Source organism: Chrysemys picta, chromosome 2 (genome assembly GCF_011386835.1).
Source record: "Chrysemys picta bellii isolate R12L10 chromosome 2, ASM1138683v2, whole genome shotgun sequence".
Taxonomy (NCBI): domain Eukaryota; kingdom Metazoa; phylum Chordata; order Testudines; family Emydidae; genus Chrysemys; species Chrysemys picta.
In genome coordinates, this window is record NC_088792.1 from 71,131,800 (window position 1) to 71,203,888 (window position 72,089).

The 72,089-nt window shown below is 43.6% G+C and overlaps 1 protein-coding gene across 5 annotated transcripts; it reads right to left on the minus strand.

The window, feature by feature from the left end:
• Positions 1 to 7,662: 7,662 nt before the first annotated feature.
• On the minus strand, positions 7,663 to 23,999 carry SGO1 (shugoshin 1). 5 transcript variants are annotated; one of them, XM_005297055.5, is made up of 10 exons: positions 23,812 to 23,999; positions 21,124 to 21,272; positions 20,844 to 21,040; positions 18,832 to 18,936; positions 16,656 to 16,723; positions 15,405 to 15,571; positions 13,968 to 14,828; positions 11,512 to 11,691; positions 8,651 to 8,837; positions 7,663 to 8,430 (listed from the first exon to the last, which is right to left on the minus strand). In XM_005297055.5, the coding sequence occupies exons 2-10, from the start codon at positions 21,263 to 21,265 to the stop codon at positions 8,289 to 8,291; spliced, it is 2,049 nt and encodes a 682-aa protein (XP_005297112.2). In that variant the 5' UTR covers positions 21,266 to 21,272; positions 23,812 to 23,999; the 3' UTR covers positions 7,663 to 8,288. The 5 variants fall into 5 exon arrangements, with proteins under 5 accessions (XP_005297112.2, XP_023963051.2, XP_023963058.2 ...); XM_024107283.3 differs by having other exon boundaries at positions 23,733 to 23,873; XM_024107290.3 differs by having other exon boundaries at positions 23,745 to 23,867.
• Between the last annotated feature and the right edge of the window lie 48,090 nt (positions 24,000 to 72,089).

Below are 72,089 nucleotides of genomic sequence, written 5' to 3' on the forward strand. Positions count from 1 at the left end.
CAAATAATGGTACTGGGCTGAAGGCATCTGTCTAAGCCTTCTTGAAGAAAATCCAGAATGGTTGAAATTACAGACTTCTGGGATTTGCACTGTGCTCTTGGCACCAGTTGTTGAATCTGGACCAGACAGAGGAATACACTTTTAGTATCTATATTCTCCTAGACGAAAGCAATATCTTAATGACTATGAAGGACAGACTAAGACCTTCTAGTCACTAGTGGTCCCCTCTCAATATGCAAGCTTAGCTGAAGCCGGTTTGGGTCTAGATGAAAAGGACCTTGAGAGAGGATGTCCTGTTTCCAGTGGGGCTCCAATATCAGCTCTATCCATTCTGAGAGCCAGTCTCCTCGACCAATGGGGAGTTATCAGTATCACTATCGCGCGTCCTCACTTTGTTTTCTCAACTACCTTCCACAGTATGGGAAAGGGTGGAAACTTGTAAAGTAGGCTCTGCAGCCAACTGTGCAATATGGCATCTGTCACCATGCAGCTGGAGTCTGCTGCCCTTGTGAAGTATTTTGGCCTCTTAGTGTTCATACGATTCCCAAATAGGTTGGTTGAAGGAAGACCGAATGTCTGAACAATGAGCTTGAAAATCTCCTCCTTGAGGCACCACTCTGAGTTGTTGACCCTGTGTCTGTTGAGCCAGTCTGCTTTTGGTTCAGTTCTGCTATAATATGGATTGCTCAGTGGGGAAAGGAGGAACTGTTCTGCCCACCTCATTATTGCTGTTGCTTCTGCGTGTGATGTGGGACTTCTTGTTCCCCTTGGCTGTGTAAATATGACTGCAGTCATCTTGTCTGCTTGAACCAGCATGTGGTTCCCCCTTAAGGTGGGCTGGAACCTTTGCAGGCCTACTTTGAAAACTCTCAGCTCTGGGAGGTTTATGCTGTGAACGCTTTCTTCCTTGTTCCCGATGGCCTGGGCTGTTTGGGTCTGTGCAGCCCTCCAGGCTGATGTTCATTGCGAGAAATTGGACTATAGAATCTTGACGGCAGATGGACATGCCTTTGTGACATTGTCGTAGGCTGACAGCCATTGTAAAGAGTTGAACATCTGTGTTGGAACCCGTACTTGATCTTTCATGTGTTCTGGGGAGTGGTCCCACACCTTTGGTATGAAGTCTTGAAGACTGTGATGTGTGATTATACTCATGAATGATCCCAGTGCATGACACCAGGAGTCCTAGTAGCTGTAGACATAGGACTATGGTATGGTTCCTACAGTTCTGGAGAAAGAAAATAAATTATTGGATGGAACCAGAGAACTTTTCTTCGCACTCATGATGAAGCTGAGCCTGGAGGAGATATGTGGCCCTGTGTGCCATTGACTGCAATTGAGCTCTGATCAGGATGTCATCCAGGAAGGGGTTCAGGTTACCGGTAATTCCCTGGAACCTGAGTCTTGCTATTACCACCACCACCATCTCTGTAAAAATCCTGGGGGCCAAGGACAGGCTAAATGCAAGTGTTCAGTAGTGATGAAGTTTCCTGCTGTAGGTGATTCTCATCAGCTGAGAATATACGTCCGCTGAGGTCGAGAAGTTCTAGTACAGGAGATGGCATGGTAGAGGTCAGGGGCTTCAGCTATGCTTCATATTCTTCATCCACTTATTGAGACTTTTGGGGTCAAAAATGGCTCTATCCCCAATCCCCATGCACTTCTGTACAATGAAGATGGAGGAGAGCCCTGAAAACCTTTCTTCTGACAGAATTTTATCACTCCCCTATCCAGAAGATGACAGATTTCTGTTTGTATCAGATTATTTTATGGGGTTATTGGAACTGGATGACTTGATGAAAAAGATGGGGTGGAGATGGCAGCTTATGGAAGTATCCCTGGCCCACTATTTCCCTGACTGACTTGTCTGTGGACAATTAGAACTATTCCTCTAAGAAATGGGAAGTCCTATGGCTATGTCAAGAATTGTTGGAGATGCTGGGTGACAGTTTTTCATTATTTGGGTCGCTTCTCACTAAGATGCTAGATTATAAATTGTAATGTCTATTGAACCCAGAAGCCTCTCCAAAAGCTGGCTGTTTAGTTACTAAGTCTATATTTACTGCATCTTCTCCAACTAAAGGCATCCCTTTTACAAATAAAAAATCCATCTGTAGGGGCTATGAGCATATTCTGTTTAACTCCCTACAATCCTATAGAGAAACAGTGGCAATCTTAGGTGTAGGCAGAACTGGGCTTCTTACTCCAGTAATGGAAATTTACAAGAGCTGGTCCTATATTCAAAAGATATCTTAGAATAGATGTTTTAATTCAGTAGCTATTGCTTTCATATACACATAGTTCTGCATTAAAAATTAATACTTGGTGTATACTTTGCCCACTTACTGTGAGACTTCTCAAGTTCTGCTAGCCCCATCCTCCTTGGTGGATTTGGCAGACAAACTTTTTAAAAGTGAATACCCCACCCCTATGGTATCAGAATTCCATGATGAGGAAGACCATCCTCTGCCTGGCTAGTGGCAGCTTTGCAACTACAGCTGTATTGGGAGAAAGTGGCAGCTGCAAATTTTTAGTAAAGTGAAATGAGCAGGTAGGAAAGTACGTTTCTGTTTGGCTAGATTTTTCTGTAAAACCCTGTTAAAAGGAAAACAGCAACTTTTGCAGGAAAAAAAAAAAAGGTAATACAGGAGTTGCATAATGAGAAAAGCTTTGCACATTTTACATCTTCATTTTAAAAAAAAATTGTTCCTCCTAAGCAAGGAACCTCCTTTTAGCTCCCACCAATACACAGAAGTCAGAATTAACCAATGGCAGCTGCCGAAGTGGACTACTACAGTTTACTCCCATCTGTGTAAGTTGTGCTGAACTGTGTTACCAGCCTGGCTAAAAATCATGTGTTACCAATCAACTTTCATACCCATTGTCTTACTGTTATTTTGACTATGTAAATGGAGCTTAATATTGGAAAAAAATGCATCTGAAGACTGAACATTGTTACTCATATACCTTATCCAGTATTTTTGGTTTGACTTGCACAGTTTAGCTGTATACTAACTCTACTTCTTTCACGTGGAATTTAAAATGCCAACAGCTGGAGTCATGGCAAGAAGCTTTTTAACATTTTCTTTACCACCTCTGAGCCAGGGCATGGCTACAGTAGAGAATTTACAGCGATGCAGCTGCCCTGATGCAGCTGTGTCTCTGTAAGCTAATATAGCTTCTCTCAGCCAACGGGAGAAAGCTGTCCCATCAGCTTAACTTCTCCAGCCCCCACAAGTGGCAGAAGCTACGTCGGCGGGAGAAGCAGTCCCACTGACATAAGCGCCGACGTGAACAGCGCTATGTCAGTGTAAGTTATGTCGTTCTGGGAGGTATTCACCCCCCCCCCCCCCGAGCAATACAAGTTATGCTGCCATAAGCTGTAGTGCAGACATAACCTTACTGAGGGTACGTCTACAGTATGAAATTAATTCGAACTTATTCTATTCAAATTTTCGGAAGCCATTTTATACATTTGGTGGTGTGTGTCCCCACTAAAATGTATGAATTCGGCGGAGTGTGTCCACAGTAACAAGACTAGCATTGACTGTCGGAGCGGTGCACTGTGGGAAGCTATCCCACAGTCCCTGTTGCCCATTGGAATAGTGGGTTAAGCTCCCAGTGCATGATAGGGCAAAAACATTCTTGCGGGTGTTTCTGGATGCGTGCTGTCACTTGCTCCTCCCTCCGTGAAAGCTACATCAGACGCCATACTGCCAGCAGATGGTGCAGTACGGTGCACTGCCTGTCTCCTGGTACTATGAATCCACTTTGCATGTCCTCTTGTCTTTCTATCTACTCTTTTATCTAACCATTTCCCGCCTTTTTTCAGCTACCGTGAACCGAGCAGCACAGCTTTCGCCGCAAACTCTGCTCTCCCGCTCTTGCATCGCTAGCTAATTTTTCTATGCTGTCTGTCCTGGGCTCGCGTGGAAGCTATAGAAGGCAACAATTCCCCGCCATTTTTCAGCCATCATGAACTGAACCACACAGCTTCTGCTGCAAACTCTGCTCACGCTTCCGCTGCAAACTCTGCTCTCCCGCTCTTGCAGCTCTAGCAAGCTTCCCAACTCCAAGAAAGCTACAGAAGACAACCATTTACCATCTTGAACTGAACAGCTCTCCTACGTTTCATGCCCTTTTTTCAGGATTACCTGTGCAGGCACCATAGCGCGGCAAGTATGGAGCCTGCTCAGATCTCCGCTGCAGTTTTGACCATTATAAATACCTCGCACATTATCCAGCAGTATGTGCAGTACCTGCAAAACTGGGCAAGGAAGCAACAACAGTGCGATTACTATACTGATGAGGACATGGACACAGACATTCCTAGAAGCATGGCATATGGCGATTGGGAGATCATGGTGGTCTCGGGCTAGGTTCATGCCATGGAACGCTGATTCTGGTGGGACCGCATAGTGTTGCAGGTCTGGGATGATTCCTAGTGGTTGCGAAACTTTCGTATGCGTAGGGCCACTTTCATGGAACTTTGTGACTTGCTGTCCCCTGCCCTGAAGTGCAAAGACACCAAAATGAGAGCAGCCCTCACAGTTGAGAAGCGAGTAGCGATAGCCCTGTAGAAGCTTGCAACGTCAGACTGCTACCGGGCATCAATTTGTAGTGGGCAAATTTACTGTGGGGGCTGCTGTGATCCAAGTTGCCAGGGCAATGAAAGACCTGGTGATATCAAGGGTAGTGACTCTGGGAAATTTGCAGGTCATAGTGGATGGCTTTGTTGAAATGGGATTCCCTAACTGTGGTGGGGTGATAGACAGAACCCATATCGCTATCTTGGCACTGGAGCACCAAGCCACTGAGTACATAAACCGAAAGGGGTACTTTTCAATGCTGCTGCAAGCACTGGTGGATCACAAGGGATGTTTCACCAACATCAATGTGGGATGGCCAGGAAAGGTGCATGACGCTCGCATCTTCAGGAACTCTGGTCTGTTTGAACAGCTGCAGGAAGGGACTTACTTCCCAGACCAGAAAATTACTGTTGGGGATGTTGAAATGCCTATGGGTATCCTCAGGGACCCAGCCCATCCCTTAATGCCATGGCTCATGAAGCCGTACACAGGCACCCTGGACAGTAGTAAGGAATAGTTCAACTATAGGCTGAGCAAGTGCAGAATGGTGGTAGAATGTGCTTTTGGATGTTTGAAAGTGCGCTGGCGCAGTTCACTGACTCAGTTACACCTCAGCACAACCAGTATTCCAATTGTAATTGCTGCTTGTTGTGTGCTCCACAATATCTGTGAGAGTAAGTGGGAGACGTTTATGGCGGGGTGGGAGGTTGAGGCAACTCGCCTGGCGGCCAATTTCGTACAGCCAGACACCAGGGCAATTAGAAGAGTGCAGCAGGCTGCGCATCAGAGAAGCTTTGAAAGCCAGTTTCATGACTGGCCAGGGTACGGTGTGACAGTTGTGTTTGTTTCTCTTGAAGTTACCCCCCCCATATATATATATATGAAAGGAAATAAAGTCTAAATTGTTTAAAAACTGTTTTTATTATTTGTTGCACAACACATTGAGAGGGTAGACTGGGGGAGGGCGGGGTATTGGGTTAGGGGGGTGGAGGAGGAGGAGGAGGGAAGGATAAGTACAGGAACCAAATCAAAAGTTTGCATATTGCAGCTTTCTGCTGCTTGGGTGATCCTCTGGGGTTGAGTGTGTGGGTCCCCATAGCCTCCCCCCCTCTCGTGTTCTTGGGCGTCTGGGTGAGGAGGCTATGGAACTTGGGAAGGAGGGAGCACGGTTATACAGGGGCTGCAGTGGCAGTCTGTGGTCTTGCTGCCTTTCTCGCATTAGATCCACCATACAGCAGAGCATGTCAGTTTGCTCCACCACAAGCTTGATCATAGCATCCTGCCTGCTCTCATCGCGTGTGTACCTCCTCTCTTCGTGTTCCTGTAATGCTTTACGGGATTCTGCAATTGTTTGCCTCCACGCATTCAGCTGGGCCCTATCAGTGTGGGAGGACTGCATGAGCTCGGCGAACATGTCGTCCCGAGTTCATTTTTTCCACCTTCTAATCTGGACCAGCCTCTGGGACGGAGTAGACAGGGGCTACGTTGAAACATTTGCACCTGCAGGAGGAGAAAAAGGGAGGGTAGTATTTTAAAAGATACATTTCAGAGAACAAAGGGGACACTTTGGTGTGAGTAAGCCATCACACACAGCCGGGCAACAGAATTCAGCTTGCAGGCAGCCTAGGGGCACGCGGGGTTCTGTTTCTTCTACGTTAATTTCAATGTTTTCAAATGGATGGGCCCCTTTTCCCATAACAAGCAATGCCTGGTGGGTTTGCCATATAAAAGGAGGGCCTGCGGGCTCTCTGGGATGATCGCTTCACACATCCCCACCCTCCCTCCCCCACACACGGCTCCGATGAGGCTCTGAGCAGGGATGAGCCCTTTAAACTAAATGCGAACAGCCCAGCGCAGCTGGGTTTCCCCACCGCATGGCTCCACTCAGGCTCTCACTCACCAGAAGTACTTCTTCAGGGTCATGGTCTGGGAGTCTGCCTTGGGAGTGGGGGGAGGCTATTGGCTCCAGCCTTAAGAATAGTTCCTGGCTAGGGCGGAAAACGGATTCCCTACTTGCCGCCTGTGCATGGTCCTCCTCCTCACTCCATGCAACTCCCTCCTTGAAGGTGTCCACGGACAGTGGTGGGGTAGTGGTGGCATCACCTCCCATAATTGCATGCAGCTCATGGTAGAAGCAGAATGTATGGGGCTGTGACCCAGAGCGCCCATTCGCCTCCCTGGCTTTTTGGTACGCTTGCCTGAGCTCCATGATTTTTGTATGACACTGCTATGTGTCCCTGGAGTAGCCTCTTTCCGTCATAGCACTAGAGACTTTAGCGTACATATTTGCGTTCCTTTTTTTGGAACGTATTTCTGTCATAACAGCCTCGTCTCCCCAACATGCGATGAGATCCAGTACTTCCTGTTCAGACCATGCTGGAGCTCGTCTGCGAATCCGGGACTCTGTGATCTCCTGTGATGGTGGACTCTGCATGGTCACCTGTGATGGTGACCAAACAGGAAATGAAATTCAAAAGTTCCCAGGGCTTTTCTTGTCCATCTGGCTAGTGCATCGGAGTTGAGAGTGTTGTCCAGAACGATCACAAGGGAGCATTCTGGGATAGCTCCCGGAAGCCAATAACGTCAAATTGCGTCCACAATACCTTTAACCTGGGATTGCAATCTTGATTTGCTGAGGTGGAGTACAGAAATCGGATTAAAGAGCCCTTTAAATCGAAAAAACCAGTTTGGTCGTGTGGATGGAATCTTTTTTTTTTTTTTTATTAACTCGGCTAATTCCGAAATAACAGACTAGTGTAGACCAAACCTAAGGGTTTGTCTCCACTACCGTTGGGATCGACGTTGTGGTGATCAATCCACCTGGGGTCGATTTAAATCGACAGCTGATCACTCTCCCATCGACTCTAGTACTCCACCAGAATGAGAAGAGTAAGTGGAGTCTATGGGAGAGTTTCTCTCGTCGACCCTGCAGTAAGTAGCTCTAAGCTATGATTACCTGAGTTACGCTACTAACGTAACTCAAATTGTGTAGCTTAATCTGACTTTTCCCCATAGTGTAGACCTGCCCTTAGACTGAAACCATTGCAGTTAGAATGTAAGTTCTCTACAAGACTTTATAAAATCTAAAAGTTTTATTATACATTTCAACATTAGTAGACTACAGCTTTGTATAAGTAACAAGACAGCTGTACAAACTTGCTCACTTAAAATTGTAATCTAATTCCAAGATTTACTATAATTCAGCTCTATCAAGTGAGGGGTTACAATAAGCAGGGACTGACAAATCTAGTAATCAGTCAAATAATTCACATAGTGCTTTCTTTTTATACCAGAGATTCTCAACATGCCTTCAGATAATGGACTTCACAGTGGAGTTCAGGAATCGAAGAGTTTAAATAGAAACTATTGCTGGGTAGCAAGACTGCTTTTATAACGAACAAGCACAATAACAGTTACTCCTTACTCTATTAAATTCATGATCTTAAAGTGTTTTAGATGTATTCATCTGAGCCCTATTGAAACTCCCATGGAATCTAAATTTAAAATAGTCTATAATTATCACTGCCTACCCAAATATACAGTTAGATTTCCCTGGTACACAGGACAGAGACTGAGCAAGACATTATTCTTATGGCATAACGGTAATGTGAAATTTTGACAAGTGTCAAATTACATAGCAAATTTGTTAACTAAATGTTCTTTGCCTCAGAACTCCACAAGGGGGTGCAAAAGGGCTTCTCAACGACATCCAACAAATGCCTCATTGTATTTGGACAGAGATTCCTTTTTAACAGAACTGTGTTTAGAATCTTTTTTCTGCTTGAAAATTGGAGAGTTCAGAAAACACATATCTGTAAACGGATCTCCTCTTCTGAGCTTCCTGTCAAAATAATTTAGAAAAAAGTTATTCTTGCACAGCTTTAGATGTAACACAATGTAGTTTTCAGCTAAAAAGTTACATTTAACAATCTTACTTGAGCAATTCAAATGATTAAAGTTCTCACCAAAGCCTTTATTTCCTATCAAATAAAATCCTAAATCCACCTTCTTGTAAAAAATTTTTTAGTACATTAAACTGGACAATAAAATAAGATACTAACCCGCTGATACTTGGTTCCTTGTAATTCACATTAATAGTACATCTGCGTTTGTGGCTGGGAATTCCTATTTTTTCATCAATACATAAAAATGGATGAGAGATTCTACTTTTTGTACCAGACGATGAAGAGATGTTGGTGACATCACAGAGATGAAGACGAGATGTCTGAGAAGCCTCAGGTTTCCCTGCTGAAAGAATTGAATGGATACTTTTTTGCATTGCTATGCTACCCGTTATTTGTTACACAGTACTTATTGAGACAAGGATCAAAAGTTTTGCCCGGGGAAAAAAAAAATCAATGTAGTTTTGTCTAATAAAGGGATCTATTCCCTAAATCAGAAGGAGTGTGGGGCAGACCAAATTCCTCTGTTCTCAAGAAAAACTACTGCTTTGAGAGCAGCAAAGCAAAGTTCCAACTTGACAACATCACAAAGTGCTTCAAACCTTGTCCAGGATGAACTACACCTCTACCCCAATATAACGCGACCCGATATAACACGGTAAAGCAGCGCTCCAGGGGGCTGGGGCTGCGCGCTCTGACGGATCAAAGCAAGTTTGATATAACGCAGTTTCACCTATAACGTGGTAAGATTTTTTGGCTCCCGGGGACAGCGTTATATCAGGGTAGAGGTGTACCTCTAAAGGAAAACAGAGAGCAATTTCATTTCCATACCCATTCAAACCTTAGCCTTAAGTGCTAGTAAACCATGTTAGTTCTGGAGACATCTATCAATTAAACCAATGATTCTCAAACTTTAGCAACCCCAGAACCCCCATTTTGATGTAAAAATTTTCAGAGACCCCCAAGCCTCCTCGCTCACCCCTTCCCTGCCCTCTTTCCTGAGGCCCCACCCCTACTCACTCCATCCCCTAGACTCTGAAAGCAGCACAGCCCCGAAACTTGTGCAGCCAGGGGAGGTACCCAAAGGTGGGTCTGATCTTTCCCCACCTGAGGTAAACGCTGCCTGGCTGGAGCCTGCATCCCAACCCCCTGCCCCAGCCTGCACCTAAGCTCCCTCTCCGAGCCCTCACCCCTCCTGCCCACCCCACCAGACTCCGGGGAGATTTCTGGAGGTGTAGGTGGATCTGATCTCCCCTGTGCTGCTGGGAACCTTCATAGCTTGCAGCAGCCAGAGCTTCTTGCAGCTGGGGGAGATACCCAGAGGTGGGTCTGATCTCCCCCAAGAGAGCAGCTGTGCAGGGGAAGAAGTCGTCCTGTCCCTCCCCAGCCCGGCGGACTAGCAGCTGGAGCCCAGTGAACAGTAGGTGCTCCTGGCTGGCTCCCCTCTAATAGCTTGATTTCATGGTCTGTGACGTGTTTTTTCATGGCCATGAATTTGGTAGGGCCCTAATTATCACCATGCACCTTGTTAAACTGTTCCAATTCAGTTACCCTATTAAAACTTCACCCCTTATTTCTAATTTGAATTTGTCTAGCTGCAGCTTCCAACCATAGGCTCTTGTTATGCCTTCTTCTGATAGATTAAAGAACCACCTATCTGAAACTTCTTCCCCCCAGTAGGTAGGTAGACAGTGAACAAGTCACTTCAACCTTCTGTTGGATGTATTAAATAGATAAAGCTTAAAGTCTTTCGGTGTAGGTCATGTTTTCCAGACTTCTAATAATTTTTAGCTCTTTTCTCAATCCTTTCCAGTCTTTAAACATCATTTTGGAAGTGTGGACACCAAAATTGAACTCAGGAGTCCATTGCTGGTCTCATTAATTCCATATTCAGAAATAATACTACCTTTCTCTCATTCTACTTGATATGTCCCTGATAGAACAGCCAAAGATCACAGCAGCCTTCTTAACTACAGCATTGCACTGGAAGCTCATGTTCTTCTGGCTATCACATGACCCCTTAATGCTTATCAGAGTCACTGCATTCTAGGATATAGTTTCCCATCATAAGTGTGACCTAGTCTTTTTTCCTAGATGGATAACCTTGCATTTGGTGGTATTAACACATGTTCAAATGAGCCCACCTTACCAAGCAATTGAGATCACTCTGCATAATTGACCCGTCTCCCTCATTATTTACCCCTTCACCAACTTGTGTGTCATCTGCAAATTTTACCACCAATGATCTTATTCTTCTTTCAGATCATCCATACAGACATTGAACGACAGTGGGCCAATAACAGATTGCCATGGAAAACTATTAGCAATGCTCCCTTTGGATGATGATTTGCCAGTTACAATTACATTTTGAGACTTAGCAATTAATATAAATTACCTGATTTTGTATATAGTACTAATTTTTAATCAGAATGTCACACAGGACTACATAAAATGGCTTACAGAAGTCTTAAGTATATTATATCAAAGATACCTTTAATCAATAAGTTTGTAAACTCATTGAAAATATCAAGTTTGTTTTATGGCAAACAGGCCCTGTCACACCATGTTGCTTGGCATTAGTTATGTTACCATTCTTTACTAATTGCATTCCATATTAGCCTTTCCATGACTTTGCCCAGGATCAATGTCAGGTTAACCTACCCAGGTCATCCCTTTAATTCTTTTTAAATATTGACACGTTTGCCTGTTTCTCTGGCACTTCCACAGTAAGCAACGATTTGTTAAAAATCAACATCGGGGGTTTTAGAACTTCAACTTCAACAGGATACTTGCAACCAAACTGATCATACAGCACCAACTACTAACTGATGTGGGGGCATTCAAGAGCATTACCTTTAAAAAAGAATAATGGAACTCCAGGGATTTTTGTTTTGTGGTTGTACAGCACCTAACACAATTGAGTCAGTGACCAGAGCTCATAGGTGCTACAGTGACATAAACTAGTCAGAGATGGCAAGAAGCAAGCAACAAAAAAATAAAACCCAAACAAACAAAAGTACCTTTAGCAAAATTGCAATATATATTTCCAGAGGAAGAATTCTTATCTACTTTTGGTACAGTATCCATAGCACATAGAAGAGAATGTGATTTTACTTCATCTAATTTCATCACAGTGCTTGATTGAATGTTGATTTTCCTGATCATGGAGGTACTATCCACTGGAGTATTTTCAACAGTGCCTGCAATTTTAAACAGATTTTTAGAACCACCACTGGGTTGTGCACTTTATCAGTTTTTTATATGGAAAATTTGACAGTACACATATTCCCCCTACATCAGTAAAGTATGTAAAATATTACATTGTTTATGTATAAAATTAGAATACAATTTTTCATGCATTTAGATTAACTGTTATAAGGGAAGCTGCAATGAGTAAAGGGGGACACTAAATTTAGTGTAGTCAATTTTAAAAAAGTATCAGAGGGGTAGCCGTGTTAGTCTGAATCTGTAAAAAGCAACAGAGGGTCCTGTGGCACCTTTGAGACTAACAGAAGTACTGGGAGCATAAGCTTTCGTGGGTAAGAACCTCACTTCTTCAGATGCAAGACGTAAGGTTCTTACCCACGAAAGCTTATGCTCCCAGTACTTCTGTTAGTCTCAAAGGTGCCCCAGGACCCTCTGTTGAATTTTAAAAAAGGAATTTCAGCTACTATACCCTACTCTGGAATCTCCCTGTTAATTTGAGTTTGACAAATACTGTCAAAGAAAGTAAAAAAAAAAAAAAAAAAATAAGTGCCCCCAAAATTTCCTTAATGAAATCAAGATTGCTTAGTAGTGCTTTGTGCCTGTCCCAAACCTCAAGTCATCTACACTCTGAAAGGAAGTGTAGGAAGGAAATACAAAGTTAAAGTAAATGACACCCCTGAAACGTAACCCTAACTCTGCTGTCCCTGAGAGATGCCCCAACATGCCAACAACACAATCCTTTGTATCCCCCTTGTTCCAGCCCAAGACCAACCTCTTAATCCCCTTCCCTACCATCCATTCCCACTTATCCCATCTTCCCTTAATGCCACAGTCCTGCTCCACTTCCCCTTCAACGTGTTCTTCCTTACTCCAGAACCCCCCTATAGTCCCTAGATCTGCACCAAAAAAGTTATGAGAATCTGGAAATGTTATGAGCTGTTCATATTAGAGGAGCTGTGTATAAGGAACCTCTTTACCAAGCAACCCTGCAGCTGCTTTCCTTTAATCACACTCAGTTCCATTGGCCATGATGATTACATTACGCTAACTGCTTATTGTAATCTTTCATATTACCTCAATTTAATTAATGCTAATTTCCTTGACAATACTTCTAAAGTAAAATCACAGTCCACATGTGGCTTTTAGAGCACTTTAAAATATCACTCAAAACAGAAATTTTGGTCTCATGGCAAAATTTCCAAAAGGAGCCCCTGCAGAATGAGGCAGTGAGCAAGGAACATACACAACCCACATTCTCTAAAGGCTGCCAAGGGTAGAGCTCTCAGTGCTTGGGTATAGCTATGGTTCAATGATCACAGCATGTCTCCTTGAGCCACTCAATTACTGTGACAATAGTCTGCCTGGAAATTTTTTGATTGGTGGTAAAGGTTTAGTCTTCCTGCACATGCATGTTTTATTCTCTTTGTTTTGAGCTAATCACACTCGAACTCAGAATTCCTAGCTTAATTTTGAATATCTTCAGTATAACCCACCCAAAGGACACTGCGTGCCATGCAATAACTGAGATAAATCCTGAGTGGCTAAACTCAGTTTGGGGATGATTAGAGCCATAGTTTGAGGAGCCCTATGTGTGTGCAAAAAATATTAGAACCAGGGTGATTTTTAAAAATGCTTTAAGAAGGGGAGGGGGGATTCTGTATCTCAGGAACCCCTTGCTCAAATGACTTCAAATCTGGACCACCAACCCTACCCTGCAACCAAATGAGGCAGAGTAAATTTCAAGAGAATCCAAGTAAGTAAGTGGATTTTAGCATTTAGTAGAGTCCTCTTTTAAACAGAAAACAACATGCACATTTAAGTGAAACCAGAGCTATTGCTCTCCTGTAATTGAAAGATACTGTAATTACTCTATTATAGTAACAATAGTAGGTAAAGAAAGAAGTCTGATTTTTTATAAGCTGATGGTATCCTGTTAAGGTCTTTAATTTTCTATAAAAAAATATTGCCTCCTGATTTCCCTCATCCCCAAAACGCCTTCAAAAACATTTGATTTGGGGAAAATTAAGTGCCACCGAGAAATACATTAACTCAGTTAAAAGGAAATTAAGAAAGTGCACGTTAAAACTACAACTTATCTCATGGGAGAAATGTTGACATTTACAAAAATGCATCATATGAAATTTATTTCAATAACTTAATAGTTTTAAATGCTTTTAAAAATTTAGCTTGTTTAATTGACTAAAACAGTGATAAACCACTACTATATAGAAAAAAAAATTGCAAAATGCTTTCCAGAAAGGTCACTTACTGATAGATTTTTCATTTGATGTAGTATTCTTAGTCTCTTTTTCATTACTGGTTTTCTGTTGCTGGTACACCACAGATCTTTTAGATCGTGGTCTTGTATGGACTGGACTTCCATCATTTTTGCACTGTGAGCTCTTCCTGTATTTTGCTTTACTCCTGTAAGGCACATACAGGCTGTCATCAGAATTCTCTTCTGAATCACTTGCTTCACTGCTGTGTGTTTTGGATTCAGATGTATCCTTTCTTTCATCCACGTCACGGTCACAATCATTCATCTTGTTTTGTCGGAAAGGTGTGATATGGACATTCTCCTCAAACTGAAAATCATAAGCTTTATTGGAGCCAACTGATAAATCCAGTTTCGCTTTGGAAGTTTGTTCTGCCTGGCTTCTCTGTCTTTTTGATCTTGTTCTGGAAGTCTTTTTACTTCCTTCCAATTTTCCTTTTTGTACTTTCTCTCTTCTTGTTTGAGAGTCTTCTCTGCTTTTAAGCTGAATTTGTTTAAGTTTAGGTTCTGCAACTGAGCAGTTCAATTCAGTCAATGTATCTGCCTGATCCAACATTGGCTTCATGTTCATCTTATTTTCATTCAGTTGAGAAAGATTTGGCTCTATATTTTCTATATTACCTTTCTCTAGACTTCCCTCAAGTCTAGTTTCATCCTGTTTACAAAATTCTCTGGTCAAATAAGCCCTTTCTGAATGGTCTAGATTATGCACATGAATTTTCCTGTTTGAACAGTGATGCCTGGTAGATACAGTTTTTGGTAAGGTATTACCAACTTGCCTATCCTCTTCATCTAAAAGAGTATTTTCCAGGTTGGCCTCTAGGTTGTCCAGATGAAAATCAGATCTTTGTCCTTCTGGATAAAAAAGATGATACATGTCAAATTAAATGTTATTGGACCTGGAGGTGTTTAATTTGTTGGCAATTTTAGGCTTTTAACAAAGATGAACAATCTTAGAATTTTCTACAGGCAAGTATGAACCATGACATAAGGGACAACCAAAGTAATCCCTTGAACACAGCCTCAAAAAAGTAATTCATAGCTGGACTTAGACTATAATATATATAGTATATAATGCCTTTTGTCTGGTGAAAAAAGTTTCCCTGGAACCTAACCCCCCCCCCCATTTACATTAATACTTATGGGGAAATTGGATTCATTTAACATCGTTTTGATTAAAGTAGCATTTTTCAGGAACATAACTATAACGTTAAGCGAGGAGTTACTGTATATGACCTGAGCAGCATACCAGTTTAACTGTACCCAATCAGGGTCAGAATTTTGCAAGAGAAAAATCAGAAGCAGGAAAAGAAAGATGATGGTTTAAGGAATCACTTTCAAAATCCTTAATTATGTTTTGAAAGTTACTTTCATCTGCTACTTCAATTTTAGGAGGATGAACCATCGCTAGTTGAACCTGGGTTTAGTTACCTGTGTTTGTTGCCATTTTCTTAACTGAAGTGGTATTTTTAAAGGTCTGCCAGGAATCTGACATAGAATAAGATGCATTGTTTGTATCAGTATTATTCTCTATTTCATTTCCAAGCATTTCGCCTTCTAGGCTAGCATCTGCAACAAGAACACGTGTAGGAAGTCCCCTAGGAACAAGAGTTGGAGTTTATGTATTAATCATACATTTTAAGATAATTATTTTTATTTGATTATTTTAGCAGCTTCCTCCCCTTAATTCCTACTACAAAGATATTTTGTAACAATCTGAAAAAGTATTTCCCACTGCAATTCTGTATGAAACACTAACCCTCTAGTTTGAGAACTACATCAAGGAGGTATGTCTTTGAATTTAAAATTAAACTCTTGCACATTCTTTAACTTGAAAGTTTTAAGTCCATTTCTACCATCGTATTCTGCTACCAATATGAGAATTTATCTACTTATAAAAGTGATGAGTTTTTTACAATGACTAACACTGGCAAAATGTATCTTTATCTCTAGAAAATGCTTCTGGAAGAGTGGTAACTGGAGTTCGAGTGCTAACTTGGTGATATGTACAGGACTGTGGGTAACTTCATTCTAAAGTCTATTTGTAAACATTTCAGATTGCTCTTGAAAACCTGACTGCTGCATCTTTTCACACTACTATGTCTAATGAACAATTTCTTAAATTGAAATTATTTTTTGTGGATGAAGGAGAAAGGAGTTCTGTTGAAATATAATAAAGATGTAATTATGAACTGGTCTAGTAGTACGTTATGTTGCTATGTAGGGATTCAGGTAGAGTTTCTGAGCTCATGTTGTGCCCTGGGATAACCGATATTGAGTACATTTAGAAGCAGTAGACCTTCTCCCAAGAGCTAAGTGTTGAGCAGAGCAAATGCTTCTAGATGTTCCAAGAGTAGTTTTCCTCAGATCTGGATTTTTGGGGGTGGGAATAGGAAAATTTGGGGCAGATGGTTTTTGGAGAGAAAATCCACTGAGCATCCTGGAAAGACTCCCCACCTCCACAAAAAAGTGACATTTTCATTGGCCAAACATATAAACAGGACTCCAAAAACCAAGATTTTGCTTCAAAACAGGCATTAATGGCAATGTACAGATACATTCTGTCAAACATCACTGCTTATCCCTCATCATTATTTCATGAGCAAACAGAAGGATGCTGATAAGTAGTTACTATAGTAGGCTTTACAAAGAAAAATTAATGCATTAAAAAAAAGCACTTACAGAGAACCAGCTTGTCTTAAAATACTGGAGTCGTCATCTTCAAGAACTGAGGGATACATCCTCTTGTTCTGTAGTCAGAACAAATCATACTGTGATGAAGTGGTAATATATAGATTGTTACAAAACTCTAGCAGACCTATGAGTTAAAGGAACACCTCGACCTTGAAAAATCACATTTCTGCCTGAAAATGTTGTACATATAGTTACATGTAACACACATTACTATAATTCATAGACATGAGCATAGAATTCCCGGTTTCTTTGCTTTGCATATTTGACAGCTTCTTGTGGATGATTAGTTTCACTGTTTCTCTCTTGTTGAAAAAAACTCAGACTTCAAACAGAGAAGCCTTTAATTTTTTTTTATAAGAACTTTTAAAAAAATTAGGATACATGATTTAAAAGATACTAGAATATCAAAATTAATTCTGAAAAAATTATGTTTGTGTTCTTTTAAGACAGAATTTTCTTTTTGGTTATAAATTCGGTTTAATACTGTGCCATCTTTTACAAACCGCCTTTGTTAAAGCTTGTTATACAAGCTGTCAGCCTAGAAGTGTATATTTTTAAACAACAAATAGCTTAATGTTAAATGGTATTTTAGTAATCAAGTAATTAGAACAAATGATGACTGATTTCAATGTTTTTCCTTCCAGCTTTTGGACAACAGGAAAGCTACAAACATAATGGGCCAAATGTGGCACTAGATTTTTTAAACAGATCATGCCTTTAGGATGTTTGTGGAGGGAAAGTGATGAAGAATTTGTCATAAAAAAGAAACTAAACTGTCAAAAATTGCGAATTCAGATGGGCAAGTTTTCAAAGTTGGTGACAGGCACCCGTGAGGGGGGAAAAAAATAGTGTGCATATAGTCTGTGCCTATATACTTTTTCTGAAACTGGAAATCAGATAAATATCTATGCATGCACTTATAAAACCAAGGTTTTGTAGCATACATGCTGCATCTCACTTGGAAAATTTAACTGAAAGTTTAAAATTTACCTAACAAGAGAAAATTTTCTGAGAATGAAGATTTAGAAAAACCTAGAATCCAAAGAGATGTGCAGTATCCCTCCACATAACAATTTTAGAAATGTCAAACTAAAAACGTGGGAGTAAGATCTTGACTGCTATGTTATTGTAATAGTTTGTAGCTCTATAAACTTGTAAAAAACAGTCATAACAGATTGCCATCCATTTTTAATAGTGGTTCATATCCTTTTGGATAATAGAATTTAAGTATTTGGCAAAATCTCTCTTAAAATGGGCTAAAGGGAGAAAACACACTGAATATGCATTAAAATATGCATATAACAGTCTTAAGTAATTGCATATCTTTATTTACTGTACTTCCATATCACCTTATCCTCTGCACTGTTTCTCTTTGCAAAGGATTTTGAGATCTACAAGTGAAAAGGACTGATAAAGAGTTAAGAATTATTACAGCTCTACCCCAATATAACGCTGTCCTCAGGAGCCAAAAAATCTTACCGCGTTATAGGTGAAACCATGTTATATCGAATTTGCTTTGATCCGCCAGAGTGCGCAGCCCTGCCCCCCCCGGAGCATTGCTTTACCGCATTATATCCGAATTCGCATTATATTGCGTCGCGTTATATCGGGGTAGAGGTGTATTTTGTTTGTAGACTATAACCGCGTTTAAAAGAGAACTGGATAAATTCATGGTGGTTAAGTCCATTAATGGCTATTAGCCAAGATGGGTAAGGAATGGCGTCCCTAGCCTCTGTTTGTCAAAGGATGGAGATGGATGGCAGGAGAGAGATCACTTGATCATTGCCTGTTAGGTTCACTCCCTCTGGGGCACCTGGCATTGGCCACTGTCGGTAGATAGGATACTGGGCTAGATGGACCTTTGGTCTGACCCAATACGGCCGTTCTTATGATAAGTTCTGCCTCATATCTACAATTACACTGTACGCGCCGCAGGACAATGACTGTCTAACTTATCTGTCTAAAAAACACCTAACATCCTGTGGGTGTTGAATTAATAAGGGGTGGGATTTTTGTAAGCACCAAAAGTGACTTAGGAACACAGGTCCCCCTGAAAGCTAATGGGACTTATGCAAAGTCACTTTTAAAAAACCTATCCAAGAACCAAAAAACTACAATGCACAAAAATACATGCAAATCTAAGAAAAATACAGGCTGGACTTACAAGATCAGTGGAACACAAATCCTGAGCTGGACCAAGAAGATCAGCTGTATCGAGTAGGTTTTTAGCAACTTTTGAAACAATCTTGCTCAAGATCAACAATCTGGTCTAATGGAAGGAGAAGAGCAAACAATTTCACTCTAATTCATTCAAAATAAGCAATGTAGCACTCTCTCTTGTACTATTAGGTTACTTCTCTCTTTTTTAATTGTACCATGTGTACTATGCTAAACAAAGAAAAGAGAAAATAACCAAACAGAAGAGAATCAGTTGCAGCTTGCAGAAGAAGAGTAAATTTTTTTTCATGCAAAAAAATTAGTTTCACAGTATTTTCACTGAAAACCCAAAATCAAAATTTTTTCACAGGGGGGAAAAAAAATGTCCTGACTTGCTCTATTAATGCTGGTACTAAGGTAAGTAAAAAAGACTTTTATAAATATGTATGAAGTTGAATAGTATTAAAAGGGGTGGGGAAAACAGAAAAGTAAAGATATTTAGACAGCTACGAAATACCTGAAACCATTATAACAATTAGAGCTGCCTGAAAGTGAATTTCTGGTTTGGGAGAAATGTAGACATTTTTAATTGTTTTTTTTCTGGTTTTCTTTGGAACAAAATTTTCTTTTTGAAATGTCCACAAACTAGAAATTTAAAAAAACATTTCATTTTAGAAACACCAATACATATGGTGGTTCTGAAACAGAGTATGTTCCTGGAACCCAGGGCCTGCTGCCTGAAATTGACATGGTTCTTGTTGTTTTCACCTTGCTGGTAAAACTAACAAGAACAGTTTCAGTCAACATCTCCCGGAGTCCGCTGATCTGGGGCAGCCCTACCATGAAGTGCAGGGTTTCCAAATTCCTGGGCCAGCTAGAGAATTTGGAAGCGGTGGGGTTGCCTGGCCAGAGCAGTCCACACGCCACAGCAGTCCCAGAGCTGTGGACCATGGAAGCTAGTCCCAGGACTTCCAAGCTCCATCACAGATAGCCTTGAAATCCTGGCATGGCATGCTGCCTTGGAACTTTGGACCCTGGAAACTTGAGATCCCCAACGGTGGGGCAGCCCACATTAGTGGGGCTCCCTTGGAGCCACAGATCCTGGAAGTCGTTAGGTCCATGACCCTTGGACAGTCTGCATGGCAAGGCTGACCTGGAGCTGTGGATCCTCTAGAAACCCTGGAGCAGTCCACATGACAGGACTGCCACAGACCGCATCCCGCTAAGCTGGGTTCCATTGGAACTCTGCCTGTGATTTGATGGAAGTTCACTGAAACTGTACCATATTTGCAAACCTTTTGTGTTCAAGAAATCGGTGTTTTCCAATTGAATTGTTTTGTCAGAAGTTTTCTAACAACAATGGCTAAGGATACAATTTAGTCACAGAGGTCACAGATTCACCTCCATGACTTCTTCGATTTCAGCCCCTGCTATGGCCACCAGCTGTTGTGGCTGGAGCTGTCAGCCCCCACGGGTTATTTTTAGTAAAAGTCACGGACGTCCATGAATTTTTGATTATTGCCCGCAACCTGTCCATGACTTTTACTAAAAATAACTGAGAAAAAATCTTAACCTTAACAATAGTTTTTGATAACTCATTCAAATTGAGTTAGTTGTGTAAAACCAGCTCATAGATTATGGTGACTTGGCTAACTTTCAAACAGGGGTGATAAACAACGTATCAAAGTGTGGAAAGAGATGAGAGAGAAATATCAAAAGGATGGGTTACCTTTAATTGGAGTTGCAGGGTGCTAAGCACTTCTGAAAAAGTTGGGCCATTTATATAGGTGCCTAAATAAGGATTTATGAACCTAATTTCAGGCACCTATTTTTGAAAATCCTGACCTTAGTTTTTGAAATCCTTTCACAGATGTACACACTTTGGAGCCAGATTCTATCTAATAAATAAATGTGGTTCCAACTGATTTTAACTGGAGTCCTTCACAGTGGGCACAATTCAGCCTTTCAAAGTTCAACCTATTTCTTACTAGAATAAAGATGTCATTGCAATGAAAATACCTCAACAGGTTCTTTCACTTGCTGTGAGCTAAGTTTTCTTTGTAAAACAAATATCTGAAACTTCAGAGACTGATACTCTTTCTTTAAATGCAGAATGATATCTTGGGCTTCTTTCATTTTGGCTTTTTCCTCTTGCAAAGCTAGAGCTAGTGCGCGATTGTTTGCTTGCAAGCTTTTCAGTTGCACCGAACTGTTGGCTGTAAGAAAATAAACAATACTTAGAAATGATAAAAACCAAGCTTATGGAAAAATTGTGAAACAAAATAGTAAAGAATCTTACTTGCTATTTTGCATGTTATAGGCAAGACCTGGTTTGTTTTACCCAACTTTGCCCATTTTTGATTTCTTTTCTCTTTCATTCGTTCTTTTATATTGTCCAGACTGTCCTTAAAGGACCTTTTCAAGCATTTTTCTCCACCCATCTTCTACCTAAGGAAAGGTACGTGCAAAGAACTGATTACAATATTTCAGAATATGTACTTGCAAGCAGCGGTTTATGACGTCCTGCACTACGAAAAAATCCATTCTAGCTGAATCAATTTTACAAATGAGTTCAGATAATAGATTCCTCAACACAGACACAGCTATATTTATAAGATGTGAGATTTAGCACTGTTATTAAGATCTAAATATAGTTAGCAGACTTTAGGAGACACTTGAAAAACAGTGACTTTTAGCTTCACTGAAAAATGTTGTGCCTACTATTGCTACAAATAGTAGCCTGAGAGTACTACAGAGAGGTTTTTTGTTTGTTTGTTTTTTACACTTTTTGCATTTGACAACAATAAGAATGGCCATACTGGGTCAGACCCAAGGTCCATCTAGCCCAGTATCCTGTCTTCGCCACAATTAAACACCTGCAGCTGGTCCAGGTCTGCTGAATTCAGGTTTGAGCTCAGGCTAAGGCAGTGGTCCCCAAACTGTGGGGCACAGAGGAACATTCGGGGGAGAGAGGGAGAGGGCCAGGGGAGCCCAGACCCGCTCTGCCCCCAGCTCCTGGCCATAGTTCCGCTCCTGGCCTCGCCCCCAGCCTCTGGCTCCGGGCTTAGGCTCTGCACCTGACTGTGTCACTGCAGCTCTGCTGCCAGCCACAGTCCCAACCTCAGCCTCCAGCCCTGAGTGCAGCTTCACTCCCGGCCCCAACCTCAGGTTGCAGCCCTGCTGTCAGCCCGGGCTCCTGACTGCAGCTCCTGGGGGTGGGGGATGCAGACAGATCACATTACAGGTAAGGGGGGGGAGCACAGTGTAAAAAGTTTGGAGACCATTGGGCTAAGGGGTTGTTTAACTGTAGTGTAAATGTTCAGGACTGAGATCCTCCCCTCTCACGGGTACCCTGGGGATACATCTATATTGGAAAAAAACCACTGGCTGTCAGCTTCTGACACTGGGTCTACGGACTTTGGCTCAGGCTATGGCACTAAAAATAGCAGTGTAGACGTTCCTGCTTGGCCTCCAAAACCCAGCAAAGTGAATGGGTCTGAGGCCTGAGCTGGAACAACAACATTGCTATTTTTAGCGCCAGAGTGCAAACCCAAGCCTGTTGACCTGGGCTCTAGACTCTCTGCTGGGGCAAGGTTTTTTTTATTTTTATTTTTTTTCTTCCAGTGTAGTTGTACCCCTAAAAGAGAGTGGTAGAGTAAAACTGAAAAAGCAGCTTATGGCTCTGTGCACTGAAAGGAGGAGTGTGCTTATGATCAGTAAAAAACAAAAAACAAAAAAAAAAAAAACAGGAGTACTTGTGGCACCTTAGAGACTAACAAATTTATTAGAGCATAAGCTTTCGTGGACTACAGCCCACTTCTTGCGGATACAGACTAACACGGCTGCTACTCTGAAACTTATGATCAGTGAAGCTGAGCATATTTGATGGTGGTCTTGGGAGAGAGAAGGAAAACCTTGAATTTCTTATTTAAAAATGAGGGCAAGCTAGTTCAAGTGCATGATAAGAAAATTTATTTTTTCAAAAATGAGTCAATTAAAATGCATTGACAGTGCCTCTTTATGCATGAGAGCGCAACATGCAGTGGGGAAGGAGGTCAGAGGAGCAGCTACCAGCTTTGGTTGATTTTCTCCAAAGGGTATAGCTACACTGTATCCTAAACCCCGTCTGTGGGACCCAGGCTTGCAGAGTTTGTTTCCAAGCCCACGCTTGAGTGTCCACATTGCATTGTACACCTGGGTTCACGATTGCTGGACCTGGGTCTCACAACCATGCTAATACATCCATCCCGCATTACACAGACCTTCTCACTCCGGGCTGCAGCTAGACCTACCACCACACGCTACAAAATGACAGGGCTTGGATCTGAGTCACGCAGGGGCACTCAGGCTCTGCCCCTCCGCCCCAGTAGAGTGCTAAGACCCCAGGTCAGCTTGATGTGTGTGGAAGGAGGGGACTTGGGCTAGTGGGAGCCGGGCTCAGTGCGCAGCGCCGGATATCCACCCCCAAAGCTAGAGAGGAGCCTGGAGTCCCCGTGAAGCAGCCCCCGTGTATCGAAGAGGGGCTCGGAGCGCAGGGCCCCTCCCTTCTCGGGGCAGCTCTGGACGAGACCAAACGCTGGACAACTGGCGCACGCCGCAAGCGAAGCCGTGAGCGCCCGTCACGGCCTGTCCCGGCTGCGCCCCGACTTCCCAAGCGCTCCCGGGGCCAGGCGTTAGGGCGGGACACGCTACGTCTCCGCGCCCGGGCCGAGTTTAACCCGCCCCGCCAACCCGCTTCCCCCACGGGCCCGGGCAGAGACTAGAGCTTTGGCCTGCCCGTGGGGTTACAGGAAGCGAATCCCCGGGCCACCGGCCCTTCCCCCGCATACCGGGCCCCATCCACCGGCCCTTCCCCCGCATACCGGGCCCCCCCGCCCGCTCGGCCCGCGCAGCAGCAGCGCCACTAACCCCGGCCCGCACCCGTATGGCACCGGCCGCCGCTTCTTGCTCATTCGCGCGCGCGCTCCTGTTTATCTCCGAATCTGACCTCAACGGACTCCGGCGCTTAGACCGTTGGCTCCTGCCTCGCTTCCGGAATCTTCCTAGTTCGAAATTCTCCGCTTCCTCCGCCCATTGGCTGGACAAGCTATGCGTGACGTCATCGCGCAACCGGGTGCGGCGAACTTGCCAATGTTGCTGTTATCATCCGGGTTCTTCTGCTCGGCTGCCGTCGCCTCTTGGTGCTCCTCCCCATGGTTGAGTACGACCTCCTCGGCGCTCCCAAGAGCCTCGCTGCCACTGCTACGTACGTGATACGTTGGAATCCCGGCGCGGCTGTGGTCGGCGGTTCAAGGTGGCTGACCCTGCGTCAAGGCCCTGGCACCAGCAGCTACTCACAGAGCCTAGCCCGCAGGTGGCTCACTACCCTGTTTCCCCGAAAATAAGACATCCTCCGAAAATAAGGCCTACTTACAGTTTTGCCTCTCGTTGTAATATAAGGCATCCCCCCGATAATAAGACCTCCCCGATAATAAGGCATCCACCGATAATAAGGCATTTTTCATTTCTGAAAAATAAGACATCCCCTGAAAATAAGACCTAGCGCATCTTTGGGAGCAAAAATTAATATAAGACACTGTCTTATTTTCGGGGAAACAGGGTAGCTCCTGCCCTGTCCCCTCAGCACTTAGCCCTGCCCTGCGTGCCCCCCTTCAGACCCTTCCTGCCCTGCTCTCTCTCCAAATCGTCCCTGCCCTGCACCTCTCCAGACCCTCCCTGTCCCCCCTACGATCTCTCCAAATTCTCCCTGCCCCCACACTACCCAGCCCTGGTGTGCACCCCTCCAGACCCTCCCTGCCCTGCACCTTCAGTACTCAGCCCTGGTCTGCCCTGCACTCCTCCAGACCCTCCCTGTCCTGCCCGCTCTCTCTCCAAATCCTCTCTGCCCTGCCCCCACAGTATCCAGCCCTGGTCTGCACAGTTCCAGATCCTCCCTGCCCTGCAGCCTCCGTACCCAGCCCTGCCCTGTATCCCTCCTGACCCTCTCTGCCCTGTCCCCAGTCCTACCCTGCACCCCGCCAGACCTTCCCTGCCCTGCCTCCAGCTCAGCCCTACACCCCTCCATGTCCTCCCTGCATTGCACCCTCACTCCCACTGACCAACCCCAGTACGAGCCATGCCCTAAACAACCCCAGCAGATCCGCCTTGCCCCATACATTCATACACTCTCCTGATCCTCCCTGCCCTGAACGCTCACCCCCCCCCCACTCCAGATCTCCCCACCTTACTTTAAACACAGGTACCCTCCAGATCCTTCCTGCCCTGTCTGCACATTCACACATCCGCTCCAATTCAATCTTGCCCTGCACACACACCAGTATGCATCCCTGTCCTGCCCACTCAGACCCTCTCCAGTTCCCCTCTGCCCTGCACACATACCCGTGTCTTTTACCTTTTAACCCACACTGCTATCTTTACCCTTTGACCTGCATCCCCCACCCCCTTCCATATTCCCCATTCTGTGGCTGTACACCATACACACACCAGCAACCTCCAGCTTCCCCCTGGTCCTGTGCACACCTGTGCAGGAATCATCTACCATCCCCTTATATATACTTATACATATACACTGCTTGTCACGGTACCCCTCTGCTCCTTGCAGCATAGGAGGCCACCTACTTTTCTCAGGGCAGCCTACTGGGAACAGTGGGAGGAAGTGGCCATATTTTCTAAGAATAGCCTATAACAGAGGTGGGCAAACTACTGCCCGCGAGCCACATCCTGCCAGCGGGACCGTCCTGCCCGGCCCCTGAATTCCAGGCTGGGGAGGCTAGCCCCCGGCCCCTCCCCCGCTGTCCCCCTTCCCCCGCAGTCACGCTGCCGCGCAGGGAGCACTCTGGCATGCCGCTCCTGCTGGGCTGCGTGGCTTGCACCCACCCACCTCCCAGGCTTTCCAATAAGCCAGTCCTGCCGCTCTGAGCGGCAAAGTAAGAGGGTGGGGAGCGGTGGAGTTGGATAAGGGGTCCTGGGGGGCAGTCAGGACAGGGAGCGTGGGGCAGGATGGGGTGGAGGTTCTGGGGGTGGTGGTCAGGGGACAAGAAACGGGGGGGTTGGATAGGCGTGGGAGTCCCAGGGGGTCTGTCAAGGGGCGGGGGTGTAGATAGGGGTTGGGCAGTCAGGAGACAGGGAGTGGTGGGGAGGGGTTGGATGGGGGTGGTCCTGGGAGGAGGTGGTCAGGGGACAAGGAACGGGGGGGGTTGGATGGGTTGGGGGGCTCAGGCAGTCAGGGGGTGGAAAGTGGGAGGGGGCCGATAGGAGGTGGGGACCAGGCTATTTGGGGAGGCACAGCCTTCCCTACCTGGCCCTCCATACCGTTTCGCAACCCCGAAGTGGCCCTCGGGCCAAAAAGTTTGCCCAGCTCTTGCCTATAACCTTAGTGCCTTTGAGAAAAAAATGGGAGATAGTACCCATTTTGAAAGAGGGCAGTTCTCAGTGAGTATCTCTGAAGCATAAAAATTTTGTAGGTCAGCCCCTGCTGACGGGTAGACTTTCAGTTATGAAGACTAATGGAACAAATAATCATTGTTATTTAACTTTCATCACACTCCACAGTCCATTCCTGCAAAATGAGATAATGTCTTTGATTACATCCTTTTGTGAGATCTGGACTAGCTGACCTATTTAGCTTTAAGCTGTTTCTTGGGCTGTAGAGGACTGGTAACTTCTGACCTATGAAATGCAAAATGAAATACAAATGAATGATAACACATTAGTAATGGAGCAGGTGATCTCATCCTAGTAATAAGTGTATTGTTGCACTCAGCCAAAGAGAAGTCTGAGTCTGCTCCACTTGATTTTTTTCTAGAAGGTGTTTTACAATGACTGTAAAAAGCGACAAAGAAGCCTGTGGCACCTTATAGACTAACAGACGTATTGGAGCATAAGCTTTCGTGGGTGAATACCCACTTCGTCAGACGCACAATGACTGTGTTTTTCTGTTTGCCCATTTGATTGTAGATACAGGAACTGTAAATTGTGTGACATTATATTCAAACTGTTGGAATTTTTGTGAATTGTGTATTGTTGGATATCAGCTTCTCATATATTCCATGTTGAATTACCCATTATTGCTTACCTATTACATGGAAGTTTTTGTTTCTTAGTCTCTCCATTTCATAATAGTAGGCCTGATTGTGCTATTGCTTACACAGGTTGTCGCTATTGTAACACCACTGATTTCAGTAGAAAATTGACTAGCTCACTTTGAGCATATAGTTTTTATGATCTAGTATGGAAATGACCTCAGAGATGAAATGGCATATTATGAAGGCTCATGAGCTTTTTAGAGTTTGACATGCAATAGTGTTAGCCAATTCGACATGCTAGTTAGTGCTTCTTTTTCAATTTGTGAATTCACACAAGGCCAAAACAACAGAACTCTGGCCCTGTGCTTACAATTTTCTACTCCCAGTATCCCAAATGCATGTATTTTGTCTTTTCTAATGGTACCACAAGTATTCTGCCTTTAAAGATTAGAATCTCTAGAACTCTGCCACTTAGGGCTGACACAAATATTTTGCTTTTGGCCAATCAGCAGTTCATGTTTTCCAGCAATGAAGGTAATGGGGTTGTGACCCCCGGCTCTCCTATATTCACCACTGTCATATAATTATGATATGTTTTGTACAAAGTATGCCTTGTGAGGTATCATTCTAAAATTCTTGATCTGCTAGACTTTAATATCTGGTTGAACTGTATGTGCTATCATTGTATGTGAAGTTATGAAGTTTGGCTATGTATGTGCTACTAAAACATGTTGTGAGGTTGACTCATAGACTCATAGACTTTAAGGTCAGAAGGGACCATTATGATCATCTGGTCTGACCCCCTGCATGCTGCAGGCCATAAAACCGTCCCTACCCCTTCCCTGGACTCTGCTGCTGAAGTCCCCAATCCTGTTATTAGTGACCTCAATCGGCAGAGACCCTCCTGCTAGAGATCCCTGCCCCATGCTGCGGAGGAAGGCGAAAAACCTCCAGAGGCTCAGCCAATCTGCCCTGGAGGAAAATTCCTTCCCGACCCCAAATATGGCGATCAGTAAGACCCCGAGCATATAGGCAAGAGTCTCCATCCTGACCCCTTTTAGCCATTATGCTATTTACCTACCATTGCTTGGTTTTCCTTGACTACTATGTTTTACCATTAAACCATTCCCTCCATAAACTTATCTAACTTAATCTTAAAACCAGACAGGTCCCTCGCCCCCACCGTTTCCCTCGGAAGGCCGTTCCAATATTTCACCCCTCTGACGGTCAGAAACCTTCGTCTAATTTCAAGCCTGAACTTCCCCACGGCCAGTTTATATAGGTTGAGAACGCCCACAAGCAGCCTTTCAGGTACAACAATAAAAAGGTCAAACAATGTTATTGGCTTATTGAGGGAATTCACGCAAGCACAAGGATTACCCCAGGAACTGTGTACAATAGAAACCTCTCAGAGATAGCACCAAACAATGCTGTTTGACCCAGATCACAGCAAAAGAGCTTTCCAGCAAGTTGGAAGAAGATATAAAAGGGAGAAATGACATCATGACTACACCTCACTCTCTCTACAACAACACACCTGAAAGTACCGGAGGAAAAAGACTTAACTGGGTGGGCAGAGGTATGTGGGGGGGTGGAGTGCTGGTCCCAGGCTAAACTGATTTCTAGCCTATGTATGGAAACTTGGTGGACTGCTTGTATCATCAGCCAGGGTGAGAAATTGCTAATTCATATCCAGTCTTTCTAGTATCTTAGGCTTAGTTTGCAGTTTTGTTTATTTACTAGGCAATGTACTTTGATTTGTTTGCCACCATTTATAATCACTTAAAAGCTATCTTTCTGTTGTTAATAAATCTATTTTACATTTTACTTAAAACACTGTGTGTTGTTGGAAGTTCAAAGGAGATAAATCTCAGCTCATGAACCAGAGTTGGTGCATGTTCTCTTTCCTTTGTAGACGTGGCAGACTGGGTAATAAATTCATACTGGTCGGGTTTTGACCAAGACAGGATGGTACAGCTCTGGGGTGTGAGGCTGGGGAGCTGGGAGTATTTTGGCTGTAGCTTCTCTATTGTGGGTTCACAAGTGGTTGGCCAGAGCATTCATGAACACAGCTGGGTGTGGTCCCTGCCTCTAGATGTTGGTGTGGTGGGTGCTTGCTTGGAGGGATTTGCAGCTTGTCACAACATCACAGTGCAAGAGGGAACCCAGATTGGTGAGACAGAGGGCTCAGCTGTACCTCAGTTCCAGGTGGCACCCTGGGAGGGACCCGTCACAGGGGGTTCTTGAATCCCTGAGTTCTGTCTATTACTAGTCTGGCATAGAAAAACATAGTCTGGCATTGAAGTTGTGCTTCAATTGAAAAAAGAACAGGAGTACTTGTGGCACTTTAGAGACTAACAAATGCCACAAGTACTCCTGTTCTTTTTGCAGATACAGACTAACACGGCTGCTACTCTGAAACCTTGAATTGAAAAGGAAGTCTTTTCTCATTCCTAACCAACTGCTTCACTACCAGTGACTTATTGTTTTTTCAGAGAATACTGCAAAGGCATAATAATTTCTTGTCTCTTTCTACTTGCTCTGCTTTTGATGATATTCACCAAATCATTTCTGACATAATTGTAAAGAGTTTGGGGAGTTATTCTAGATCTCCCTTTGTTTTTAAACATCTAAATTCTGTGTTCTGATAATCTTTTATTCCTTTTAACGATGACTAAGTTGTGCACATTTCTTTATCACTCATCTTGAGACATGTATATCTTTTTGTTACTACATGATTAGATTGTTGTAGGCTACATCTGCTATATTATTTTGTGCTATTTATAACATTTGATCCTTAAGCAGTGAATCTTTCTAGCTCAAATAACTCTCTTTGCTGTAAGCAATTTTATATTTTTCTCTATGGGTACTGATGCTATCTTATGTGTCTGGAGTGACCTGGATTAGTTTTTTGCTACTATATGCACTAACATGACAAAACAGTTGTTGAAATGATCAGAGTTGGTAGGGCACTAATAGATGTACACCCTTACTTGGGCTTGATCCACTTCTGTTAAAAAACATAGAAAGACTGACTTTAATGAGAGTTGGATTATGCCTAAATGATTCCTAAAATAATAGCCTTATTAAAAAATGTAATGAGGTTCACCTTGGAGTTTAAAAAGTGATACCTCTATGACCAGTTAGATATTCTCTTCTAATAGGTTTTTGGAAAATAATGAGAGTTTTTGCAATATCAAGTTTTTCTCAGAGCACATTTTCTGGTTGTTTGCATTTTGTAAAGTCTTTTTATTAGATTTTAAAGAGGCGTGATAGCTCACAGTGTATCATACAGCACAATTATATTAATAGTTTCATTTCTCACTAACTTAAAAATCAATACCAGAGACAACTAAAACCATTACATAAATGAAAAGAAAAAAGATGAGAAAAGATAATACCAGTATACGTAACCATGAGCCTGTAAACGTTCTAAATACTTCTCAGTGGAATTCCAATTTAAGCTTAGTATAGTGCTATTACCAAGACAAATTCTAAGCCCAGTCCAAGTAAAGTACTTATTAGTCAACACTTATTATTTTTCCTTTCTAAAGATGGGAAGTGGATTGAACTGAAGAACTTGTGGATCTAAAGGCGGAGGAGGCCTGGAATTACTTCAAGTCATAGTTGCAGAAACTATCAGAAGCCTGCGTCCCAAGAAAAGGGAAAAAATTCATAGGCAGGAGTTGTAGTCCAAGCTCGATGAGCAAGCATCTCACAGAGGTGATTAAGAAAAAAGCAGAAAGCCTACAAGGAGTGGAAGATGGGAGGGATCGGCAAGGAAAGCTACCTTATTGAGGTCAGAACATGTAGGGATAAAGTGAGAAAGGCAAAAAGCCATGTAGAGTTGGACCTTGCAAAGGGAATTAAAACCAACAGTAAAAGGTTCTATAGCCATATAAATAAGAAGAAAACAAAGAAACAAGAAGTGGGACTGCTAAACACTGAGGATGGAGTGGAGGTTAAGGATACTGTAGGCATGGCCCAATATCTAAACAAATATTTTGCCTCAGTCTTTAATGAGGCTAATGAGGAGCTTAGGGATAATGGCGGGCTGACAAATGGGAATGAGGATATGGAGGTAGATATTACCACATCCGAGGTAAAAGCCAAATTCAAACAGCTTAATGGGACTAAATCAGGGGGCCAAGATAATCGTCATCCAAGAATATTAAAGGAACTGGCATACGAAATTGGAAGACCATTAGCAAGAATTTTTAATGAATCTGTAAACTCAGGGGTTGTACCGTATGACTGGAGAATTGCTAACATAATTCCTATTTTTAAGAAAGGGGGGAAAAAAGTGATCCGGGTAACTACAGGCCTGTTAGTTTGACATCTGTTTTAATCAAGGTCTTAGAAAATTTTTTGAAGGAGAAAGATAAGGACATTGAGGTCAATGGTAATTGGGACAAAATACAACATGGTTTTACAAAAGGTAGATCGTGCCAAACCAACCTGATCTCCTTCTTTGAGAAGGTAACAGATTTTTTTAGACAAAGGAGACACAGTGGATCTAATTTACCTCGATTTCAGTAAGGCATTTGATATGATTCCACATGGGGAATTATTAGTTAAATTGAAAAAGAGGGGGATCAATATGAAAATTGAAAGGTGGATAAGGAACTGGTTAAAGGGAGACTACAACAGGTCATACTAAAAGGTGAACTGTCAGGCTGGAGGGAGGTTACTAGTGGAATTCCTCAGGGATCGGTTTTGGGACCAATCTTATTTAATCTTTTTATTACTGACCTTGGCACAAAAAGTGGGAGTGTGCTAATAAAGTTTGTGGATGACACAAAGCTGGAAGGTATTGCCAATACAGAGAAGGACCGGGATATTATACAGGAAGATCTGGATGACCTTATAAACTGGAGTAATAGTATAGTAATAGGATGACATTTAATAATGAAAAGTGCAAGGTCATGCATTTAGGGATTAATAGCAAGAATAACGCATTGATTGGAAGTAACAGAGGAGGAGAAGGACCTTGGAGTATTGGTTGATCATAGAATGACTATGAGCCGTCAATGTGATACGGCTGTGAAAAAAGCTAATGCAGTCTTGGGATGCATGAGGTGAGGTATTTCCAGTAGAGATAAGGAGGTGTTAGTACTGTTATACAAGGCACTGGTGAGACCTCATCTGGAATACTGTGCACAGTTCTGGTCTCCCCTGTTTAAGGAGGATGAATTCAAACTGGAACAGGTACAGAGAAGGGCTACTAGGATGATCCAAGGAACAGAAAACTTGTCTTATGAAAGGAGACTCAAAGAGCTTGGCTTGTTTAGTCTAACCAAAAGAAGGCTGAGGAAAGATATGATTGCTCTCTATAAATATATCAGAAGAATAAATACCAGGGAGGGAAAGGAATGATTTAAGCTCAGTACCAATGTGGACACAAGAACAAATGGATATAAACTGGGCACCAGGAAGTTTAGACTTGAAATTAGACGAAGGTTTCTAATCATCAGAGGAGTGAAGTTCTGGAACAGCCTTCCAAGGGGAGCAGTGGGGGCAAAAGACATATCTGGCTTCAAGACTAAGGTTGATAAGTTATAGAAGGGATGGTATGATGGGATAGTTTAATTTTGGCAATTAATTGAGCTTTGACTATTAGCGGTAAATATGCCCAATGGTCTGTGATGGGATGTTAGGTGGGGTGGGATCTGAGTTACTACAGAGAATTCTTTCCTGTGTGTCTGGCTGGTGAGTCTTGCCCACATGCTCAGGGTTTAGCTGATCGCCATATTTGGGGTCGGGAAGGAATTTTCCTCCAGGGGAGATTGGCAGAGGCCCTTGGGGTTTTTCGCCTTCCTCTGCAGCGTGGGGCACGGGTCACTTGCTGGAGGATTCTCTGCACCTTGAAGTCTTTAAACCATGATTTGAGGACTCCAATAGCTTAGACATAGGGGTTTATTACAGGAGTGGGTGGGTGAGATTCTGCAACCTGCGTTGTGCAGGTGGTCAGACTAGACGATCATAAGGTCCCTTCTGACCTTAAAGTCTATGACTCTATGATGTGATTAAATTGGAGATGTCAGATGGAATTTTAAAATTTTCTCATAAGTGTTGTTTTTCAGTAGGGCATGACCACCAGCAGCAATAGGCAGCCGAGCAGCAGCAACTCACGAGGAAAATAGCTGTCCAGCAGCAACTGCTAGTCTGGGATTTAGGGCACAACAACAGGAACAGCAGTAAAGGCTCTGGTGGTCTCAGGGTCTCCCCAGGGTTTCCTTTCCAGGGACTGTAGACCTGGCCTGGTGGTCCAGCCTGTGCCAGTGAAACTCAAAAGATGAGGATGACCCAGAGACTTTCCTGGTAATGTTTGACTGAGTGGCGATGGCACCTGACCATTGGGCCATCCTGTTGACTTCTTACCTGACAGGGCCAACACGGGCTGTATACTGAGGGCTGGATGTAGCGTCTGCTCAAGACTATGTCCAAGTGAAAGCTGCTATGCTCAACTACTTTGACATCACAGAGGAGGCCTTGCAATAAATTTTCAATTGGGAGAAATATCCCCGGGGAGCCCAGCACCACATGGTCACCCAGAATTTAAGAGACCTCTGCTGGAGTTGGTTAAAGTTGGAGATTTGGACTGGAGTCAAGGTGGCTGAGCTCATCATGGCAGAGCAGTTTGCCCACATACTTCTGCTGGGGATACGGACTGGGTATATCTGTATTCCCATATATACTATTTCTCTCATATAATGTGGAGCTTTGCCAGACTGGCCCCTTAATTACAATAATAACTCAAACAACCTGTGAATTGGAATAAATTGTTGGTAGTGCATTTTTTATGGTTTTCCAAGGGTTTTGTAGCTGCCTTCTAGTGGGCTTTTGATATTTATTTACGTTAAAAAAAACCACTTTGTTATATTTACAACTAAAACAACAAATATACAGTAAGATTAAAACAGACATGAGTTAAGTGACACATAAGACAACATATGTCTCATTCAAATGTAATTAATATTAGGGCTGTTGATTAATCACAGTTAACTCATGAGATTAAGTAAAAAATTAATTGCGATTAAAAAAAATAATCACAATTAATTACAGTTTTAATCACACTGTTAAATAATAGAATTCCAATGGAAATTTATTAAATATTTTTGGATGATTTTCTACATTTTCAAATATATTAGTATATATATAAATTTCACTTTCATGATAAAGAGATTACACTACAGTACTTGTATTAGGTGAATTGAACAATATTATTTTGTTTTTTACAGTGCAAATATTTGTAATCAATAAAGTGAGCACTGTACACTTTGTATTCCGTGTTGTAACTGAAATCAATATATTTGAAAATGTAGAAAACATCCACAAATATTTAAATAAATGGTATTCTGTTATTGTTTAATAGCACGATTAATTGCGATTAATTATTTTAATCGCTTGACAGCTCTAATTAATATGCAATAAATCATCAGAGCTACAGTATTTGTGTCAGTATTTTTTTCATATGTGTCTATATAATCTCTGATATATTTTCAATTATTTGTTAATTTATTATGAATAAGTAGATAAAGGATTAATAAGTATCCAGATACATACGGGAAAAATTCCAGATAAGAAAACATGCAGTGATCATATGGGTCAAATACTGCTATCCCTTTTACCACAGGTACAACTTGTTATTAATACTTTAACATATATAGGACTAATCTACTACAAAAATCATTTAGTTTAATCACACACAAGATTTAGAATCCCAGAAGACTGTCTTAATCCGATGGCACTAAAATAATTCCACTGTTACTCTGTAATCTCAATATTGTACAGATAAAATTAGTGAAGGGGGAACCATAAATGAATAAAATGTATATCAGTGCTTCACCTTAATCTTGTTAATTTTTCTATTGAGTATATATCTTAAACTTCATGAAACCATCTGTTAATTGACTAGACCCCAGCAGCTTAACATGAAGCCAGAAGCAAAAACCCTACACTTTTGAAACAAATTCCCACTGTTCTCAGTTTCTAAGACAGCTTGCAGCAAGAGAATACCTGAGATGTTATTAATATTAGTTTCTGTAATAACTATTGCACAGTATATTTGATTACAAAAATACCAATGTTGTTGGCTCTTAGGTACCTGGCTATGCGCTAATTCTCTCCCATTTTTTTCTGATTAACAAATAGCCCAAAGAATCTAGTAGAATAATGGTACCTAAGGGCAAAACGCTATTCTCAGATCTGCATGGAAGATCTTGACTATGATATTCTACTTGATTAAAAACAAGCTCTTTTGTAGAGAGAGCAGAATATCATAGTCAAGATCTGTCATTAGGATCTGTGAGCAGAATATTGAACATAATACACGCAAGGAAATCTTGGATCAGAAAAAGACGTCTCAACAGTTTTCTGCTCTCATGTATCTCCTGTACATACATTTTGACATCACTGGAATTACTCCAGATTTACACAGATGAAGCCAGGAGCAGAACTGAATTCTTTAATTTTATTTTGCTCTCCGAATATGGATACGTCATACGTATGTACTGTATCACAGGCTACATTGTCTGTTATTATGTGGGGTCCCAGTCTCAGTCAGGGCTTCAAGGCCTGTAATAAATAAAGAAGGAAAAAGAATAAGACTTAATAATAGCCATCTATTGTGCATATACATATCAGGTGAGAAAAAAAAGGCTAGGCTATTCAAATTGGCTGCTAGCCCAGAATGTTTGGATCAATCAGATTTTAATGTAGTGAGGAATGGCAGTTTTCTTTCATGCTGTGGCTGTATTGCTGTACTCAGCACCAGACAGTCTGGAGCACAGCAGATTGACATTCAAATAGCTGATCTCAATAGTCACTATTCAAAGTCAGAAGAAATTGACAGGGACTGACACTTTCTTTGTTCACAATAGAGGTTCATTGCAAACACTTTTTAATGACTTCCATTCAACAAGGAGAAAAGTAGAGAGCAGGCATAAGGAATAATTTATAATTAAGGCTAAGATTTTGTCACGGATATTTTTAGTAAAAGTCACGGGTAGGTCATGGGCAAAAAAGAAAAATTCACTGAAGCCATGACCCAAGTGAAGTGGGGCAACTGTGCAGGGGCTAAGAGCTACCTGCAGCAGTTGGGAGCTGCGGGGTACCCCTGCTGCCTGCAGCTCCAGGGGTCCCCCCAACTGCTGGTGGGAGCTGGGAGCTGTGGGGTTCCCCTGCTGTCCATGGCAGCTGGAAGCCCTGGGGGTTCTCCATCACCCACAGTGGCCAGGAGCTGTGGGGTTCCCCTGCCACCGGCAGAGCCAGGGGCCCCACAGCCCACGGCTTCTGGGAGCTGTGGGATATCCCACCACATAGAATCATAGACTTTAAGGTCAGAAGGGACCATTATGATCGTCTAGTCTGACCACCTGCACAACGCAGGCCACAGAATCTCACCCACCTACTTCTGTATCAAACCCCTAGCCTATGTCTGAGCTATTGAAGTACTCAAATCATGGTTTAAAGACTTCAAGATGCAGAGAATCCTCCAGCAAGTGACCCGTGCCCCACGCTGCAGAGGAAGGCGAAAAAACCGCAGGGCCTCTGCCAATCTGCCCTGGAGGAAAATTCCTTCCTGACCTCTACTATGGTGATCAGCTAAACCCTGAGCATGTGGGCAAGACTCATGAAGCAGACACCAAGGAAAGAATTCTCTATAGTAACTGAGATCCCACCCCATCTAACATCTCATCACAGGCCATTGGGCATATTTACTGCTAATAGTCAAAGCTCAATTAATTGCCAAAATTAGACTATCCCATCATACCATCCCCTCCATAAACTTATCAACCTTAGTCTTGAAGCCAGATATGTCTTTTGCCCCCACTGTTCCCCTTGGAAGGCTGTTCCAGAACTTCACTCCTCTGATGATTAGAAACCTTCGTCTAATTTCAAGTCTAAACTTCCTGGTGCCCAGTTTATATCCATTTGTTCTTGTGTCCACATTGGTACTGAGCTTAAATCATTCCTCTCCCTCCCTGGTATCCCTCTGATATATTTATAGAGAGCAATCATATCTTCCCTCAGCCTTCTTTTGGTTAGGCTAAACAAGCCAAGCTCTTTGAGTCTCCTTTCATAAGACTGGTTTTCCATTCCTTGGATCATCCTAGTAGCCTTTCTCTGTACCTGTTCCAGTTTGAATTCATCCTCCTTTAACATGGGAGACCAGAACTGTGCACAGTATTCCAGATGAGGTCTCACCAGTGCTTTGTATAATGGTACTAACACCTCCTTATCTCTACTGGAAATACCTCACCTCATGCATCCCAAGACCACATTAGCTTTTTTCATGGCCACATCACATTGGCGGCTCATAGTCATCCTGTGATCAACCAATACTCCAAGGTCCTTCTCCTCCTCTGTTACTTCCAACTGATGTATTATTCTTGTTATTAATCCCTAAATTCATGACCTTGCACTTTTCACTATTAAATGTCATCCTATTACTATTACTCCAGTTTACAAGGTCATCCAGATCTTCCTGTATGATATCCCGGTCCTTCTCTGTAATGGCAATACCTCCCAACTTTGTGTCATCCGCAAACTTTATTAGCACACTCCCACTTTTTGTGCCAAGGTCAATAATAAAAAGATTAAATAAGATTGGTCCCAAAACCGATCCCTGAGGAACTCCACTAGTAACCTCCCTTCAGCCTGATAGTTCACCTTTCAGTATGACCCGTTGTAGTCTCCCCTTTAACCAGTTCCTTATCCATCTTTAAATTTTCATATTGATCCCCATCTTTTCCAATTTAGCTATTAATTCCCCATGTGGAACTGTATCAAATGCCTTACTGAAAGCTTGAAGCTTTGGGGGCCTCCAGAGGTGGCGAGGGTACCCTGCAACTCCCTGCCCCTGCGGACAGTGGGGGACCCTGGAAGCTGAAGTCACGGAGGTTCTTCTTCGAGTGATTGCTCATATCAATTCCAGTTAGGTGTGTGCGCGTGCTGCATGCACGGATGTCGGAAACTTTTTCCCTAGCAGCTACCCGTCGGACCAGCTGACGAGCCCCTTGGAGTGGCGCCGATATTGCACTCTATATAAGACCCTGCCGGCCTGACCCCCCTTTTAGTTCCTTCTTACGCCCATGATGGTTATTGGAACAGTGGTCTCTTGTTTATCAAGTGTTCCACTAATCCCTAGCTTTCTCTTATCTTAGTAGATACCTTTTTACCCACCCCGCCCCATGTTCACTTGTGGTAGACATGGTGAACGCAAAAGAGAACACCCCCAAATCAAAGGATGCCAAGCGGCTGGACCTTTTCGGAAGAAAAGTTTATTCTACTGATGGCCTTTTGCTACGGATCGCGAACCAGCTTGCGATCCTCAGTAGATACAATTTCAGCTCGTAGTCTGCGGTCCTTAAGTTCCAAGACTTTCTTCCAGCGGAGGCTCATACGGAACTGGGGGCCATTGCCAAGGAGGGCAAGTTGGTAGCTCGAACCTCCCTTCAGGGTTCCCTCGATGCGGCAGCTGCACACACTCTGGCATCTGGCATCGCCATGCATTGAAACGATTGGCTCCAGTCATCGGGTCTTCTGCCTGAGGTGCAACACACCATACAAGATCCCCCTTTGATGTCGAGGGCCTGTTTGCAGAGCAAACAGTTTCCCACCTGCATACCCTGAAGGGTACAAGAAATACTGTTAAATTCTTGGGCATGCATACCCCGGTTACTCAAAAGAAGCCCTTTAAGCCCCAGATCACCCAACAACAAAGACCCAGGCAGGACTTCTCCCATCGGAGAAGCAGGTACCCTTGACGTAGACCATCACGCCCCCCTGGGCAGGGTCAAGGGCAATCCAAGCCACCTCTGGGCCCTAAGTGTCCATTTTGAAGGTATGCTCGAGGACAGACTACCAGCTCACATCCCGGACAATTATCCCTTTCTGAACCGCCTATCCCGTTTCTACCGTGCCTGGTCCCTTATTACATCAGACCATTGGGTCCTCCGCACGATAGAGGTGGGATATTCTATCCATTTCCATTTCACCCCACCCTTCCACCCCCCTTCCCCATCCCTCTTCAGGGACCCTTCTCATGAGCAACTCCTCATCCAAGGGGTACAATCCCTCCTTGCCCTAGGGGCAGTGGAGGAAGTGCCCCGAGAGCTCAGGGGCAAGGGCTTCTACTCCCACTACTTTCTTGTCCCCAAGGCAAAAGGAGGCCTAAGGCCCATCTTGGACCTCAGGGAGCTCAACAAGCACATCATCAACCTGAAGTTCCGCATGGTCTCCTTGGCCACAATTATTCCCTCACTGGATCCGGGAGACTGGTATGCCACCCTCGATATGAAAGACGCTTACTTTCACATTTCAATTACCCCGCCCCACAGACGTTTTCTCCATTTCGTGGTGAATAAGATGCACTCTCAGTTCACAGCCCTCCCATTCGGCTTGTGCACAGCCCCTCACGTCTTCACCAAGTGCATGGTGGTCGTGGCAGCTTTTCTTTGCCGACACCACGTGCACGTCTTCCCGTACCTCAACGACTGGCTTATATGGGGCCGATCTCACCAACAAGTCCGGTCTCAAGTGCAACTAGTCATGGACATGTTTAGTCGCTTGGGCATGATGCTGAACGTCAGCAAATCTGTCCTCTCCCCTACCCAGACAATAGAGTTCATCGGGGCAGTACGGGACGCAAACCAAGCACGGGCTTTCCTCCTGGAGGCCTGGCGCCTGGCTCTAGCAAACATAATCACCAACTTTGCAGGTTTCCCACCACCACAGCGAGGCAGTATCTCAGGCTGCTGGGTCACATGGCATCCTGCACCTATGTGGTGCAGGATGCCAGACTAAGACTCAGGCCTCTCCAGACGTGGCTAGCGTCAGTATATCGACCAGGCCGCAACAATCTAGATATGGTATTCATGGTCCCAATATGCACACTCGACTCCCTACATTGGTGGCTGGATCCCCATAGGGTGGGTGCCGGGGTCCCATTCCATCCCCCTCAACCAACCCTGACCCTGGTTACAAACGCATCTGCCCTGGGATGGGGGGTGCACCTCAGGAGCCTGACAACGCAGGGTTTATGGCACGAAAATGAGCTGTCACTGCACATCAATATCAAGGAGCTCAGGGCAATTCGCCTTGCGTGCCAAGCGTTCCTTCCCCGCTTACAAGACTGTTGTGTAGTAGTCCTAACAGACAACACCATGGCCATGTTCTATCTGAACAAACAAGGCAGAGGTCATCGCCGCTCTGCCAAGAAGTCCTTCTTCTGTGGGAATTCTGTTTAGCCCACTCCATCACCCTTCAAGCCTCATACCTGCCGGGTGTCCAGAACGTACTGGCGGATAGCTTAAGCAGGCGTTTTCTCACGCACGAACGGTCGATTCGCCCAGACATCATTCACTCTGTTTTCCACATCTGGGGGTTTCCCCGAATCGACTTGTTCGCTTTGCGGACCAACAGGAAGTGCCCAACCTTCTGCTCCTTCCACAGCCCGGACTGATCATGTGGTCGGACCAACTGCTTTACGCCTTCCCACCATTTCTGTTGGTCCACAAGGTGCGCCTCAAGATCCACTGGGACAAGGCAGTCATCACTGGTGGCCCCTGCCTAGCCACGCCAGTGTTGGTACCCTATCCTGCTGGACCTGTCAATTCAGGCTCCCCTACGCCTACCTCTCAGCCCCGACCTCATCTCGCAGAACCACAGTTGTCTCCTACACCCGGACCTTCAGTCGCTCCATCTCACGGCCTGGAGGATCCGTGGTTGAACCAGGCTGAGCGTGCCTGTTCGGACTTGGTAAGGCGGGTGCTCCTGGAAAGTCTCAAGCCTTCAACTAGACTTACTTACAAAGCTAAATAGAAAAGATTTTCCAGCTGATGCACTCAGCGGCAGATGCCCCCGCACCAGGCTTCAATCCCGTGCATCCTGGACTACCTGATGTTCTTGAAGGACCAGCACCTAGCTTTTGGATCCCTTAAGGTTCACCTCGCAGCCATTTCTGCGTTCTACCCAGGAGCGGCCAGGTGCTCGGTGTTTGCACACCCGGTTGTGCGGTATATATTGGAAAAAATCCATCCTCCAACGAAGCCGCCTGCATCGTTAGCAGCCTTTCTAGCAAACGTTCCCCTCCAGGAAATCTGCAGGGCTGCCACGTGGGCCTCGGTGCACACTTTCATGTCCCACTACACCATCGTCCAGCACTCTCATGATGATGCGCCCTTTGGCAGAGCAATTCTTCAGTCTGCGGTTCCTTGACTCCAACCCCACCTCCGAGGTAAGGCTTGGGAGTCACCTAACTGGAATTGATATGAGCAAGCACTCGAAGAAGAAAAAACAGTTACTCACCTTTCTGTAACTGTTGTTCTTCGAGATGTGTTGCTCATATCTATTCCATTCCCCCCACCTTCCCCTCTGTTGGAGTAGCTGGCTAGAAGAAACTGAAGGGGGGGTCAGGCCGGCAGGGTCTTATATAGAGCGCTATATCTGCGCCACTCCAGGGGGCTCCCCAGCCGGCCCAACGGGTAGCTGCTAGGGAAAAAGTTTGCAACATCCGTGCACGCGGCATGTGCACACACCTAACTGGAATAGATATGAGCAACACAGCTCGAAGAACAACAGTTACAGAAAGGTGAGTAACCGTTTTTTGCTGGAAGTTACCGATTCCGTGACTTCTGTGACTAAATCTTAGCCTTATTTATAATTAAGGATGTACAAAGGAAAAAAAGAGAAGCAACCACCACCCAACAGAAGTCCATTCAAACCTCTTTCAAGTGTACAATATATGTTTGTGAGTCTGAGAGCAGAGGCTGAAATCCACTAATAGTCCAAGTGTGCTCCCACTCATGTAATGGAGCCCTCATTGAGAGCTTTCTACTTGACAATATACCTGAACTCATATTAGGGGCCTAACTTCTTGAGTTGGAAATAAAAGTTTGAAAGCATTCTCAAATGAGAGGGAGCACGAATGAAAACTATAAGGCCAAGATGTCATTTCCATGTTCCAAGTGGGATGTTGGGGATACTTTTAGTGTAACCCACTGCCGACATTATGATTTATATTTGAACATTTGAAGCAAATCCATCAATACTGAAAGTTCTAAGTAGTGTGGCAGCTGGTAAAGAGATAATGAAAGCCGTAACTGAACTGTAGCTGGTGTCAAGTTCAAACATAACAATATTTTTGATTGACAGAAAAACTCAACAGTGGCAGAATTCTGCCATCCCCATGTTATCTTTGTACTTTTCTCTCTCCATAGTCTCTTTTCATAACTTTAAAAAAAATTCTACCTTTTATCATTCTGTTATCTTAGCTTCCAACCATATTATATTGTCCAAGTTGTACCAACTCATTTTCCCCTGCAAAGTCATCAACCTTTCTAGCTGTCGCTTCAAAATGCTCTCCCTCATTCCTAATCAAAGGTTTATCACAAAAGTCATGATTCGGATGATAAGATATAAACATTGAATAAAATGACATTATGATATGAAGATATTGTAGACACAATGCAGTATGTGCTAGAGATCGAAAACGTCAGATTAAGGACGAGTATCAGAATAGAGCTGGTAGGAAAATGGAATTTCTGTCTGTGGTGAGTCGGTGTGGCTCCCCTCCTGCCCAGCAGAGGGAGCACCCTTGCAGGCACCCGAGTGGGCGGAGCCACTGCCGCCTGTTCCCACCCCCCGGAAGTCAAGGGGCGGGACAGGAAGTATAAAGGCCAGCCGCCGGAGCTCAGTCAGGGCCCAGCCGCCGCACGGAGTGAACGTGCCGCCGGGAGCTCGTGGCCGGGAGACCGCTGAGACCCGAGACCGTTGCCCTAACTGGCCGGAGCTCCCCTGAGCCCACTACGAGGAGGAGCCGCCGGAGCCCCCCCGCACCCGGTATTGGGAGGAGCCATCGGACCTGCCCCGCGCCAACTACGAAGGCGAGGAGCCTCCAGAGCCCCTCCGCCCCTGTTGTTACCCGGAGGAGCCGCCGGAGCCTCAGTGGCTGGATTTCCCAAAGGAGATGCCAGACCTGCCCCCAAGCCCCGGACGAGAGGAACCGATGCTGGTGGACTGGCCCGGACCCGGCGGCACCAACAAGGTAGGCCCTGAGGGGGAACCAGGAAGTAGCCCAGGGGTAGCCAACCCTGGTTAGGCTGCAGACGCATGTGAGCCAATGTCAGAGTGTTTCGGGCAGGATACCCCACTGACCAGCAGCGGTGATAGCCGCTGCTAGGGCCCCGGGCTGGGACGCAGTGGAGTGGGTGGGCCTGCGTCCCTCCCCTGCCACCCCGCTCTCGGGTGGCAGGCTTCCCCCTCACCCAACGCTCAGGTATAGGACCCTGGGCCTACCCTAGCGGTTTGTTTGCTCAGCCCCTGCACCAGAAGGCCTGAGCCCTGAACTAACTGCTTGTTTGCTCAGCCCCTACCTGAGGGCCTGAGCCCCTTAAATTGTGGTACTGTTGCTCAGCCCCTGCACCAAAGGGCCTGAGCCCCTTTAACTGTTGTACTGTTGCTCAGCCCCTGCACAGAAGGTCCTGAGCCCCTTGATTTGTTGCATTGTTGCTCAGCCCCTGCCCCAAAGGGCCTGAGCTGTGACTGTTTGTGCCCTGCCCTGATCCGGGGCCTGGGCCTCCGAACTACTCATTGTATTGTTGCTCAGCCCCTGGACCCAAGGGCCCGAGCCTCCTAACTGTTTGTTCGCTCAGCCCCTGACTGAGGGCCTGAGCCCAGAACTAATTGTTTGTTTGCTCAGCCCCTGCACCAGAGGACCTGAGCCTCTGAACTAACTGGTTGTTGTTCCACCAGTGGTGAGTCGGTGTGGCTCCCCTCCTGCCCAGGAGGGTCGAGTCCCGGCACGAACCTCTTACACTGTCCCATGGGAAATTCCAAGATTTTGAAATTTTGTTTTGTCCTGAATCGGAATGCAAAGAAGAAATGTTGGAGATTTTTGTTAAACAAAATATTCTGAAATGTCTTGTTTTGACCTTAGTGAAATATATGACATACACACACACCAGGTATGGGAACTTGATGCAGTCCCAGTAGCAAGGAAGGGAGACACCGCCAGGGCTGGCTCTGGCTTTTTGGCCGCCACAAGCAAAAAAAAAAACAGGGCGGCCAGAATGGCAAAAAAACAAAAAAAACCCTGCCAAGGTGCAGGGGGACTCCCTGCGCTGCAGATGTGCCCCGGCTAGCGGTGAGAGAGGGAGGGAGCGAGGGGGAGAGAGAGAGAAGCGGGGGCTCTGCGCTGCTCCAGTTGGCTGGGAGGGAAGGACGCGGGCTGCCCTGCGGGCTTGCTGCAGGGCGCTCCTGTCCTCCGCGCCGCCGCCCTGTAGCAAGCCCAGCAGGGCAGCCCCAAAGAAAAAGAAAAAAAAAAAAAGCGGCCGTGCCGTCCTAGGATTGGGCGGAATGCCGCCTCCTACAAGCTGTCGCCCCAAGCACCAGCTTGCTCGGCTAGTGCCTGGAGCCGGCCCTGGACACCGCCAAGTGACAATAGGTAGTTCCTCCACCTGGAATTCTCTGGCACCCATTGGCCAGCTGGGGGAGAAGCTTGAAGTGTCTCTTTGGACTTGGCTTATTAGATATATTATTTACACAGCAGCATAGCAGCAAATTGTGCTTTAGTATGTGCAAAATAGATTCACCAAAGAACATGAGCTCTTGCTCCAGGAAGTTTGTATTCTAAAGGCACAAATAAGTGCAGTACAGTGAGGAGAAACAGTCGGGCAGAGAGGTGTTATATGTAGATGGTAGTTTCTGCAGGACAGAGGGATTTCTAGTAGAGCTGAGCAATTTATTATTAATTTATTGAGCAAAGATTGCCTCTTTTTCTGTTTGTGAACTGTCCATAAGCAGCTTGTGATTTTCTCAAATGTATTTATTTGAAATTGCCTGCCAAATAATTTATATGAATAATTCTTGGCATTTGGAGAGTTTGTGGGCTGTTAATTCTGAATATTCAGTAGTCAAAATTTGAGACACAGTTGGTTTTGATTGTACTCATTCCAAAGGTTACCCAGCATTGTTTCTCTTCCTTTATTTATTAGATGAGCATAATACTTAGAATCAAGTTTCTGTTCCTTTCCTCATGCCAGCTCTGCCCACTGCCACTGTCCTACCCTTCTTTGTTGCTGTTATTAGTGTTTTAGAAAAGGGCAGATGCAGACACATATGAGAACAGAAGTTCACCTGCCTTCCAGTTCTGATGTGGTGCTAATAAGCAGCAGCTGCCTAACCCTTTCCCTTCTAGTTTAGCTCCACTGGACACCTCCAGATCTGGCAGCCCCTTTCATGATTTCCTCTCCCTATGACCCCTCCACTGGCTATTGTTCCAAATGAGTGTGGAAATACAAAGTAACTTGTGCACAGCTGTGGCTGAGTCATGGGCGGTTACTAGACTCAAGCCATAATCTCTGAGTAACCTTAAAGAATCTTTAGTGCTCTAGTGTGGCAATCACATTACTGTTTTAATGTTTAATTTCTTCGTGTCCCCACAGAAATTTACTTTGCCGCCCGAGTCCTGAAGTACATTTTCCGTTGTCCATCATTAGAATAATTTGAATGCAGATTTATCAGCTTTGCTCCAACTTGCTTGAATGGGCTATTCCTGTCCGTTGACGGACCCTTCAGTCCTGATTCTTTCATGGTATCTGTTAGGATCCAACAAGTAATCCTCGTATAGTTGCTTTGTACTCTACCTGCCCCTCCTTGTCCCTCCATGCACATTGCTCTCCTTCTTCCATTAACTCATCACGCCCCCCCCAATAGTTTGTTTAAAATTGGGGAGAATTTGGATTTTTAAGCCTAGGACAGAGTGCCTTTTTATAAGGTTTTAGAACATGAAAGTGAACTGTTGTCACTTTTATTGCATTCCAAGGGTTATCTGCCATAAATTACTCTTCTCCTTATTTCCCAGTATAGAGACCATTTCTGCCATTTGGCCATAACTCAGAGTGAGCAGATAGCTGAGAACACAGAGAGCAGAGTTCTGGACTAAATTCAGCAGGAGAAACCAGAAAACAAGAGAAAATCTGTTTTTTGTCTCCAGGGGGACAAAAAATTTAAGTTAAAGGAGGAAAAACATAATCTTTTTCTTCTTTTTTTTTCAGAAACAAGACAGATTTAGATAAGAGGACAAAGAAGCCAAACAGAAATGCAGCTGCAAGAGAAAGCGTTCTACTATGAACATACGAGGGAGTACATACAGGGCCAAAGGTGACTTGCACTATTATCCTACTCACGGGCCTCAGTATGTTCCTCAGTATAATGCCATGATACAGGACAGCAGCAGCTCTTACGGAAGTGCCCATACTCATGTTCTCCCTCCCATGCATTCCCAGGGCACTCCACCCCTTCTAGTGAGTGTGACAGAGAAAACTGGAATCCCTAGGACATTAATTTTATCTCTGCATAGTCCAGAATCCATATTGTGTGAGAGGAGGGGGGTTGCCCTAGATATTGCAGCTGACCTGCATATGCGTTGGTAAACAAAGTTGATTAGCAGCATTTCTATCTCTGCTAATTGCTCATAAAAAGTACTCTAAATTAAAGTAAGACAACACTGCTTAACAATTCCATAACTGTCCTCATCCAAAATGCTATAAATGCAAATGATGATAAAAAGAATATTATAATAAGATAAAAGATATTAAGCTAAAAAGAAAATTATATGACGTAAACCCCACAGCCAACTAGGAAAACAGTTCTATTCAAGAACATCAAATGCTAACATTTGATTGTGCTAGTTTTAGGCTTCATCAAGATCCATCCCCACATGCCCCTCTGTATCTGTAAAGTATGAGCATAAAGGCCCAGATCCTCAAAGGTATTTAGGTGCGTAACTCCTACTGAAATCCTAAATACCTTTCCAGATCCAGGCTAAAGAGTCTCTGAATTGGTTCACAGGCCTGGCCCAGGAAGCGTTCACAACAGTCATAGATTCTAGTGGTACAGCTTCCCTATTTGGTTGTGCATAGCTTGCTGCAAGGCCCGCAGCCTCCTCGCTCCTTGGCATTTTAAACTCCTTACCCTTGCTTTCACAAATGTTATGCAGAATACGATAGGTACATATTATGTTACCCATGCTGGGGACAGTCTGTCAGCAAGCACCTCCACTTTGCTTTGAGCCTTCCCACTGCCTGGTCTTTCATGACCCTGTAGGTAGAGACTGTAGGTGGTTTGTATCTCTGTGCCCACAGTCATGCCTTCCATAGCTGTGGGCCTACAATCTAGCTTTTGCATCTGGAAGCCAGCAGAACTCAGTCAATTAATCTGTCTCCCCTGTATATTAGTTCAATAGATATTACTGTAAATTGCTGCTAATTCTTTGGACACGTTTGTGAGACAAATATTTAGCATTAACCAGTAATGGTTGGGAAAATAAGAGTTTCATTCCAACTGTTTAGTGTTTCATGGCGATATAATCAGAATGAAAAGAAGCCATTTTACTGGCATGAACTGTTTGACTCAGAGCCTGCACAACAAAGAAAATAATTTTATTGGACTGGTTTAGCGTGCAGTACACGTTCATGTTATTTCAAGTTCACTTACAGAATGGCAACCGCTAGAAATTGTCACTTGGTGGAGCTAGATTACTCTACAAATCGAATGCACTTTAAGAGATGCTTGCTTAAAAGGCCTCAAAGGAGAGTTTATAAATAGTACCTAGGGGAAAAAATACAAGGAATTAGGGGATTTTAGCAAATCCTTTGGGGAATCAGAGTTTTTATAGCCCTGGTTTTAATTACTCTACCACAGTAGAAGTAAAAGCCTTGTCCGTTGAGGGCAAAGGTTATCTTCTGCTAGCTGAGAGAGCTGAGATTTCAGCAACTTGGGTGCAAAATTGTATAGAGCAAATTTTACATGTCACATTTTTTCCGGCAGTAAAATTGAATTAAGTCCTGATTTTTAAAATTCAGTTGTTACTAAAACATATTGTATGTGATTTTTAAAAAAACATTTGTTTTGCATGTGGAAATCTATTGCTGAAATGCCTTGTTTATGGAAGTTTTTTTACCATCCTTCTGCATCAACTTCTCTAAATATTCTGGACAAAATCAAGAAAGTCCCTCTGTTTACTTCCAGTTTAGGAACACAGAGCATCCTACTGACAACCCCTCTGTACCCTTCTGGAGTTAGCAATTGGGATAGGTAGGGATAGGGTCCAGAGTGACCTAGACAAATTGGAGGATTGGGCCAAAAGAAAGCTGATGAGATTCAACAAGGACAAGTGCAGAGTTCTGCACTTAGGAAGGAAGAATTCCATGAACCGCTACAGGCTGGGGACTGACTGGCTAAGCAGCAGAAAAGGACCTGGGGATTGCAGTGGACAAGAAGCTGGATATGAGTCAGCAGTGTGCCCTTATTGCCAAGAAGGCCAACAGCATATTGGGCTGTATTAGTAGGAGCATTGCCAGCAGATCGAGAGAAGTGATTATTCCCCTCTATTCGGCACTGGTGAGGCCACACCTGGAGTATTGCGTCCAGTTTTGGTCCCCCCCACTATAGAAGGGATGTGGACAAATTGGAGAGAGTCCAGTGGAGGGCAACGAAAATGATTAGGGGGCTGGGGCACAGTACTTGTGAGGAGAGGCTGAGGGAACTGGGGTTATTTCGTCGTCAGAAGAGAAGTGTGAGGGGGGAGTCCAAAGAGGCTAGGCTGTTCTCAGTGGTAGCAGATGACAGAACAAGAAGCAGTGGTCTCAAGTTGCGGTGTGGGAGGTCGAGGTTGGATATTAGGAAACACTATTTCACTAGGAGGGTGGTGAAGCACTGGAATGGGTTACCTAGGGAGGTGGTGGAATCTCCATCCTTAGAGGTTTTTAAAGCTTGGCTTGACAAAGCCCTGGCTGGGATGATTTAGTTGGTGTTGGTCCTGCTTTGAGCAGGGGATTGGACTAAATGACCTCCTGAGGTCTCCTCCAACCTAATAGTCTATGATTCTATTCTATGAATTGTGCCCTGACAAATATGTTTCTCTCTCTAAATACTTGTTCATTTCCTTTAAAAAATTAATACCACTACTAGGGCATTGTCAGAGGGCATTTGGCCCTTTAAGGAGAGCCAAACTTATAACAGCTTTCTGAAGGCTAACCTAGGAGTAACTGGTTGTGCCAGGTGGCTGGTAATGGTCAATTAGTAGAGGAGCACCAGCACCCTATTCAAAGGCTGCTGAGGCTCAATCACAGAGCGTGCTGTCAGAAGGAAGGTGCCTGTGAGATGAAGAGGCTTGTGAGAAGAAGGCAACTTGAGAGGGAGAGAGTACCCTGGGAGCAAACAGGAGTAGACCAAGGGAAGGAACTGAGGGAGAAACACAGACACTGTTTCTCAAGTGAAGGGAACAGGAGTACCCTCAAGGGAAGGGATCTGTGACTGTTTTTGGGAGAAGAAAATTATTCTGAGAGAAGATCCAGGGGAAGGGAACCAGAGTTCTGAAGAAAAAAGCCAGAGGTAATTCTGTAAAGCTAGTTTTACTGATCCTGGACTGTAGATGACCTGGGAGTTACCCGAGTAAGGTCTTGCTTATGTTTGCGTTAATTTCTGTTAATAAATGAGGCCCTGAAATGGGGCATTCTTGGATGCACAGAAGGTTTGTTTGGATTGATCTATACCTGGCTGAGGGAAAATTATGGCACCTTTCTTGCTTGCTAGGGGGCAAGCAGCTGGAGGTAGAGAGCACAGTCCTATTGCTGCCTTTGGTTGTTTATCCTACATACTGTATTCACTGTGATGAAGGGGTGAGAGAAATTTTATCTCCCATTACCACGTTGATCCTCCATTCTTGATGTATGGTAGGATATGCCCATTGAGTATATATATATCCTGATAACTTTTAATCTCTGGTCTCTTACCTAGCCTTTCTCCAAGCCAGGGGGAAAGGCCAGAAGGGGAGGCCCTGGAGCATAAGTGAGTGGGCATGAGTAGATGCCTTCCACTTTATTGTGTGTGTGGTGTGCACGTGTGCATGGTTTTTGGTAGACTTTGAGCACTCCTCATTTAGGGCCTGACTGCCACTGGTCCTGTGCATCCCATAAGGAAGTGAGCAGGACCACGGAAACTCGCTGCTTTATAGATTCATGTATTTTAAGGCCAAAAGGGACCATTATAATCATCTAATAATCTGATCTCTTGCATAACGAAGGCCACTGAGTTTTCACCAAGTAACTAAACTTGATGCAGTGTAACTTCTGTTTGAGCATCTCTCTTAAAAAGGTATCCAATCTTCATTTAAAGACAACCAGTGATGGAGAATCCACCATATTTATAGGTAATGATTCCAATGGTTAACTATTCTCACTGTTAAAAATGGAGACCTTATTTCTAGTATGGATTTCTCTTGCTTCAGCTTCCAGCCACTGGACTTTGTTATTTCTTTGTCTGCTAAATTGAAGAGCCTTCTACTTCCTTTTGCTCTTTCTCCCCTGCATAGGGCCTGCCACATTGTGGGCTTGATCCCGGAGGAAAGGGATCCAACGGAACACTTTTTAATCCTTTCCAATTTTTTTGAAAGATCAAAACCATTTTCCTGCTTCCTTCTGTACTCTGGTTTTTAACCCTTTTATTTTTTATAAACATTTCCCATTCCCATTTGCTCCCACCCCTCCCTGTCTGTCACTTGAACAGCTGTGACTGGGTATGGTGACAATGGAACTAAGTTCTTGTCAGCTGGAGGGCCTTAAAAGTGAGAGGCTTTAATTTATTCTGCTCTCCAAAGAAGGCTTGCATTGTCATAGGAATATTAATGCTTGTTTGTTCTGTTTCTTTCACTCTGTTCAACTTGAATTGGAGATTTATGGATAAAATCTTTGATTTAATATAATCTAACTAGTGTGCCTAGCTTTCTTCATTCTACGTAAGCCACCTGATTTCTCATGCTTTTAAATCTATTCAATTTATTACCCTCCTCCTTCATTCTGCCCTCCCCATGGTTTTGTATCATCAGCAAATGTCACCTCTTACTTCACACATCTTCATCCAGGTTAAAAGGTAGAGACAGTCAATCAGTCAGTAAATCCCTACTCTCTGCATATGCAGTTAGCACCAGCTGTAGCTCAATTAAACTCAACACTTGAATAGTTCACAGGAGAACACAAACACATATGCACAAATTAATCAAAGAAATCCATTTTCCAGTGACTGAAAGTATTCCCAGAATTTAAATCAGTCGAGCACGTGAAGAGAATGGTGGTTCTCTGCAGTGGTACTGATAGGTTGAAGTGCTAATAGTCAGAACATAATTTTGAAACTAAGCGTTTGTCTATACTTAAAATGCTACAGCAGCACAGCTGTGCCAGTGTAGCATTTCAGTGTAGATTCTACCTATGCCGATGAGAGGGAGTCTCCTGTTGACATAGGTAATCCACCTGCCCAAGATGCAGAAGCTAGGTTGATGGAAGAAATCCTTCTGTCGACCTACTGCTCACTACATGGGACTTGGGTTGGCTTAATAGCACTGTTTTGAGGTATGGATTTGTCATATCTCTGACCGCTGTAATTAAACAGACCTAATTTTCTAGTGTAGACCAGGCTTTAGATGCCTAAATTAGGGTGCCTATCTTCAAATTGGATGCTCTAATTAGCATCTACTTAGGAACCTAGTGGGTGTTTTGGTGGCTGAACACTGATTTGGGCAGCCTAAGCTGAGCAAAGCTCCAAACTAGGCATATATAACTGGGTGCCATGTGTACATATTTTGAAAAAGTCAATGCATGTTTTTAAAGTTTCATGTTTTAGCTTCTCCCATCCTCCAGAAATGAAAATGGAAGCAGCAGCCGGGGAGAGGGCCCTTATGGAAAACCCTAGAGTGTTTGCCTGTTTGATAGGTTTTAAAAATCAGCTTTAAAACCACTTAAGAAAATTATATCCGTGCTCTTGACTGGTTTAAAAAGCCTACGGCATTTATCTTCTGTTTAAATATATAGGTTTTCAGAACCGTATTGGTTTAAGTCTCACTTTGGGAAAGCAGTTAAGCACATACTTTAAGTTAAGCAGTGTAAGTGCTGTCCTCAGGGCCTCAATCTCTTCTAAATCCTGCAGGACTCTCACAGTGGAAGGGATGGTGGAGAGCATAGTATTGTGATAGGCTTTACTCAGGCTCTAACACTGTGGAGGAAAGATCTGTAAACAAAATGGAAAAATCCTCACCCCTGAGTTTGATATGGTTGTATGGGGCCAAGGTCTGGAGTGACCAGTGTAACTAAGATCAGACTGTGTTACTGTAGGAGTGCGTTCAAGCAAGTTCAATGGGAGTTATTGATAAAGAGGTTTAGTGAAGAGGTGTGTTGTCCTCTGCTTCCATCTCTGAATAATTCCACTCTTACCACCTCTATTGTCTTGTCTACACTAGTTTCCCTCGCACCCCCTCAATGATTCCACACTAGCCTTATAATGCTGGTTGGTGGGGGAAGAAATCACAACTTTTTTCAAAAAATTTAGCCCAAACTTGAAATTTTGAAGATCTTCAACCAGCTCTAAAGTTGGCTTTCAAAAAGTGGGGGAGACTTTCATCAGTTTTTGCCTAATCTTTAATTTAGGCATTATGAAATTGAAAAGACTCTGAGCAGTTCTAAATGATAACAACAATAAAAGCAACAGCACTAGTATCGTGCCAGAGACTGCTGTCATTTTTACCGCCATGTTGTAAAACCTGCTCTGAGCAGGGTTTAGACAAGACTCTGCTTAAAATGCTGGCATCTAGCTGGAGCCCCATCTCCAGTGGTACATCTATGCTGCATTTTAAAAGCCATGGCGGAGAGTCTCAGAGCCCGGGACTGCAGATTTGGGTTCGTGTTAGGGTAGTGTAGATATGTGGCTCGGGCTGGAACTTGGGCTCTGAAACCCAATGCCAGTGCTTACTTTGTAATGAAAGGAGCCGGGGCTCAAGCAATTTTTTACATTCATAACTGATGCAGCAAGCCAGAGGTGCCAGAGCTATGAACTGCCAAGCGTAGCGGTGCCGGGGCTCAGCCCTAGCAAGCCCTGACACAAATTAAGCACTGCCCAACCCTCTCCATGGGCTTCAGAGCCTGTACTCCAACCCAAGCCCAAATGTCCAAACAGCTCTTCTGTGGCTCGAGCCTGAGTCTGTAGACCTGGGCTCTGAGACTAACTTCTGTGGGTTTTAAAACACAGTGTAGACATACTCCATGTGTGCTCAAAGCATTGCTACCACTGGTTGAGATGCTGTTCTTAGCAGTGGTTGGGAATATCTTAGAAAAAAGATTAGCACAGCCTACATATGGAAAATAACCTGTGTGTGACAGTGTCAGTGATGCGTTCTCTCTGCACTTGAAAATAGTCAGGCTGCTAATGTAGACATCACCAGGCCCTTCACAACACTTTGTGCAAATCACATTAGGCCAGAGAATCTCAAACTGTGGGGGGACAGGCCCACCCTGGAAGGGATGCACACTGTATTTTGGGGGGGAGCGTGAGAGGCTTCAGGGGAAAAAGTAACATACTAAGCACATTTTACCCACAGCAATGAATAACTAGCAAAGCTGATTCCTCCAGACATATCAGGTCATCAGATGGCGCTGTGCATTTGACTCTCGAGGGCACTGTGCATTTTAATAAATTTCTGTTAAGCCTGCATAGCATTATACAAAGTCATTGCTAGCTGTACGTTAATAGGATTGCTATGATGTGGTGTGCACATTGGATTGTAAGCCTGGACCACAATCACAGTTTTGCTTTTGCTCTTATTACAATGCATCGTTGGCTCATTCGTGCAACAGAAAAACAAACAAACCCACAATTGACGTGAAAAGCAAAGAATCCGAAACTGATACAAGTGAAGCATCACCACTGCATATATCGGTATAAGTATTTATGTGGCAGGACGGGGGAGGGCATAAACTACTACAGACACAAAAAAAGTGTGTGGGGGGGCATGATCAAATAAGATTGAGAGTCATTGTGTTAGGCCATTGCTGAAATGAAATCATGTCTGTCTAGGATATTGGTAATGGCTTGCCTCATTTGAAGGAGGCAAGAAGTGGGAAGCCATTGCTGATGCTTGTTGTCAGTGATGGGTCATTTTCCTAGTTAAAACAGATTCTATGAGTATATAATAGGCACTGTGAGAAATAGAGACGCTTGATGCAAAGTCTAGTGGGAAACTTTATATTTACTTCAATGGGCTGTGAATCAGGCCCTAGTAGGGAAGGATTTGAAGGCCATGCCTTAGTATTTTAACACTCAATCCTTTGCCATTCAGTGGATAAAAAAGTTGCTATATAATAAAATTTTCAACTGTTCAGTTCTCTTCTATTTTAAAATTCACTATTTCACTTGCTCTATACTTTTCTTAACTACTAAGGAGAACTTGCTCATAGAAGCATTACAACATCACAGATGCTGGTACTAAGATTGTGAAGTCACCAGTACATTAGTATTCTCAGACACTCCTGTTTATATACTTGAATTTTATTTATTATTTTATTTTTTTTATTAATGGAGATATCCTATCTCCTAGAACTGGAAGGGACCTTGAAAGGTCATCGAGTCAAGCCCCCTGCCTTCACTGGCAGGACAAAAGTTGACTCCAGCTCCAATACTTTTAAGAGACATATTAGTCATTTTTATTCAATGTAACTCTAAATAGAGGCATTGAAAACATTGCCATAGGCTACTTTCCTCCTTCAGGGTGTCAGGGAAATAACTTCTGAATATTCTCAGAAGTGTTCAACAAAGCATAAATTATAGTGAGGATGGGGAGACAGGAAAAGCTCAGATGCCTATGAATAACTGAATATTTCCCCAGGGTATAAACATTAATGACTTTAATTAGATTATAATTGCTCATGGAAGCATATTCTTGCACAAGATAAAAATACCTGACATTGCATTCATGGCTAAGCTACTGTATCAGCAGCACAAGGAGGCTTAATGTAAACTTCACTTAAATACAAGTTCTTCACTAAATGTAAACTACTTAAGCCACAGTATATAATGTATTATACACATATATTAGTGTGATTGTAGCAATGCGTTAGTATTTAGAGATTATGGGGCAATGTGCAGTCATGGCACTGCATGACTAGATCCACCAGAAGGATAACTGGTACACTTGCCATGGCAGGGGCCTCAGGCATTGGTGGTACTTCAGTCTCTCCTGTTCTCTACCAGTGCACACAGCTCTCCTGAGGGCTGATATGCTTTGGTCTACCTAAAATCTGGGACTGAAATTTAGTAGCCTACGATATACAAGAAGTCAGACTAGGTGCTCTAATGATCAGTTCTGCCAGTAAATTGGATGGAACTATGAGACGGCATCCCAAGAGCATCACCTCCATGCATCCACCACAGGGGATTGTTCTTTCCTTATTAGTCCAGGACTTTTAAAATCTAGATGCAGATCCAGTCATTGCATTTCAGCTAAACCACTGAACAAACTAGTCCCAAATTCTATCCTTGAGCCAGAGGTGAAAGTAAGCCAGTACGCCCCAATACGGCGTACCAGCAAGATCCAGTGCGCCATACCGGGGTGGATCGGCTTCCCCTGGTGGCAATTTAAAGGGCCTGGGGCTCCCAGCAGCGGCTGGAGCCCTGGGCCCTTTAAATTGCCACCAGAGCCCTGCTGCCGGAGCCCTGGGGAAGAGGCGGCGGGGCTTGGGCGGCAATTTAAAGGGCCCAGAGCGCCTGCCGCAGCTACTGCCCCGGGCCCTTTAAATCATCCCTGGGGTAGCAGTGGCGGGTCTCCGGCAGCTATTTAAAGGATCTGGGGCTGCGGCAGCCGCTACCACCCTGGCCCTTAAAATAGCTGCCGGAGACCTGCCGCTGCTTCCCCAGGGCTCTGGCAGCAGGGCTCCAGGGAGGATTTAAAGGGCCCAGGGCTCCGGTTGCTGCTACCGCCCCGGGCCCTTTAAATCATCCCCAGAGCCTGCTGGAGCCCTGGGGTAGCGACGTGGGGCTCAGGCGGCAATTTAAAGGGCCAGGGCTCGGCCGCTGCTACCACCCTGGGCCTTTTAACTTGCTGCCGGAGCCCTGCCACCGCTACCCCAGGGCTCCAGCAGCAGGGCTCTGGGGATGATTTAAAGGGCCCAGGGTGGTAGCAGCAACCGGAGCCCCGGGCCCTTTAAATCATCACCCGAGCCCCTGGCTGCCACTGCTACCCCAGGGCTCCGGCAGCACAGCTCGGGTTGCGATTTAAAGGGCTCAGAGCTCCCACTGCCGCTACCCTCTGGGGCCCTTTAAATTGCCACCCGAGCCCTGCTGCTGGAGCCCTGGGGTAGTGGCAGCAGGGCTCTGGCAGTGATTTAAAGGGGAAGGGGCTCCTGGCTGCCGCTACTGCAACAGAGCTGCGGGCTCTTTAAAGCTCCGCCAGAGGCTGGGGCCCCCTCTGATGGTGATTTAAAGTGAGCGGGGCTCCGCTGTGGTAGCAGCAGCTGGAGCCCTGGGACTTAAGGCCCCCTCTTCCGGTTGAGGACCCGCCCCTCCTAAGGACCCCGGAGTACCAGTAAGTCCTTTAAGTTACTTTCACCCCTGCCTTGAGCACACAACCTGAGCAGCTGGGCAGTTCATTAGGTATTGGGAGAAAAGAATCCCAACCCCATACTAAGGCCGCATAGCACAAATAAAGCCATCTCATCACTGCTACTCCAGCTCCAGGGCAGTGCCACATATGCCTTGCCATTCCCGCTCCACAAACAGCAATGGTTGGTGGATCCATGTAGTAGTGAAATGACCAGACTCACACTTGGTCCATATCCTATTCCCATAGCATTCAGAGAGCTTTCACAGCTCCATGGTGCACAGAGAGTGTGAAACTCTGCCACAGTTACCTAAAACCTGTCTTTCCCTTTGTTTCCCCATGCAACAGGATCACACCAATTTTGCTATGCCTATGGACTTCAACATCTGTAGGAGGGCCCAGGGGGAAGAGAGGATTTTCCACTTAATTAAAATATGGTATTTCTATTTGCTGATGTTCGAAAGGAAATACTATTTGTTTTCCCATATCTGATATTTTTTTAAAATGACACAAGAAATATCAAACCATGAACTACCTTTCCTTTATTTTTTTGTTATATTTGGCTTGACGAATCTTATGTGAAGGGGAATCTGGGAACAATAGTATACCAAATAAAAAAAAGTGGGTTAATTTTTTTGTTTTTTGTAAAGATAATTTTTCTGATGTCTGTTGAAATAGTGAAGGGATCCTTTAAAAACAAGGATTCCTTAATTTACTAACTAAAATGAGTAGTGTCAATTTGTAGTTGTAGAAGCACTGAGAATCGTCTTTAAATTCAGGAACAAACTTCTTTTGTGTGCTCAAAGCTCTGTTAAGACAGAAAACACACAAGCTTCTTTTGACAATACAGCTCAAATTCAAAATGACTTGACTGGAGAGAGTAAATATTTACGAGTTCAGCTTCAGTCAGCAGCAATTTTCTGGGGAGAAAACATTTCAAGACTGATCATAAATTTTGGTATTAACTATATTGAATATGGACACAGTTCATACAGAGGACCAACCATGACTGGTTACAAACTCTTCTGGAAGTTGTTAGAGAGACAAAGTCTTGGGCATGTTCTGGCTGAAGCTGATAAGATGAACAGGGATGTGTGGAAAGGTTATTAGGTAATGATTGCATTGTAAGTATGGAGATGCAAAACCATATGGTATGTTTACTGGGGCTGAAAATATAAAACTCTGTCAAACAAAGGAGACCAACGGGTTCACAACTGGTGACGCTGATCCTACAACACTTATTCACCAATTACCGTCCAGTTAATAACTACTAAAGATTTTACCAGTCATACAGCAACTTGTCAGCTTTAAAAGCACTGTGACGAAGACTTGGCGAGATCATTAGCTTTCATATCATTGCTTCCCAGATTAGATTTAGAGGCATTGACCATCAACTCTCACTGGTAGATGTGAATATTTTCAATTCAGACAAACACTGCTACAATTAATTTACTTCTACAAATCTTTAACCCAGCTCCTAAGACAAATAAAGTGTTCCAAGCCACCGTAAGAACCTTAGTTAGTTTTAATAAGAACATTATTGACTCCCAACACACAGAGGAATATGTAATTCTTTACTTTTGTAATAGGAAGCAGTAGTTTGCTAAGGAGGATGTTGAAAGTAGGCTAGATAATATAAATTGAGAAGGCAAAGCCTGAGGTCCTTACTTCATTTTTATGCAGTCTTTACTCATTTTGGCCCTAGATTAAATAACCTATTTTGAGCCTAGAAATCAGGATCTGGCCTTAGATTAATAATCTCTGTGAATACAAAGAGAAATGATAAGATTCCCCACTGACCTGCACTGTACGTCGTCATTTACCTCTCCTCCCCTTATAGTCTTTCATCTGCCTCCCTCATTTACCCTGCCCTCCATGCTTCTTTTTATCCTTCTTACTGTACCTACTCCTTCTTCTCCATACCTGCCTTTCACACCCTTCCTCTAAGTGTTCCTCTTCACCTTCCTTCCTTTTTTCTACTCACTTGATCATGTTACCTCTTCCTCGCCTGCCATTTCCCTTTGACCTCATCTGTTCCTTTAAATACAATGTAACTAACAAGATAGTTTGATTCATGTGTATAATCGCTGTTCCCCTTCCCCTTGTTTGTTTTTGTGTCTTTTAGATTGTAAGATCTTTGAGGCGGGGATTGTCTTGTCATATGTGTTTGCACAGGGCTCATCACAAATGGGATCTCCAGTCCTGACTGGGGTCTTTGGCACTAGCACAGGATAAATTATCAATAAATAACAATCATAATTTTAGTCTGGCCACATGGCACACCCGGCACATCTTATGCTACAGAATAGACTAAACAACACAAACTATAATACATTAATATTTACACTTAATGAAGAAAACAGGAATAAAAATGACTCTTTATGTTGAAAGTGGCAGAGTTGAAAGTGGAGGAAAAATCATAACTTCTGGAATATTATGATTTCTGAGCGCTTGCTTTCTCACCTTGAATATCGCATTAATGTTAGCTATTGCGTTTAATTTTCTGGGTTTTCTTAGGAAAAGACACTGCGAAATTGTAGTGCAACCTTAACTAAATACTCTTAAATTGAAGTGGATTTCACTGAGGAGCCATTAATAGATTAGTCCTAAACTCAGAAGGCATTAACACAGCTCTTTTTATCTTAGGGAATCTTTAAACAAATATGTGACTCTAAATGTTCATAGGTTTACAATTACTGAACCAATTTTCATTAGACATGAATAATTTTACTTCCTCATTGATGACCTATGAAACAACTTGGTTTGGAGGGTGTAGTATTAGCCTTTTTCTGAGATTTACATGCTTCAAAATTTCAATTAGGACATATGGGGAAAGTGTGCTGTATTTTTCATGCTAGCTTAACTCAAATGGTTGAACTAAGTTTACTCATGCTTTCCAAAATAATTCAACTTTGGGCTTAGAACAAGCATGGAAATTTTCAGCCTGATGGAATTTGTCTGAGAAAGTTATGAGTAACTGAAAAAGGAGGGGGTTGTATGGAAGTTGGAATTCCTCTTTAACGATAGCGGTCACTACCGTCTGGATCCCAAAGCAGTTTGAACTACATGCTCAAGTGAACAATAATGGAGGATTCTAGTAGAAAATTAATAGACTGTCAAGTACTATTTATGGATGATGAACTGTAATTGCAGAGGAAGGCCAAATGCTAACAGTAACATGTAGCTTAACAAAGATTTATACCATGGTTATTTGGATGGTTATTCAGCTATCTTCTCAAAACTAAAAAACAAACAAACAAAAGACTCCCTATACACACACTCTCATCTGAAAACATGGAGTATAACAAAGCAGCTAAACTTAATACCATTCTAGCAAACTGCAAATGACAGATTACAGTGAAGTGATGTAATGCTATGAGACTTGTTTCTGGACAGAATTCAGTCATGCAATTGTACCCTGAAATGGCACAATAAAAACAAAACAAAACCATGCTCTAGTTTTGTTCTTGCCACAAAGTGAGAGGCATATAAGAGTTTTAAATCTCTTACTTTCTACCCTTAATATGGCATCAGATGGGGACTAAGCACTGGTTTAGTGGCCTTTCTGCTGGACTTATGCAGGTTCAATTTCATGTTATGCATGCTTTATAGAATGCAGTGTCTGCTTTAGTCTACTCAGAAGGTTTATGCTTGGCAGGAAAAGCCAATACTGGCACCTCTCCTGAAGAAGTTGTGCTGCCAGAGAAGGTAGATGCAAAGAACCCCATAATGACGATGGGAGGGTGGAGGTTGGATCTTGTGATAGAGTGTTTACTTCACACAAGGCCTGAGCACGTTAAAAAGGGCTGATTAACTTTATAGCCTGCACCTGGAGGAGGGCAGGGTTGGATAAAGCCTAACTGGAGATGAAGTGCAGCTGGGCAAGGGTAGTCTGGGCTTGTATAAACCCCGGAAGCTGAGTACAAGAGGGGGCTGTAAGGCAGAGCTTTCCAGCTATCTTCTAGATATAAATGATGTTGATTATGGGTAAGGTGGTGTTGAAGGGGGAGACTACACAGTCTGGCAAGAAGCTGGGGGGAGTAGCTATTGGGAGCAGAGGAAACTTAGATGTTGGTTAGGAGTTACAGAAATGAAGTATAAAGAAGCCCAAGGAAACAGTGGTAGGGACTGAGATTGAGTAGATTATGGTTGCTTGGCATAGAGTCCCCGAGTTAGAATTTATGGGAACCTGGACTTATGTACTACTCTATCAGCCACTGGGAAGCACAGGGCCTGGATTTGAACTGGCAGGCTGCCTGACATGGTGTATGGACTGCTTGTCCAGTAGGACTTCGACAGCTCTAAAGAGGAGGACTAAACAGTGACTTGTCTAGAGGGCTGAGCACCATGAGTCCTAGAGAGAGAGAGAAAGGCACTGTGGTGTGAGCAACTGATGGAAAGGGGTGTCAGACTGGGTGAGAGCTAGTCCACAGGCACAAAGAAGTGCCCCAATGGTGAGTGTACCTGTTACATATCTCCTCACGGGTGCACAAGTTTACATATGGTCTGGTCCTGAATTGACCCATTGGCTCTCCAGGGTTTCAATGCCTCATCCCCAGCTATCTCTGTAAAGTTCCAAAATCTTCCCTAGTAAAGTGACTATTTCTTTGAAGCTCTCCAAATTCTGCTACACTGTTATCTGGGCCCTTTTACCCCTTCCTGGGTCTCTGATGTGGGAATGTTTGCCCCCAAAGTGATTATTCAGCTTGCTGTAGTACAATGAGCCAATGGCAGGCTTTTTTTTAATGCTGCTCACATGAGCTCTTCCAAGGATTATTATGGTATGTACAATAGAATGAACTAAGTTCTGAAGGCTTGTTTTGGTTTTGACAGGTCAGTAAACCCAAAGCAATAGCTCCAGTGCTCGGAGATGTCACAAGCCATTTCTGTGTGAATGAGTATAATACCAGAAAAAGAGGGGGCTATACTTGGCTTGATATCTCCATGGTATAGTCACTGAAAATCAAAGGAAGGGTTAAAATGGAGGAAAGCAATTGCATCAGAAATAAGTTTAATAAAGATCTTCAGAAGCAGAAGACTATGTGAGGGAAAGACCTTTAGCTACACCTTGACAGAGGTTTTTCACTGTAAATAAGATGTTTATAATGCCTTATAAGAATTTGGAAATTCAGAGTAATCTGTTTGCTCTCTTACAGGAACTTCCTCCCAGAATGCCTTTCTGGGAATGGTCCTTTAATGTGATGGAGGCAAACAGCTGCAGCCCTAAGTAGCAACTTTGTCGCTAGCTGTTCTTTCTTACATCCCTCTCTCTTCTACTTGGTAAGTAGTCTTACTCCTGGTTCTGTTTCCCTTTCTTATTCCGGAGGAAATACCACATTCTCACACCATGTACTTGCATGTTCATGAGGATGTAAGTGTGCTGTTTCTTGTTGGCTCTGCCTACAAAAAGCTATTGGCGTTTTCATTTATGAATTAATTACTCAAACTGTCCGTTAAGATGTAAACCAAATACACTGGTGTACAATTTTTGAGAAGTCGTCTGCTTCAGAGATAAAATGTGCTATTTATTATGTATTTTGATGTGCTGAATTCAAATATGACAATTAAAACAACTGGCTACTGTTTCTAAGATATTTAAGTTTTTACATTTTATGTCTATGTATATTGTGTAGATAGTAGAGTTTTAATCATAAATTGTAAACCTAGGTCTTGTGTTTATGGTTGCTTTACATGATAATATTTCACCTGTCCTGTTTATGTAACACTTTAAAAATCAGCAAAAGGGTGTTATAAATAAAATTTATTATGAAACAAAAGGCAAACAACTATTATGTACATAGTTTAGTCCTATTTAGTGTCTACTCGGCGCTTCTTGGCTTGTCTCTTGTATTCATTAAATGGAGCATTTCTTGTCACTGTCCAGCAATAGTCTGCAAGCATTGATGGGCTCCATTTGCCCTGATAGCATTTCTCCATTGTTGCAATGTCCTGGTGAAATCGCTCGCCATGCTCGTCGCTCACTGCTCCGCAGTTCAGTGGAAAAAAATCTAGATGAGAGTGCAAAAAATTATATCTTTAGTGACATGTTGCAACCAAGGCTTTTGTATCCCTTGAGGAGGTTTTCCACCAACAACCTGTAGTTGTCTGCCTTGTTGTTTCTGAGAAAATTTATTGCCACTAACTGGAAGGCTTTCCATGCCGTCTTTTCCTTGCCACGCAGTGCATGGTCAAACGCATCATCTCGAAAAAGTTCACAAATCTGAGGACCAACAAAGACACCTTCCTTTATCTTAGCTTCACTTAACCTTGGAAATTTTCCACGGAGGTACTTGAAAGCTGCTTGTGTTTTGTCAATGGCCTTGACAAAGTTCTTCATCAGACCCAGCTTGATGTGTAAGGATGGTAACAAAATCTTCCTTGATTCAACAAGTGGTGGATGCTGAACACTTTTCCTTCCAGGCTCCAATGACTGTCGGAGTGGCCAATCTTTCTTGATGTAGTGGGAATCTCTTGCACGACTATCCCATTCGCAGAGAAAACAGCAGTACTTTGTGTATCCAGTCTGCAGACCAAGCAAGAGAGCAACAACCTTCAAATCGCCACAAAGCTGCCACTGATGTTGGTCATAGTTTATGCCCCTCAAAAGTTGTTTCATGTTGTCATAGGTTTCCTTCATATGGACTGCATGATCAACTGGAATTGATGGCAAAACATTGCCATTATGCAGTAAAACAGCTTTAAGACTCGTCTTTGATGAATCAATGAACAGTCTCCACTCATCTGGATCGTGAATGATGTTGAGGGCTGCCATCACACCATCAATGTTGTTGCAGGCTACAAGATCACCTTCCATGAAGAAGAATGGGACAAGATCCTTTTGACGGTCACAGAACATGGAAACCCTAACATCACCTGCCAGGAGATTCCACTGCTGTAGTCTGGAGCCCAACAGCTCGGCCTTACTCTTGGGTAGTTCCAAATCCCTGACAAGGTCATTCAGTTCACCTTGTGTTATGAGGTGTGGTTCAGAGGAGGAGGATGGGAGAAAATGTGGGTCCTGTGACATTGATGGTTCAGGACCAGAAGTTTCATCCTCTTCCTCTTCCTCGTCTGACTCAAGTGAGAATGATTCTGGTGCATCAGGAACCGGCAGCCCTTCTCCGTGGGGTACTCGGCGTATAGCTGACGGAATGTTTGGATAATGCACAGTCCACTTTTTCTTCTTTGACACACCTTTCCCAACTGGAGGCACCATGCAGAAGTAACAACTGCTGGTATGATCTGTTGGCTCTCTTCAAATCATTGGCACTGCAAAAGGTATAGATTTCCTTTTCCTGTTCAACCACTGGCGAAGATTTGTTGCACAAGTGTTACAGCATATGTGTGGGGCACACCTCTTGTCCTGATCTCCAATTTTGCAGCCAAAATAAAGGTGATAGGTTTTCTTAACCATAGTGGTTATACTGCGCTTTTGTGATGCAAAAGTCACTTCACCACAAACATAGCAGAAGTTATCTGCACTGTTCACACAAGTACGAGGCATCTCTGCTCACTTTGGCTAAACAGAAATGTGTCCCTTTGCAAAATCAAACACTGACAAATAAGAGAGCACGACACTGTATGATTTCTAGAGCTGATATGGGGCAATTTGTTCAGCAGAGTGATGTAAGCTTTGTTATGATTGCATCATCCATGACTTCTAGGAATAACATGATGCAATTCATATCATGTATGATGCAATACCAGCTTCAGATTGCATCATTAATTTGTTTTGCCTAAAAAGCAAGTACTGTTCAAACCCAGTCATAGATTTATTCATAGATCCAGTCAAAGATGTATTTTAGTCATTTCTGGTTTAAATTGAGATCCCTTCCCTTTATAACTCACTTATCCTCCACCATTCCCAAGTCAAGGGTCATATATACTGACTCAATAGCATATCTTGAAAACTAGAGCCAATCAACCATTTTAAGCATCATTTTCGTTCTCAGTGACCCAGAATTAGTAAAGTTTGACTACATTTATTTCAGAAGCATTTTGGCTGTAGAGCAGTGATACATCTCCTCAATACAACAGTTATGACCCAGTTCTGAAATACGTCTCCGAGTAGAACTCTCATTTACTTTAATGGAAGTTCTATATGCAGGGGCTTGCAGGACTGGGCCTTCAGGAGCACATCATGTTTTGGAATGAAGAATAATAGACATGAGACAGGAGGCATGTTTGTGGATGATGCTGTGGATTTTCTTTTTCTATTCCTGCTTTCCTCTCTCTACCACAATAAATAAAATCTGTGGAATGCAGAGCTATGTGAAACTACTAATTTTCACTTTGAGTACAGTGAAGCCTACTTAAATTAACAAATGAATCAATAGCAAATGCATTTTCAAAATGAATAGTGCATAAAATGTGTGTAATAAACCATGTTGTATGCCTACCTGTGAGAGCTGCAACTTTAAAACGAATAAAATGTATCAAAGGAACTTTAACATTCCTTTTATTCATTAGCGTTTTAGTGCCTCATTAATAGACTTTAGATTAGTCAGGCTGTGAAGTGTCTATTGTCAAGTACTGACAGTGCAAGAAATTGCCTTCTGTACCACTGAAGTGTCACCTGACTGTAGTTAAAAACTCATCTGCTGTTAAGGGTCATCATGAGACGGTATAAATTAACAAGGCTTTTGAAGAAGCTGAGCTGCGTTAACTCTATCAATCCTGGTTCCTTGTGAGTCATGGAAATTTGATTAAAAATGGTTTAATGACTCAAACTAGATGAGTCATTACTTAAAATACTACTTAAGGATTTCCCACTGTAGTCTCAATGAGACCATAATGTAACTTTCCCAAGTACTCTAAAACTGGAATGTTTGACCTTCCCTGTACAGATAAGATGGCACCATGTGTTCGGAAACCATAACACTTGTGTTTTCCACTCATCCATGCAAACAAGACCAAACTGTTATAATGGTGTAGGGTTTGTTGTTTCACTGAGCTGGAGGAACTTACTGTAATACCCTGTGCAGTTGGGTTTTGAAGTTTTTGTCTAAAATACCTTGCCAAAACGAACAAGCCACAGAGGCTGCAACTGAAGCCATGCTAAGCATGGCTTCTCTGTGTAGGTTGAGACAAACAGTGCTTGGCACCATCTTGGAAACTGGACTTAAAACCTGAGGCTCAAGAGTAGTCCTAAGCTTCAAGAAATGGACAAATCCTGGTCCTTGTAGTTAATTGTCTCGGAAATGGTATCAAAACATCTTATGATGTCTCCATCTTAAAATAAATTTCTGTAGGGTGTAAATTACACAGGGGCGGCTCTATGTATTTTGCCGCCCCAAGCGCGGCAGTCAGGCAGCTTTCGGGGGCGTGCCTGTGGGAGGTCCGCCTGTCCCGCGGCTTCGGTCGTACCCGCCGCCGAATTGCCATGGACCGGCGGACCTCCCGCAGGCATGCCACCGATAGCTCCCTGACTGCCGCCCCCACAGCGACTGGCAGGCCGCTACCTGCGGCTTGCCGCCCCAGGCACGCGCTTGGTGCGCCGGTGCCTGGAGCTGCCCCTGAAATTACATTGTAATTGGTATGAAATGAGAGTCTGAAGTACAATAATGGAATTGTTTTTTGGGGACAGTACTCTAGATTTTCTTACAAGTGTCCCTTATTGGCTGCCTGATTTCTTCCTTTTTTTTCCCCCCTTATTTCACTGTACATTATTTCTGTATTCATAGGACCCATAAGCTATGCCCTATGGCATTAGAAGTGGCTATTGCAACTATATTAGGAGAACCCTGTAATTCAAAATGTACATGCTGTGAATGACTTGTTGCCCTTTATTGATCAGTAATGCAGCATTTCAATATGTGTCCAAATTATATAAACCACCCTGTCTATTTCAAATTCCTTTTCTCTTCTAATTATGGGAGAAATACACTGTAAATATCAGCTGGTACTATTGAACATACTACATAAAAGGTTTGAACTACTATACTGTACATCTTAAATCTACTAACCACATGGAGGTTTTTTAAAGAAACATTGAAAGTTGCAAATATATCTCAAGCTAGATTAAATGAACATTGTATGTGACTTGGTCAATGAGGTGAAGTTATTGTGTATTGGGTTAAAAGATTTCAGCCAGAATGCATTCATGCAGGAAATAGGGGACTATGAGGGGGAAAAACAAATGGGAAAGCAGCACAAGTGGATCCAGATAAGCAATCCCTGAACGAACACTTGGGAGGCAATTGCCTCCCATCCATAGAAATTTAGAGATGGAAGGGTTCTTCCTGACAGGTATTTGTCCAACCTGTTCTTAAAGACCTCTGATGGAAGGCTATTCCAGAACTTAACTATCCTTGTAGTTAAAGATTTCCCTATTATGTAACCTAAATCTCCCTTGATGCAGATGCAACATTCTCATCAGTGCAGGTGTCATAAACTTATCAGACTCCTCCTGGAACAACTTCACAAGAGTTTCAGACTTCTCTAAGTTGGGAAAAACAATGGAATCACAAATGACCCCTTTCTGAAACTTTGGAAAATCACCAATGCCATAAGTCCTTTTCTACACACCAACAAATACTCGCATGGCTAACAGCAAAACATTGTAACTGTGAAACTTTTCACAAATTAGACCAATATTATACCACTGAAAGAGCTGCTATTTTAAGTTATTTACCATTCACATATCTGTATTTCCATTTAGATATAATACCCAGTAAAGAATATGAAAGATGCAGATGAAGCCCATTACTACTTGTCCTATCTTCAGCAGATCTAGAAAAGTCTTCACATCTGTTAAGGGTTGTTATAAAAAGAAATGTGAGCAATTATCAGGTCTCCCCTCAGTCATCTTTTCTCAAGACAAGTACCTTCTGTCTTACCTTAACACTCCTGTTCACAAACTCCAGAGTATTTGTGGGTTTTTTTTGCAGCTGCATCACATTGGCTCATTCAATTTGTGCTCCACTGTATTCTCCCAGATCTTTCTCAGAAGTATTACCACGTAGCCAGTGACAACCCCCCTCTCCATCTTGTAGCTGGCATTTTTTCTTTTCCTCCCTCCTAAGTGAAGTCCTTTGCCCTTCTCTTTATTTCTTTTCTTCTTTCTCCTCTCCCCTCCCATCCCCCCCTCCCCCAACCAATTCTCCTATTTTGTCAAGGTCCTTTTGACTTCTAATCCTGTCCTCCAAATTACTTGCACCCTCTCCCAGCTTGGTGTCATCCACACATTTTTATAAGCATACTTTCAACTTCATTATCCAAGTCACTAATGAAACCATTGACTGGTATGGAACCCAGGACAGACTCCTGCGAGACCCCACTAGATACAGCTTCCCAGTCTGACCGCAAACCATAAGTACTCTTTGAGTAGGGTCTCACAACCATTTGAGCAACCTCCTTATAGTAATTTTTACCTAGCTCATATTTCCCTAGTTTGCTTATGAGAGTGTCTTATGGGACTGCCATATCTAGATTTTTAGTAAGTCTTTTATCACAACTACTGCTCTTTCTCTTCTCTCTCCCCCCTCCTCCCGCCCCCATTCACTAGGTTGGTAACCCTGTCAAAGAAGTATATTAGGTTAGTTTGGCATGACTTGTTCCTGATAAATCCATGCTGGCTATTCCTCATAACCTTGTTATCCTCTAGGTGCTTACAAATTGTTTAACAAGTTGTTCCAGTATCTTTTCCAGTACCAAAGTTAGGCTAACTGCTCTAGAATTCCCCCAGGTCCTCTTCTCCCATCCCTTAAAAAAAAAAGTACTATATTTGCCCTTCTGCAGCTCTTGGGACTTAATCTGTCCTCTGTAAATTCTCAAAGGTAATTGCTAATGGTTCAGAGCTTGCTTCATCTAGTTCCTTAAGTACCCTACAGTAAATTTCATCAGGCCTTGCTGACTTGAATACATCTATCTTATCTAAATGTTCTTTAATCTGTTCTTTCCTATGTTGATTTGTATTTCTTACCTAACACAATTAATATTAACAAGGGGGATCTGGTCACATTTACATTTTTAGTGGAGACTGAAGCAAAATAGGCATTAAACACCTCAGTCGTCTTGGTCATCAATTAGCTCTCCTTCCCTGCTAACTGGAGGACCTACAATTTTTCTTCTATCTTTTGCTTCTAATGTATTTAAAGAACCTCTTCTAGCAAGGGACATAAAAGAGCAACAAGGTGTAACTCATGTTTTAGCCTTTCTGATTTCTCTTCCCTCTCCCCCTCACATTTGCACTATTTTGTTTCTCCTTAGCAATTTGTTCATCTTTCTACTCTTTATAGGATTGCTTTCTGACTCTTTTTTTTTTTTCTTCAGGTAACTAAAATGCTTCTGATAGGAAGAATAGTAAAAGGCTAATATGGTACTATTAGTTCCCAGGATCATATATCCTGACTCCAAGGAAGAGGCAAGTTTGCTTTGCCAGGCTGGGAACTGGAGATACCAGTTTTTCCTGTTACTTTGGGGTATGCTCATTTATTAGGGTTACTCTTCTGGTGGGGAGGGTTCTGTACTTCTGTCAATGTACTACTTGTGTCACTTGTGCTCTCATAGAGAGCTAATCTGAAAACTCCTGTGTACCCATGATGCAATTAATTGTAGCTCACTCACTCCCCATTTATTGTAAACTCTGGAGCCCTCTTTCAAACCAAACTAACTTTGCTGCAAATCGAGTTACTCTGGTCTGTCTGTGTATGCAATGCTGCTATGGCACTCTTCCAGCAGCTATCCAATGTGGCTTTGTGGGTGACTATTACTGACTTGTGTGCCCTCTCCTCCTCTGGCATCACATTGACCAGATGTCCCCTTGCTGGTGCCAGATTGTCTACTTGCTCTTGGATTCCAGTTATCACAATAGCTATGATATTACACCAGAAGCCCTATAACATGCCTTGGGCAGCCACTTGAAGCTGTGCTGAGACCCTGGCTTTCATAATCTAGGGGGAAGTGTTGTTACAGGTAGATCTTGTGGCCAGTCCCCAGAATAAAGATCTTTTTATGGACGTTACAAGGCAGATGCCCATGACCAGGATGCTGAACAGTGCTGGATAATGAGCAAGCAGCTCAGGAGGACTTGTGTTCAAACCCTGGATGTCAGGAAAAAAATCCCACAACCTACCCATATTTTGAGGAGCTGGATGTGATTTTATATACCTATGCTGTCTGCAGGCACTCTATGGTTGTGAGCCAATACCTCAGGGCAGACACCCCAAACTGGTGGAATGTTCCATAATTAGATTTCACCAAGCCAGTAACAAATGTGAACTCCTGAAATATTGCAATAGTCTTATAATGGAGTCACAGGAAGTCCCCTTGGACATTCCAGTCTGTGATAAATGGTTGGTCACACCAAAAATCACAAATATTTCAGGTTACACTCAGTCCTGAGAGACCAGTCACTCACTCAGATTTGGCTACCAGTGGAAGATCTAAGATACAATTCTATAGTAAACTAAAGGATTATTAGCTAGGAAAAATAAACTAGTTATTGAGAGGTAAAAGCAGGTAAAATGTGTGTACATGTGAGTCATTGGGGAATTACATCTCTGCTACCAGTCTCTAGTAATCTGCCAGTGTCCCCAAAATCTTTCAGGGCTACCCCAAGTAGGTCTAGGGATCTGTCTTCTTCAGTTATTTTGCCCTATTAGAATCAAGGCAGTCCAAAGATGAATTCTTAACTGTCCATACTTATAGCTGCTTCTCACAGAAATCAAGCCAAGTTCACTTCCCACGTGGGCTCTTTCCTTGAGGGCAGAGAGAGGAATGCATTTAGAGCATTTGAGCTCTTATCACACAATGACCACTTGCCTTCAAATGCACAAGAATTAGCACTTTAACATGGAAGTCTTTCACTTGCATGATACAAGGCTTTCTTGTTTGAGGGGTTATTTAGTTGCAGGGGTGTATTTATGATGTAAATGTTTGCTATTACATTCTAACAGGGTATAGATTTCCAACAGGCTACAGATAAGTGAAAACAATGCATGCAGCATTGCACTGGTTTTCATGACATTTTAAACATTCACTTTGATCTATACAATACACAAGTGAATTCATCTGGCTTCCACCTGAGTTTGTTCTCAGTTGACACCTTGACATTGGCAGACCAAGTGGCAGCTCTGGCCAGAGTCACAATGTGACCAACCAACCCAAGAAGCTTGTGGGGCCTGCTGTCTCTCCTCCCTTGCCCCCACCCATAAGTGTCCTGAATCTCATCCCTTCTCCCTGAGTGGCGATGAGATCCAGGGTCTCTGTGCAGCTACCAAGTTACTATTCAAGACTGACCAGCAAGACTCCTAGGAGGACAAACCTGAGGAGTCAAGGGGAGTCATGGCCCCAAAAAGCCAACATCTGTTCAGGGCTCAGGACCCTGATGCTGGCCAGGTAGAAGGAGAGCTGTCCTGTAGCAACCAACCCAATTCCTGAGCGGCAACCTAGACTAGAACTGAGAAGGTGGCTCCTCTAGAAGGAACCTCAGAAGGTAAGTCATCTTAGAATTTGTTTAATAAAAATCTAAGTTTTAATTTTATTGTGCTATCCTGCTGTGCTAGCTTCTGTTGCAAGTACCCTACCACCATTGTTGGTGGATGTGAGGATGCTCTCTGTTCACCCCCTGCTGCCCTCCCTCCTACACTTTTCCAAAATGGCCGCTTCTCCAGCTGGGCAATGAGCCTGAGACAGAGGCCAAAGCCTTGATTACTAGCTGTTCTCAGGCCCATGCTGTAGAAGGCCCTGCCCATATTTTTCTTTCCCTTCCCTCCGCTCTCCTGCCTGGCAAAGTCCCCCACCCCCATTCACTACCTCATCATTAGTGGCATGGTGCAGCCTCAGGGGGTACCCAGGGCTGTGATGCACCCTGCTATCATTTGTATTTAGCATGAGGAGTCTTGGGAAAGTTTGTGCAGGCGCAGACCTCTCAGTCTACACAGGCTCTGCTGTCCCTGAAGTTAGCACTAGGTATGCTCCATCTCCTGAGTCCTCCAAGCATTCTCCTGGAGTGTCCAGCTGCTGTTCCCCAGGTTGCTCACATGTCCACCATTCCCAAAGGAACATGTCATCCCAACTTACTGGTTTTACCTCACCATCATCGCTGCGCTCCTCCCATGGCACTTGAATTTCTTTATAGTGAAAAGACGTGTATGTTTATTGAACAAAGAATAGATTCAAATGATGGTACTTAGGTAGAAGTATTGGTAACACAGTAAACACATAACATGCCTTTTAGAGCTTGTGCCCCTAACAGGACAAGGTCCTGCCTCATAAAGGTTAGATCACCCAAAGTATCTCCCAGCATATAACAGCCACCCTCACTGTGATCCTCTTTTTCATAAGACAAGCATCCTGGCAGCTTGTCTTCTAGGTGACTTCTCTGCCTCCTAGTCACCTGCCTCAATGTAATATTCTGATGGGGTAGTTAGCCTCTAAAGGCAGTAGGGCCTACTGGCCAGCCCATTCTCCTATGTGGCATGGCCTATTAAGCATGTGAAAGATGTAATATATGGACCTAAGGGCAATGTGCGGGAAGAGAGAGAGAGAGAGATCCTGGGAATGAATGACATTTGGGAGGAAATCCTGTCACTGTATTTCTAAGGGCCTGGAGCCCTGAGCCATGTAAAGAAGGTGGGGCAAGGCTCCTCTCTCCCACCAGCCAACTGGCAATGAGCTGTGAGAAGCAGACCAGCATAAATGCTGTCTGCTCCCTCATAGCAAGCCAGATGCCTGCAGACACTGGAAAGGGTAAAAATGTTCCTTCAGTGCCCTGATTTAGTAGGGAGAGGGTGAGAGATGAGGAGGGTCTACCTGCTGAGTTGCTCAGCCTGAGGGTGAAAGGACAGTTGGGAGGAAAGGGCCAGCTGGAAG

What these genes read in the sequence shown, in the direction of transcription:
- SGO1 (XM_005297055.5), bottom strand. Translation starts at nt 21,265, where the DNA reads ATGGGTGGAGAAAAATGCTTGAAAAGGTCCTTTAAGGACAGTCTGGAC. An exon ending in ATTTGTGTTCCACTGATCTT is followed by an intron (nt 16,724 to 18,831) that starts GTAAGTCCAGCC and finishes TTCTGACTACAG; the next exon opens with AACAAGAGGATGTATCCCTC. An exon ending in ATCAAATGAAAAATCTATCA is followed by an intron (nt 11,692 to 13,967) that starts GTAAGTGACCTT and finishes TTAAAATTGCAG; the next exon opens with GCACTGTTGAAAATACTCCA.